At 47.6% G+C, this 69,203-nt stretch overlaps 4 protein-coding genes and 2 non-coding genes across 12 annotated transcripts in view; 3 read left to right on the forward strand and 3 right to left on the reverse strand.

Annotated features, from left to right (window-relative positions):
* Nucleotides 1-12,623: 12,623 nt before the first annotated feature.
* On the forward strand, nt 12,624-33,593 carry LOC121300636 (transducin-like enhancer protein 1). Of its 6 annotated transcripts, none has more exons than XM_041229259.1 (20): nt 12,624-12,734; nt 15,598-15,695; nt 15,985-16,048; nt 17,379-17,423; nt 22,935-22,997; nt 23,428-23,529; nt 24,200-24,380; nt 24,871-24,887; nt 26,009-26,137; nt 27,849-27,902; nt 28,452-28,595; nt 28,786-28,906; nt 29,487-29,644; nt 30,021-30,097; nt 30,212-30,461; nt 31,153-31,400; nt 31,502-31,649; nt 31,882-32,032; nt 32,393-32,469; nt 32,707-32,816. In XM_041229259.1, exons 1-20 carry the CDS (start codon nt 12,711-12,713, stop codon nt 32,812-32,814), a joined length of 2,259 nt encoding a protein of 752 aa, XP_041085193.1. In that variant the 5' UTR covers nt 12,624-12,710; the 3' UTR covers nt 32,815-32,816. The 6 variants fall into 6 exon arrangements, with proteins under 6 accessions (XP_041085193.1, XP_041085194.1, XP_041085197.1 ...); XM_041229260.1 differs by having other exon boundaries at nt 24,203-24,380; XM_041229261.1 differs by having other exon boundaries at nt 12,625-12,734; nt 23,455-23,529; nt 32,707-33,593.
* A 1,691-nt stretch (nt 33,594-35,284) lies between these two features.
* Nucleotides 35,285-53,352, reverse strand: LOC121300637 (transducin-like enhancer protein 1). Its single transcript, XM_041229265.1, has 19 exons — nt 52,248-53,352; nt 49,261-49,400; nt 47,557-47,620; nt 47,291-47,335; nt 45,348-45,410; nt 45,050-45,154; nt 44,533-44,769; nt 41,603-41,695; nt 40,932-40,976; nt 39,944-40,102; nt 39,355-39,505; nt 38,533-38,708; nt 37,981-38,078; nt 37,426-37,675; nt 36,996-37,243; nt 36,747-36,894; nt 36,362-36,512; nt 35,722-35,798; nt 35,285-35,398 (listed from the first exon to the last, which is right to left on the reverse strand). Exons 1-19 carry the CDS (start codon nt 52,269-52,271, stop codon nt 35,291-35,293), a joined length of 2,382 nt encoding a protein of 793 aa, XP_041085199.1. The 5' UTR covers nt 52,272-53,352; the 3' UTR covers nt 35,285-35,290.
* A 6,882-nt stretch (nt 53,353-60,234) lies between these two features.
* On the reverse strand, nt 60,235-60,306 carry trnaq-cug. Its single transcript has one exon. It is a non-coding gene; the product is annotated as a tRNA-Gln (tRNA).
* Nucleotides 60,307-60,705: 399 nt separating this feature from the next.
* Nucleotides 60,706-60,777, forward strand: trnaq-uug. Its single transcript has one exon. It is a non-coding gene; the product is annotated as a tRNA-Gln (tRNA).
* Nucleotides 60,778-62,732: 1,955 nt separating this feature from the next.
* Nucleotides 62,733-65,964, forward strand: rex1bd (required for excision 1-B domain containing). Its single transcript, XM_041229808.1, has 5 exons — nt 62,733-63,019; nt 63,305-63,387; nt 63,937-64,141; nt 64,501-64,589; nt 65,216-65,964. Exons 1-5 carry the CDS (start codon nt 63,014-63,016, stop codon nt 65,286-65,288), a joined length of 456 nt encoding a protein of 151 aa, XP_041085742.1. The 5' UTR covers nt 62,733-63,013; the 3' UTR covers nt 65,289-65,964.
* Nucleotides 65,965-66,061: 97 nt separating this feature from the next.
* Nucleotides 66,062-69,203, reverse strand: part of LOC121300862 (cytokine receptor-like factor 1) — a 7,242-nt gene continuing 4,100 nt past the window's right edge. The window contains exons 5-8 of one of the 2 annotated variants that reach the window (XM_041229807.1): nt 68,658-68,815; nt 68,375-68,543; nt 67,674-67,859; nt 66,062-67,137 (exon numbers count right to left, since the gene is read on the reverse strand). In XM_041229807.1, coding sequence (XP_041085741.1) covers nt 67,121-67,137; nt 67,674-67,859; nt 68,375-68,543; nt 68,658-68,815 — 530 coding nt within the window. In that variant the 3' untranslated portion in view covers nt 66,062-67,120. The remainder of the gene's footprint in view (nt 67,138-67,673; nt 67,860-68,374; nt 68,544-68,657; nt 68,816-69,203) is intronic. The other variant, XM_041229806.1, reaches the window with a different exon arrangement.

The raw sequence follows: 69,203 nt of genomic DNA on the forward strand, positions 1-69,203 counted from the left end.
GGTTATTCTGTCCGGTCCTCAAAGGACTGCAGGAGCCCCTATATTTATAGTACTCAGCAATACCTCAGGCTCCAACCTTGGTCCTGGAAAGCTGCTGTGGCTGCTGGTGTTATTTTCAACCAATCTCCCAGTTACTTAATTGAACCAATTACTGTCTTAATTAGTCCAGATTAACGAGTGTTTCAGATCTTTAGCCACTGATGATGTAAAGACACCTAGAAAACCTGCTGGATTGGGGCTCTCCAGGACGAGGGCTGGGGACCCCTGCTCTAAGATTGTGTATACTTGGAATGGATTTAGAAATAAGAACTAACTACTCATACCTTCTCCCACCCACCCTAACCCTCACCCTCACCCTCTCTCAGTAATAACTGGAGCAGCAGTTTTCTCACACTGCTTGTCTTCTTGTCTAGCTGAGATCCAAGAGCCAAAGCTGTCTTCTTTGAGAAGGATGATTTTCAGCTGTTTGTAGGCAGGCCTGCCTGTCAGATCCAATTACTACCAGCCTGCATTGCTTCCCCCCTCTCCCTTGCTCCAGTGTTTCCTCTCTGGAAAGCCTGCACTGCTCCCCCCTCTCCTTCGCTCCAGTGTTTCTGCTCTGGAAAGGGTGTGCTTTACTACACCCACGCTCTGGGTGGTGAATCCCTGGGAGCTGCATGCATGCTGCTGTGTGGGGCTCAAGTGGGCTCAGATGGTAATGTTTAGGGGAATTTGACAGGGGGCTCTACTGTAGCAGCAACCCCACACACAGACACAGGCACAGGCATGCACACCACTGCTGACAAACAGACTTCTGAAAAACACACAAGTGTGAACTATAATTAAGCAGGGGGGGGGGGGGTTAACCGTCATGCACCACGTTACTTTGATCGAAAGCTAAGGGGAGGGGTGTGAGTGGTGCATGCTGGGAGTTGTAGTGGATCAAACTGCAATGCAATGGGAGTCTAATTATATACAGATAGAGAGAGAGCTATCCACAGCCATTCACAGTGATTCTATAGAAGCATTGTCAGCTGGCTTCACTGCGAGGTCTTCGCTGCGGTTAATATTAATAACACGGTATTGCACTGGGAGACAGCGAGAGAAGTGAGAGAGGGGGGGACAGGGACAGTGTGAGGGGGAGACAGCGAGAGAAGTGAGAGAGGGGGGACAGGGACAGTGTGAGGGGGAGACAGCGAGAGAAGTGAGAGAGGGGGGACAGGGACAGTGTGAGGGGGAGACAGCGAGAGAAGTGAGAGAGGGGGGGACAGGGACAGTGTGAGGGGGAGACAGCGAGAGAAGTGAGAGAGAGGGGGACAGGGACAGTGTGAAGGGGAGAGACAGCGAGAGAAGTGAGAGAGAGGGGGACAGGGACAGTGTGAGGGGGAGACAGCGAGAGAAGTGAGAGGGGGGGCACAGGGACAGTGTGAGGGGGAGACAGCGAGAGAAGTGAGAGAGAGGGGGACAGGGACAGTGTGAAGGGGAGAGACAGCGAGAGAAGTGAGAGAGAGGGGGACAGGGACAGTGTGAGGGGGAGACAGCGAGAGAAGTGAGAGAGAGGGGGGGGACAGTGTGAAGGGGAGACAGCGAGAGAAGTGAGAGAGAGGGGGACAGGGACAGTGTGAGGGGGAGACAGCGAGAGAAGTGAGAGAGAGGGGGACAGGGACAGTGTGAAGGGGAGACAGCGAGAGAAGTGAGAGAGAGGGGGACAGGGACAGTGTGAGGGGGAGACAGCGAGAGAAGTGAGAGAGAGGGGCACAGGGACAGTGTGAAGGGGAGAGACTGAGAGAAGTGAGAGAGAGGGGGACAGGGACAGTGTGAGGGGGAGACAGCGAGAGAAGTGAGAGAGAGGGGCACAGGGACAGTGTGAAGGGGAGACAGCGAGAGAAGTGAGAGAGAGGGGGACAGGGACAGTGTGAGGGGGAGACAGCGAGAGAAGTGAGAGAGGGGGACAGGGACAGTGTGAGGGGGAGACAGCGAGAGAAGTGAGAGGGGGGGGACAGGGACAGTGTGAAGGGGAGACAGCGAGAGAAGTGAGAGAGAGGGGGACAGGGACAGTGTGAGGGGGAGACAGCGAGAGAAGTGAGAGAGAGGGGGACAGGGACAGTGTGAAGGGGAGAGACTGAGAGAAGTGAGAGAGAGGGGGACAGGGACAGTGTGAGGGGGAGACAGCGAGAGAAGTGAGAGAGAGGGGCACAGGGACAGTGTGAAGGGGAGACAGCGAGAGAAGTGAGAGAGAGGGGGACAGGGACAGTGTGAGGGGGAGAGACAGCGAGAGAAGTGAGAGAGGGGGACAGGGACAGTGTGAGGGGGAGACAGCGAGAGAAGTGAGAGAGAGGGGGGACAGGGACAGTGTGAAGGAGAGACAGCGAGAGAAGTGAGAGAGAGGGGGACAGGGACAGTGTGAGGGGGAGACAGCGAGAGAAGTGAGAGAGAGGGGGACAGGGACAGTGTGAAGGGGAGACAGCGAGAGAAGTGAGAGAGAGGGGGACAGGGACAGTGTGAGGGGGAGACAGCGAGAGAAGTGAGAGAGAGGGGCACAGGGACAGTGTGAAGGGGAGAGACAGCGAGAGAAGTGAGAGAGAGGGGGACAGGGACAGTGTGAGGGGGAGAGACAGCGAGAGAAGTGAGAGAGAGGGGCACAGGGACAGTGTGAAGGGGAGACAGCGAGAGAAGTGAGAGAGAGGGGCACAGGGACAGTGTGAAGGGGAGACAGCGAGAGAAGTGAGAGAGAGGGGGACAGGGACAGTGTGAGGGGGAGACAGCGAGAGAAGTGAGAGAGAGGGGGACAGGGACAGTGTGAAGGGGAGAGACAGCGAGAGAAGTGAGAGAGAGGGGGACAGGGACAGTGTGAAGGGGGAGACAGCGAGAGAAGTGAGAGAGAGGGGCACAGGGACAGTGTGAAGGGGAGACAGCGAGAGAAGTGAGAGAGGGGGGCACAGGGACAGTGTGAGGGGGAGACAGCGAGAGAAGTGAGAGAGAGGGGGACAGGGACAGTGTGAAGGGGAGACAGCGAGAGAAGTGAGAGAGAGGGGGACAGGGACAGTGTGAGGGGGAGACAGCGAGAGAAGTGAGAGAGAGGGGCACAGGGACAGTGTGAAGGGGAGAGACAGCGAGAGAAGTGAGAGAGAGGGGGACAGGGACAGTGTGAGGGGGAGACAGCGAGAGAAGTGAGAGAGGGGGACAGGGACAGTGTGAGGGGGAGACAGCGAGAGAAGTGAGAGAGAGGGGCACAGGGACAGTGTGAAGGGGAGAGACAGCGAGAGAAGTGAGAGAGAGGGGGACAGGGACAGTGTGAGGGGGAGACAGCGAGAGAAGTGAGAGAGGGGGACAGGGACAGTGTGAGGGGGAGACAGCGAGAGAAGTGAGAGAGAGGGGGACAGGGACAGTGTGAGAAGTGAGAGAGAGGGGGACAGGGACAGTGTGAGGGGGAGAGACAGCGAGAGAAGTGAGAGAGGGGGACAGGGACAGTGTGAGGGGGAGACAGCGAGAGAAGTGCTGTACCCTTAATAAATTTTTCAGACAGTTTTGGTTTTCAAAACAGAAAGTTGCCCCGTTTTTGGAATCGAATTTAAAGAACAATAATAATAATAATAATAATAATAATAATAATAATAATAATAATATTTTTTTTAATAAAATTCTTCAGCATATTGACTGCAGTCCCCTAGACTGCCAACAGAGGTCTCCGAGATCGCGTCTGTTCATTTAAACCGGACCATGCTGCGGGACTGATTCGCCGACAGGATGTTGCCCTAAAAAAAGAGGGGGCTCTGTTTTGTCCCATGCTGGTGTGACCGGCGCTCCCATCACCCCGGCAAAGGCTGGTCGCGCTTTCTAAATGCCTTTACTCAAATACATTTCCACACAGCATTAACTCTTATTAAAAAGACTACAGACCCAGGCGTGTCCTATACTGCCGGACACGCTGCAGCTCTGTAGCCGGGAAACGGTCGCCCTGCAGTGTTTATATTGGACAAAACATCCCATCCGGCATGCTTCATATAAACCACTTCTGGACTGTAAGTGCTGAGGTGAGGAGAGACCATCTTTCACATAATTCATTATGAATCTGCAAAGCGCCTGGAAGAGAAACTCACAATTCGAAAATTGTGATATAATAATAATAATAATAATAATAATAATACTAATAATAATAATAATCAATAACATTTCAAACTCATATTTGACAGAGTAATGCAATATATCGATGCAGTCTGCCCCGTTATTAAAGCGCTGGTTGGTTGGTCTGTTCGTTGGTTAAATTCCTCAGTCGGGTTTCGCCCGCTAGCTAATAATAAGTGTATTATTAGCTTCTACCTCTGCGCTTGTGCAGCTAAGAGTCTGCGGATCCGAGGGACACTGATTAATGCGTCGCTTTTGTCATGCAAATTGGTCAATTAAAATCCACTTTTAAACGCGTTGCTGCGTGCATGCGAGTGTGAGTCTGGACTGAGGTGCGCTGTCTTTACCACAGAGACCTGAGAGGACTCCAAAAATCCTGGACGGTTCAGGTAAAGCCCGGGCAGGACGGGGGGAGCTAGCCGACTCTCTTGGGCCCCTGTGCAAGTCTAGGGGTTGGCAAGCATGGAGCACCGTGCTAAACGTGCACCGGTGTTTTGTACAGCGAAATTCCAATAGTGCATGCAGAATCTCTTAAATAAACCTGGCTTTTTCTTTTTTGGTAACAACAGACAACTAAGCAGGGTGATCGATGTGGAAATGCGCAGCCAGGCTGCGGGATCTCTGTGCGTTGATACAGCACAGAGGAGTACACTGCAGGTTTTACAAGTCCCTCTTCGAACGCCCGCAGCCAATCACAGGCTGCCAGCTGCGTGATTGGGTTGAAACTGATACGATGTCACAGCCCAACGTGGGGCAGTGGCTGTTAATTGGTAACGCTAACCGAGTGTGGCCAATCAGCAAGCGCCTAGCGATAAAGAAGGAGAGGAATGTTTTTTAAGGTGGTTTGATGTTGTTCCTGTGGAAAAGAAAGCATGGGCTAGTTTTTGCTAAATAAGTGTTCAGTGTCGTATGATTGAGCAGCACGCTCAGTGTCGTATGATTGAGCAGCACGCTCAGTGTCGTTTGATTGAGCAGCACGCTCAGTGTCGTTTGATTGAGCAGCACGCTCAGTGTCGTTTGATTGAGCAGCACGCTCAGTGTCGTTTGATTGAGCAGCACGCTCAGTGTCGTTTGATTGAGCAGCACGCTCAGTGTCGTTTGATTGAGCAGCACGCTCAGTGTCGTTTGATTGAGCAGCACGCTCAGTGTCGTTTGATTGAGCAGCACGCTCAGTGTCGTTTGATTGAGCAGCACGCTCAGTGTCGTTTGATTGAGCAGCACGCTCAGTGTCGTTTGATTGAGCAGCACGCTCAGTGTCGTTTGATTGAGCAGCACGCTCAGTGTCGTTTGATTGAGCAGCACGCTCAGTGTCGTTTGATTGAGCAGCACGCTCAGTGTCGTTTGATTGAGCAGCACGCTCAGTGTCGTTTGATTGAGCAGCACGCTCAGTGTCGTTTGATTGAGCAGCACGCTCAGTGTCGTTTGATTGAGCAGCACGCTCAGTGTCGTTTGATTGAGCAGCACGCTCAGTGTCGTTTGATTGAGCAGCACGCTCAGTCTCGTTTGATTGAGCAGCACGCTCAGTGTCGTTTGATTGAGCAGCACGCTCAGCGTCGTTTGATTGAGCAGCACGCTCAGTGTCGTTTGATTGAGCAGCACGCTCAGTGTCGTTTGATTGAGCAGCACGCTCAGTGTCGTTTGATTGAGCAGCACGCTCAGTGTCGTTTGATTGAGCAGCACGCTCAGTGTCGTTTGATTGAGCAGCACGCTCAGTGTCGTTTGATTGAGCAGCACGCTCAGTGTCGTTTGATTGAGCAGCACGCTCAGTGTCGTTTGATTGAGCAGCACGCTCAGTGTCGTTTGATTGAGCAGCACGCTCAGCGTCGTTTGATTGAGCAGCACGCTCAGCGTCGTTTGATTGAGCAGCACGCTCAGTGTTTGATTGAGCAGCACGCTCAGTGTCGTTTGATTGAGCAGCACGCTCAGTGTCGTTTGATTGAGCAGCACGCTCAGTGTCGTTTGATTGAGCAGCACGCTCAGTGTCGTTTGATTGAGCAGCACGCTCAGTGTCGTTTGATTGAGCAGCACGCTCAGTGTCGTTTGATTGAGCAGCACGCTCAGTGTCGTTTGATTGAGCAGCACGCTCAGTGTCGTTTGATTGAGCAGCACGCTCAGTGTCGTTTGATTGAGCAGCACGCTCAGTGTCGTTTGATTGAGCAGCACGCTCAGTGTCGTTTGATTGAGCAGCACGCTCAGTGTCGTTTGATTGAGCAGCACGCTCAGTGTCGTTTGATTGAGCAGCACGCTCAGTGTCGTTTGATTGAGCAGCACGCTCAGTGTCGTTTGATTGAGCAGCACGCTCAGTGTCGTTTGATTGAGCAGCACGCTCAGTGTCGTTTGATTGAGCAGCACGCTCAGTGTCGTTTGATTGAGCAGCACGCTCAGTGTCGTTTGATTGAGCAGCACGCTCAGTGTCGTTTGATTGAGCAGCACGCTCAGTGTCGTTTGATTGAGCAGCACGCTCAGTGTCGTCGTCAGTGTGATTGAGCAGCACGCTCAGTGTCGTTTGATTGAGCAGCACGCTCAGTGTCGTTTGATTGAGCAGCACGCTCAGTGTCGTTTGATTGAGCAGCACGCTCAGTGTCGTTTGATTGAGCAGCACGCTCAGTGTCGTTTGATTGAGCAGCACGCTCAGTGTCGTTTGATTGAGCAGCACGCTCAGTGTCGTTTGATTGAGCAGCACGCTCAGCTCGTTTGATTGAGCAGCACGCTCAGCGTCGTTTGATTGAGCAGCACGCTCAGTCTCGTCAGCGTGATTGAGCAGCACGCTCAGCGTCGTTTGATTGAGCAGCACGCTCAGCGTCGTTTGATTGAGCAGCACGCTCAGCGTCGTTTGATTGAGCAGCACGCTCAGTGTCGTTTGATTGAGCAGCACGCTCAGTGTCGTTTGATTGAGCAGCACGCTCAGTGTCGTTTGATTGAGCAGCACGCTCAGTGTCGTTTGATTGAGCAGCACGCTCAGTGTCGTTTGATTGAGCAGCACGCTCAGTGTCGTTTGATTGAGCAGCACGCTCAGTGTCGTTTGATTGAGCAGCACGCTCAGTGTCGTTTGATTGAGCAGCACGCTCAGTGTCGTTTGATTGAGCAGCACGCTCAGTGTCGTTTGATTGAGCAGCACGCTCAGTGTCGTTTGATTGAGCAGCACGCTCAGTGTCGTTTGATTGAGCAGCACGCTCAGTGTCGTTTGATTGAGCAGCACGCTCAGTGTCGTTTGATTGAGCAGCACGCTCAGTGTCGTTTGATTGAGCAGCACGCTCAGTGTCGTTTGATTGAGCAGCACGCTCAGTGTCGTTTGATTGAGCAGCACGCTCAGTGTCGTTTGATTGAGCAGCACGCTCAGTGTCGTTTGATTGAGCAGCACGCTCAGTGTCGTTTGATTGAGCAGCACGCTCAGTGTCGTTTGATTGAGCAGCACGCTCAGTGTCGTTTGATTGAGCAGCACGCTCAGTGTCGTTTGATTGAGCAGCACGCTCAGTGTCGTTTGATTGAGCAGCACGCTCAGTGTCGTTTGATTGAGCAGCACGCTCAGTGTCGTTTGATTGAGCAGCACGCTCAGTGTCGTTTGATTGAGCAGCACGCTCAGTGTCGTTTGATTGAGCAGCACGCTCAGTGTCGTTTGATTGAGCAGCACGCTCAGTGTCGTTTGATTGAGCAGCACGCTCAGTGTCGTTTGATTGAGCAGCACGCTCAGTGTCGTTTGATTGAGCAGCACGCTCAGTGTCGTTTGATTGAGCAGCACGCTCAGTGTCGTTTGATTGAGCAGCACGCTCAGTGTCGTTTGATTGAGCAGCACGCTCAGTGTCGTTTGATTGAGCAGCACGCTCAGTGTCGTTTGATTGAGCAGCACGCTCAGTGTCGTTTGATTGAGCAGCACGCTCAGTGTCGTTTGATTGAGCAGCACGCTCAGTGTCGTTTGATTGAGCAGCACGCTCAGTGTCGTTTGATTGAGCAGCACGCTCAGTGTCGTTTGATTGAGCAGCACGCTCAGTGTCGTTTGATTGAGCAGCACGCTCAGTGTCGTTTGATTGAGCAGCACGCTCAGTGTCGTTTGATTGAGCAGCACGCTCAGTGTCGTTTGATTGAGCAGCACGCTCAGTGTCGTTTGATTGAGCAGCACGCTCAGTGTCGTTTGATTGAGCAGCACGCTCAGTGTCGTTTGATTGAGCAGCACGCTCAGTGTCGTTTGATTGAGCAGCACGCTCAGTGTCGTTTGATTGAGCAGCACGCTCAGTGTCGTTTGATTGAGCAGCACGCTCAGTGTCGTTTGATTGAGCAGCACGCTCAGTGTCGTTTGATTGAGCAGCACGCTCAGTGTCGTTTGATTGAGCAGCACGCTCAGTGTCGTTTGATTGAGCAGCACGCTCAGTGTCGTTTGATTGAGCAGCACGCTCAGTGTCGTTTGATTGAGCAGCACGCTCAGTGTCGTTTGATTGAGCAGCACGCTCAGTGTCGTTTGATTGAGCAGCACGCTCAGTGTCGTTTGATTGAGCAGCACGCTCAGTGTCGTTTGATTGAGCAGCACGCTCAGTGTCGTTTGATCAGTGAGCAGCACGCTCAGTCTCGTTTGATTGAGCAGCACGCTCAGTGTCGTTTGATTGAGCAGCACGCTCAGTGTCGTTTGATTGAGCAGCACGCTCAGTGTCGTTTGATTGAGCAGCACGCTCAGTGTCGTTTGATTGAGCAGCACGCTCAGTGTCGTTTGATTGAGCAGCACGCTCAGTGTCGTTTGATTGAGCAGCACGCTCAGTGTCGTTTGATTGAGCAGCACGCTCAGTGTCGTTTGATTGAGCAGCACGCTCAGTGTCGTTTGATTGAGCAGCACGCTCAGTGTCGTTTGATTGAGCAGCACGCTCAGTGTCGTTTGATTGAGCAGCACGCTCAGTGTCGTTTGATTGAGCAGCACGCTCAGTGTCGTTTGATTGAGCAGCACGCTCAGTGTCGTTTGATTGAGCAGCACGCTCAGTGTCGTTTGATTGAGCAGCACGCTCAGTGTCGTTTGATTGAGCAGCACGCTCAGTGTCGTTTGATTGAGCAGCACGCTCAGTGTCGTTTGATTGAGCAGCACGCTCAGTGTCGTTTGATTGAGCAGCACGCTCAGTGTCGTTTGATTGAGCAGCACGCTCAGTGTCGTTTGATTGAGCAGCACGCTCAGTGTCGTTTGATTGAGCAGCACGCTCAGTGTCGTTTGATTGAGCAGCACGCTCAGTGTCGTTTGATTGAGCAGCACGCTCAGTGTCGTTTGATTGAGCAGCACGCTCAGTGTCGTTTGATTGAGCAGCACGCTCAGTGTCGTTTGATTGAGCAGCACGCTCAGTGTCGTTTGATTGAGCAGCACGCTCAGTGTCGTTTGATTGAGCAGCACGCTCAGTGTCGTTTGATTGAGCAGCACGCTCAGTGTCGTTTGATTGAGCAGCACGCTCAGTGTCGTATGATTGAGCAGTACAAACTGTTATCTTTACATTCATTCTTGTGTTAAAGAGCAAAACCAAACCTCACAACTAGCAGTGCTTAACACAGCCTTCTATGACCAGCCACCCATTCTACTGTCATTATAATGATGAGATTTCTATTTGCTAGGAGAGGAACGATTTTATCACCAGCAAGGAGGATACCCTTAGAAAAGATTACCCTGGTTTGCCATGTTTATTAATATGCTTCACCAGACCTCTCTATGCTTTGCAATGCTTCCCTATGCTTCACCAGACCTCTCTGTGCTTTACAATGTTTCACTGTATTTTATTACGTTTTGCAATGCTTTTATTAGGGATATTTATATGGTTAGTTTACTCTGGTTTTATATTTTAATATGCAGATGTTTGTTCCAATAATGTTTTGTTTGACTGTGCATGGCGCCACCTGGTGGTACTGTAAACACACAATTGGAAAAAAAAAAGATCCTGGCTGTTGTGTCAGCGTTTGCGCTAACATTGCGTTCCCAAACTTTGTCTCGCCTAGGGCGTGCGACAGCAGTTTATTGAGAACAGTGACTGACAGCAGGGGGAGACACAGCAACTGGAAAGGAGTTTCAAAGGCTGCTGGAAACTCATCTGTGAATTGCACGACTTCCGCCATTCCTGGGAATCTGGAAATCCATGGAAATGCAATGATTTGAGACAGGCATGCCAGTAGCCCTGCATACAGGGTAGGATATGCTGCATTGCTGCGCACTCTTTTAATTGCATTGCTGTACGTGGTGCAGTTCATTGATCAGCGTGCCGCAGGATATATTTCACTGATGAAGGCGTTAGCTGGAATACGTGTCTGCTCGAATTAGTAAATAAATACTTAGTAGATAAAATTTAACTAAAGCAAGCAAGCATAGCTGGACTTGTTCTCACACAACGCGCTCCCTATGATCTCTACACTTGCAGGAACAAGCCCTCTCGGCTCAGAGCCATCCCGTTAACTGGGCCGATCGTGTCTGGGAGGCAGCACAGCTCACCTGCCCTGTTTATCTGTCTCCCTCTCCTCTTTAAAAAAAGAAAGAAAACAGTCTACTTGCCAAGCTCATTTGCAAGCTCTCTCTTCCAGTCCTGGTTGATTCAAAGGGGGAAAGGACTGCAGACAACATACAAGCTAATGAGAGCGGAACTGTTTTGTGAAGCCCTGTTTTCTGCTTCTTTGTACCTGACAAGCGTGTCTTTATTGTTATTTGGCCCCTGCTTACTGCACTGCTCTGTACATTGCATATTGCCTACAGATTGTTCCAGCGCTGTACCTCAACCCTTGATGAAAAATGAGCTACATTTTTGTATACCAACCGGACTGTCATCAAGGTCCTGATACAGTGTAGCAGTACTGGCAGAGCGCAGTGAGCAGGATCCTGCTTGTTGCCTTGATGGGGAGAGAGAGAGAGAGCGAGAGCGAGTGAGCAGTAGTCAAGTGCACTGTCTCCAGTTCCCCTGCCATCACTGTTGCAGAATCCCAGATGATGTCAGCTGTCACCGCTCACACACACACACACACATGGCTCTATGATCCCCCTCCTTCAGCAGCCCAGCACTGGAGAACACCAGTAAAATTTCAATGACACTCAGAGCTGAGCTCAGCTCCCACGCTGCCCCCATAGTGGCACTGTTGGCAGGGGCTACTTTGAGAACCCCTTTGATGTTGTTGGGGATAAAAGCCTCCCACTGCAGCCAGCTTCCAGGGCTATTGGCAGCCAGAGTCTTCGCAGCAGCAGCTTGAATGGACCGGTGGCATCCACCTGGAGTTGAGCCCTGTAGTAATACCCCTCTCAGTGAAATGCAGTCAGTGAAGGGCTGGTAAGGAGCACCTGTGGCGTGCTGTTTGTCATGTGCTTTTACTGCTCTGTGCATGTTTGTTTTAACGCTGTCTCTGTTTTGGTGTTGCCAGGAGAGATTCCAAGCAGTTCCGGGTATATCGATTGCTGTAGCAACCCCACCGGTGCCACGAGAGCTGCCTGGTTGGTCTGTGATCTTGAACTCTGTTACCCTGTTGTGAGAGGCTTCACGCACAGCGCAGTCATTGCATGACACCACACTGTGTATGTATAATGTGGTATTTGAGAGATCGTTTATGCAATGGATTTCACCTCCTTTCGTGCAGTTCAATGCCTAATTATTGCATGCAGCTGGTAGCAGGCTACTCCTGCATGTCTAATCCATCAATGAGCAGTTTACTGTACAGACCCTCCCCATGCACAGCTAGCCCTGGCACTGTGCTGTTAGTGCTTATCGATTCATGGCATGCATGTTGAAATTGTGCCACTGGCAAGGATTGCGATTGAATTGGGCTCTCTACAGTGACACAAACAAACCTGGCACAATTCGTGCTGTAGAAACCCCACATAACAGACCAGACCAGCAACGCACCAGCAGCTCCGCCACAATTCAAACTGAACCCTGTTTGGCTTTGTAGTGTTTTTGTTGGCGCAGGTTTTTTTTTTTTTTTTTGCTCTATTTAAACACAGTAGCATAGTTTGTTTTATAATCCCAGGGAGCCTGAAACCCAAACAGCTCCGCAGGCACCCCCAACCCCAAATCGCCAGCCGCCTTTCCTGAAAATGGAAAGTCTGTCGGTATAAAAGCCAGCATTCCAGGTCTCTGCTGTGCGGGGAGAGTGGAGACGGGATCAGCTGCCCTATCACTGCGGAGCCACCTTAAGGGATGTTCCATAGACAGCAGGGTTTGTGTTCATGCCAACAGGCACAGTATATTACAGTCTAGGACAGCTGCTCAGAAGCCTGCTGGATCTCCCTGTGACCTGCTGTTCATTGCCTGCTTTGCTTTCGACAAAAACATTCCTCCTTTTCTGTAAGATAAAGCAAAACGCACACAGAACGGATCCGGAACCGAGCCTGGAGCGCACCAGAACTTGAGGGACTCTCACCATGGCGGTTTTAGGGATATAGGGCAGACCCTTAAGACAGGACTACTTGCGTCCCAAAAAGAAAAAGTGCTTCTCCTGCCTGCCTGCCTGCCTGCCTGTCGGCTCCACTAGACGGATTGCATTTCTCTTTTTATCCTCGGTGGTGTTTGGGAGGGAGGGAGGGAGGGAGAGTGGGCAGGAGGAGTGTTGGGCTGCCCTGCTCTGCTCTGAAGACAGAGATCATTAAGACGTCGCTCGCTGCTCCCTTTCAAAGGATGTATCCTCAGGGGCGGCACCCGGTGAGTACCGTGCAGTTTATCTAGATTAGAGAGCAACGCAGCCAGGAAGCACGGCCTCCCACTGGGGAGCAGCGCTTAGAACAGAGCACAGAGCAGGGGGTAGACTGCTGCTTCCCACGAGGGTACACTGCAGCCTGACAGAGGGGGCGGCAGGGCTCTTCATGGGGTTGTAAGCAAAGGTAGAGGTGACATGACACACGTGTAACAAGCAAGACATACTCCAGCTTTTAGCAGTCTGGTTAAAGCATGTTTCATTCTTTATTGAAATTTAGTTAGCTGATCACTTTAAACTTATTGTATGTTTGTCTGTCTTTATTGCCTTAGTTATATATATCTATAATATATTATATAATAATTATATATATATAATATATATATATATATTTATATATATATATATATATATATATATATATATATATATATATATATATAGTACAAGGAATTCAAGCACAGTGCCCAGTTCTCTATCCAAGCAGAATCAGGATCCAACAGGGTACTCATCAATCATTAGAAATACTCAACGAAGAAGAAAAGTCATTGATAAAATGAAGATTCTCTATTTTAATTATTCAGTACAGCGGAAGCTGAAACATTCTACTCTGAACTACTGCAGAGAGTTTTCAGTTGATCAGGGGCAGTTTATATTAGCCTGCTGGTCTGCCTTCATTTACTTTGTGTTGGTGGAAAATAATTGCAGGGGAATTCAACATTTTTTGTTCTCCACTGAATCCAGCACTGAATCAATGATTCTCCACATCTGTTTCACACTGCATGGGTTTGTATTTTCCTTTATGAACCTTTCTTGTCAGCTAGGACTGAGTTGAATCTTTGATGCAGGAGCAAAATTCTGTGTATTGCAGTAAGCTGTACAAACAAATATACAAATCATGTTTTTTATATTGTGTGTGTGTGTGTGTGTGTGTATATAATATAATGCAGTTTAAAAATGCAGACCTTGTGCGATGAAAGAAAGTTTAAACCACCTGCTCATGGCTGAGCTCTGAGGGTCCTTGCCTTGCTGCTTGGTAGGAATCCCAAGATGACAATCCGAATCTAATCTGCAGAGTGTCTTCCTCTTGCTGTTGAGGTGAGGTTTGTCTGCGAGCATTCCCGGGACAGGATGCCTCAGACTGGAGGAAAGCAGGGATTTCCAGAGCACTATGCACGCGGAGTACAGCAGGCAGAGCAGTCACTGGTTTGCAGCTATTCTATACTCGAGGGCTCACTTGTGCATCTGTGTGTTTTTTTTGTATGGAAATGGAAATGAGACTCCCATTGCATAGCAGTTTGATCTGTTCCTGGTCTTACAGTGAGTTTAACAAGACACACCTGAGCATGTTACCTGTACACACCGGGGTTATTCAAGCTCATGGTAAAACCTGGAATGGGTGACACTGCTGTGGAATAGGAGTCTTATTGAAAGGGTCTCTAGGGTAGGATTTATGCTGGCTAAAAATGAAATATTTAACATACAAGCTGGTTCGCTTTTAACGGAGCTGCATCTGCAGAAATGAACTTGTCTATTGCTGCTGACTTCTGTCACGGGCAGCATCTACAGCACTGTAGTGGAATGATTTGCATGTCCCGAAGTAAAAGGGAATACAGCTGTATAGCATTGTATGAGGGAGTCCTTCAGAGCTTGCTAACAGATCTGGTAATGAGATACAAGAAGACGGGAAGATGTGCAATCCTTGTCTCTAAGTGTACTCTCCCTGATTCTGCCTCGCGAAGTGCTGAGGCTCGGGGCTCTGTTGATGTTGCATCCAGCCTCTGTGTTTCTGATCTCAGCACCACTGCTGGTCGTGATCTGATATGATAGAGCTGATGCAGGAGGGTGCTGGCTGTGACCTCGGTGTCGTATGAAAGGGTGGGAGTGGGGGGGGGGGGGGGGGGCTCCAAGAGGAGCCTTCAAGGACATGTGTGTGTGTGTCTGGAGAGTGTCTGTTTATCCACAGTGATCAGCTTGGGGGCCGGATAATCCTGTGCTATCCCTGTCTTAATGTAACGAGAGGAAATCGAGTGGGGGCTGGGGGGGGGGAGTTATTTGCACACAGCTAACTGTCTGTTCTTAAAGATTCTTAAAGTGGAGGGGAAGCCTAGCGTGGTTGAATGCTGTTGCAGTCGAGTAGAAAAGAGAGGAGCTGGCAGGTTATTGAAGCTGGAGCTCAAAGGGGAAGGGGGATTAATCTGCCTGGATGCCCCAGCTGTGTTACCCAGGGGCCGGGGGCTGTGCTTCTGAACTCCCTGGGATTGTTTTAACTGGAGCTCAAACAAATCCTCTTTGCCGGTCTGCACAGAGGCTCTCGTGTGTGCGTGTGCGTGTGCATGTGTATGTGTGCACATCGAGGCAGGCAGGTCAGCAGTGAGCTACTCTGCTTCAGTCAGGTTAGAAACAAACAGCTTTTGCATGCAGCCCCATGCAAAAAAAACCTGGACTGGTCACAGCGAACGAGGAACCAGAGCGGAGAAGAGCTGGCCCAGCAGTTAGAGCTGCGGACTGGGCTCTTGGAGGCTGTGGGTTCAAGTCCCAGATCAGCAATTGAATTCAATTAATGCAGTGTGACTTACAATGCTCCTCGGGGAACTGGATTTATGTATGTATGTTGGTCTGCAAAAGAGAATTCTCCCAAACGTAATCGAACCTCAGGACAACCAAATGAACCGAATCCTGAGAGCGAGAACCAGAGCCGCACCTTTCTGTCAGAGCACTCCAATAAGAGGGAACTGTTCTGCTATGCCAGTCTGACTGACACTCCCTGTGGAAGTTTGTGACCCCTCAATCCTGTTCTCCTGTGATACTGTAGTGCATTCTCCACTCCAGTGCAGTGACGCCCCCTGCTGTCTGTGTTGTGTTGTGCAGGTTCCCTTGCAGCCAGGCCAGCCCTTCAAGTTCACTGTGCTGGAGACTCTAGACAGGATCAAGGAGGAGTTCCAGTTCCTGCAAGCACAGTACCACAGGTGAGCCACACCCCTGGGGGTGGGGCAGGCATAGGGACACACCCACATCCCCACCCACTCACAGCAGCTGCTTAATCTCAAACCTTTGTCAATACAAGTGTGCCCTGCTTTTCCCATGGTTATACCACACCTTCACCATAGTCTTCCATGGTTAGCTTTTATATTTTATACAGAAACTGTTAATAAGCTTTACCATACCTCTCAGTGCTACCTAGGCTTTATTAAACTGTGCTATGCTTTCACTATGGGAATTTTTGTAAGGGTCAGCGTTTTTTGTTTTCCTTCCCAGTCTAAAGCTTGAGTGTGAGAAACTGGCCAGTGAGAAGACAGAGATGCAGAGGCATTATATCATGGTATGTATCTGTGTGTGTGTGTGTGTGTGTGTGTGTGTGTGTGTGTGTGTGTGTGTGTGTGTGTATTACATGCTGTCAAACCCTGACTCATACGTGTAGTTGTTTTATGAGCTCTGTGTTCTGTAAGAGAGCCCCAGAGTTATTATAGGGATGATCCATTTAAAGTACGTCAAGAGACAAAGTGATAGCGACTTCCTGCTGAGAGATGCTGCATCTCTCTGCGGCTCACAGGCCCATCCCTGATTCAGAGCAACAAGCAGCCCAAGTTAAACAAATGACCCACGAATGCCCTCGCTGTATTTAGTCGTCGGGGTGTGGAGGCATGTTGCATATATTGAGAAGTGCTGTGACAGGCCTTCCTGGCGGGTTTTATTAATCACACACACACACACGCTGCAGGAGAGGACAGTTGCAGAGATTTTAAACGAGGATTGATAAGAGGATCTGAAATAGCGTTTTAAAGCGACGCTGAACCTCAATTCAGTTGGATATGGTCACAGTGAAATATGGTTTGAACCGATGCAGATGAACCGAACTCTGTGGCTGGGAATTGAAGTGACGTCTCCTGGCAGTCTTGTGCGATCCCGAAGCGCTGCTGAAGTGCTGGTTCTGCCGCGCTCGCTCCAAGAGCTGTGTTGACCTCATTGCACACACACACACACACACACACACACAAGCCAGCTGAAAAAATACACACAGTTGTTGAATGGTTATTTTTAATAGCGATCCTGAAAATCTGTCACAGTCTGCCTGGCTATCTGTAACTATATCCCTATCTATACTGTCTATTACTCTGGAATGATCTGCCTAGCTCTGTAAGGGAAGCACCAAGAGTCAGTGCTTTAAAAACAAGATTACAAACACTCTTATAGTGGAGCATTTTTTTACTAAAATGATGTTCCTTCTATTCTCTGTCTTGTTTTCCTGCTGTATGTGTGTCTCTGTTTTTATTGCATTCTCTTATTAATGTTTGTGAGTGTTTTATTCACGTGAAGCGCTTTGCAACAATTTTTATTGTGAAAGGCGCTATATTAAAAGTAAAGATTATTATATCTATTGTGTTTCTGTCTGTCCATCTACTTGTCTCTCTCGGTCTCTCTGTGTAACCTGGTCTTTCTACTGTCTCTGTCTGTCTATCCGTGTAACTCGGTCTTCCTACTGTCTCTCTCGGTCTATCTGTGTAACCTGGTCTTCCTACTGTCTCTGTCTGTCTATCTGCCTATCTGTTTTGTTAAATTAAGCTTATGTGTTTTTTTCAGAAGTCAGAAACACTCCAAGAGCTTCTCCTCCATTGAATTCTGTGTTTTTTTCTGCTTACTTTATTTTTCAGTACTATGAGATGTCTTACGGGTTGAACATCGAAATGCACAAGCAGGTGAGTGCATTGCAAACAGCATACAGTATCAGGGCTTTTCTTGTAAGGCTGTCAATCTGTACAGAATTTCTTAAAAAAAACTTCATTTTTAAATACATTATTAAGATTGGCCACCTTCAAGTGAAAAAAAAAGACCAGGGCACCGCCCTGCAGGAACATAAAACCTCACCTCAGTTTGGCAGACCGTTGGTTTTTTTTGTGCAGCCTTGTCCCTCAGTTTACCTGAAAGCCCTGATTTTTTCCCAGCAGAGGATGTAGTGTGTAATAAGATTTATTCGGTCCCCCATTGTAAGCTCAGCTTGATTGCAGAGCCCTTATCTTTTAAAAAGTGCCGGATTAAACAGGGGTTTGTGTGGGTCAGTAGCGGGGAGGGAGGGAGCGATACTGGATCCAGATGCACAGCTGGAGCGACTGCAGCACAGGCTGGTTGCACTGGAGACCTATACAGTCACATGGGATTGCATGCAGAGCAAGTGTTGGCTTCTGGGCTGCCACTTTAAATCTGGGATTATAAATAAACCCAGATTCCCAGAAGGAGAGGAGACGTTTCTGTCTCCCGGGTCTTGCTTTTGCAGATGGATGTGTGTTTCTTTTTTCTCAGTGTGTGTGTGAGTGCGCGTGTGCGTCTGTGTTTATGAGTGTGTCTCTGCGTGTTTGTGTGTGTGTGAGTGTGTGTTTTAGTTTATGCCCCCCCCGCCCCCTGTTTCTTCCGAGGGGAGGTCCATCCATCAGTGCCTGGCGCAGGTTGCGGGTGTGTGGGCGTCATGCCAGGGAAGGGAAGGGAAGGACTGGCAGGCTGCCCGGAGCACTCTGCAATGAAAACGTTCTTTTTTTTTACTGCATGCCGCTACGCCTGCGTACACAGTCGCTGGGTGATTAGTGTGTCACCTGTTCCAGATTATATTTGCCTTTCAATGTTTGCTTAAGAAAGTGATATTCCATTAGCGTGGCCTCCACGCCCGCATTAGTGTGCTATTCAGGAGAGCTGCTGTCTGTACTTGGCAAAGGGCAAACACAAAGGCAGCCCTTCAGTCGAACACTTTATACAATCTACGAGTCAATAAATCATCTATTGAGCTGTTGTGATACGCGGTTATTAATTAAAATACTAGAAGCAATAACAGAACTAGTAACAATAGTCCTAATACTGGTAGTGGTAATACTGTCACTGCTGCTACTGCTAATAATCATAGAGCTTGAAATAGACCTTTTCTAGAGTTTAATACCAGCTTGATTAGCCACAATGTGCAGGTAACAAGCTCAAGTGTGTACAAAAAAAATAAAATAAATAATAATAAAAATAACAACATGCACACGCACACACACCTTGCTTTCACACAATGCCGGTGGTGTTCGTGCAGTGCAGTGTGTATAGTGCCGGTGGTGTTCGTGCAGTGCAGTGTGTATAGTGCCGGTGGTGTTCGTGCAGTGCAGTGTGTATAGTGCTGGTGGTGTTCGTGCAGTGCAGTGTGTATAGTGCTGGTGGTGTTCGTGCAGTGTGTATAGTGCTGGTGGTGTTCGTGCAGTGTGTATAGTGCTGGTGGTGTTCGTGCAGTGCAGTGTGTATAGTGCCGGTGGTGTTCGTGCAGTGCAGTGTGTATAGTGCCGGTGGTGTTCGTGCAGTGCAGTGTGTATAGTGCCGGTGGTGTTCGTGCAGTGCAGTGTGTATAGTGCCGGTGGTGTTCGTGCAGTGCAGTGTGTATAGTGCCGGTGGTGTTCGTGCAGTGCAGTGTGTATAGTGCCGGTGGTGTTCGTGCAGTGCAGTGTGTATAGTGCCGGTGGTGTTCGTGCAGTGCAGTGTGTATAGTGCCGGTGGTGTTCGTGCAGTGCAGTGTGTATAGTGCTTTGGTGTTCGTGCAGTGGTGGTGTTCGTGCAGTGCAGTGTGTATAGTGCTGGTGGTGTTCGTGCAGTGCAGTGTGTATAGTGCCGGTGGTGTTCGTGCAGTGCAGTGTGTATAGTGCCGGTGGTGTTCGTGCAGTGCAGTGTGTATAGTGCCGGTGGTGTTCGTGCAGTGCAGTGTGTATAGTGCCGGTGGTGTTCGTGCAGTGCAGTGTGTATAGTGCCGGTGGTGTTCGTGCAGTGCAGTGTGTATAGTGCCGGTGGTGTTCGTGCAGTGCAGTGTGTATAGTGCTGGTGGTGTTCGTGCAGTGTGTATAGTGCTGGTGGTGTTCGTGCAGTGCAGCGTGTATAGTGCCGGTGGTGTTCGTGCAGTGCAGTGTGTATAGTGCCGGTGGTGTTCGTGCAGTGCAGTGTGTATAGTGCCGGTGGTGTTCGTGCAGTGCAGTGTGTATAGTGCCGGTGGTGTTCGTGCAGTGCAGTGTGTATAGTGCCGGTGGTGTTCGTGCAGTGCAGTGTGTATAGTGCCGGTGGTGTTCGTGCAGTGCAGAGTGTATAGTGCCGGTGGTGTTCGTGCAGTGCAGTGTGTATAGTGCCGGTGGTGTTCGTGCAGTGCAGCGTGTATAGTGCCGGTGGTGTTCGTGCAGTGCAGTGTGTATAGTGCCGGTGGTGTTCGTGCAGTGCAGTGTGTATAGTGCCGGTGGTGTTCGTGCAGTGCAGTGTGTATAGTGCCGGTGGTGTTCGTGCAGTGCAGCGTGTATAGTGCCGGTGGTGTTCGTGCAGTGCAGCGTGTATAGTGCCGGTGGTGTTCGTGCAGTGCAGCGTGTATAGTGCCGGTGGTGTTCGTGCAGTGCAGCGTGTATAGTGCCGGTGGTGTTCGTGCAGTGCAGCGTGTATAGTGCCGGTGGTGTTCGTGCAGTGCAGCGTGTATAGTGCCGGTGGTGTTCGTGCAGTGCAGAGTGTATAGTGCCGGTGGTGTTCGTGCAGTGCAGAGTGTATAGTGCCGGTGGTGTTCGTGCAGTGCAGCGTGTATAGTGCCGGTGGTGTTCGTGCAGTGCAGCGTGTATAGTGCCGGTGGTGTTCGTGCAGTGCAGTGTGTATAGTGCCGGTGGTGTTCGTGCAGTGCAGTGTGTATAGTGCCGGTGGTGTTCGTGCAGTGCAGTGTGTATAGTGCCGGTGGTGTTCGTGCAGTGCAGTGTGTATAGTGCCGGTGGTGTTCGTGCAGTGCAGTGTGTATAGTGCCGGTGGTGTTCGTGCAGTGCAGTGTGTATAGTGCCGGTGGTGTTCGTGCAGTGCAGTGTGTATAGTGCCGGTGGTGTTCGTGCAGTGCAGTGTGTATAGTGCCGGTGGTGTTCGTGCAGTGCAGTGTGTATAGTGCCGGTGGTGTTCGTGCAGTGCAGTGTGTATAGTGCCGGTGGTGTTCGTGCAGTGCAGCGTGTATAGTGCCGGTGGTGTTCGTGCAGTGCAGCGTGTATAGTGCCGGTGGTGTTCGTGCAGTGCAGTGTGTATAGTGCCGGTGGTGTTCGTGCAGTGCTGGTGGTGTTCGTGCAGTGCAGTGTATAGTGCCGGTGGTGTTCGTGCAGTGCAGAGTGTATAGTGCCGGTGGTGTTCGTGCAGTGCAGAGTGTATAGTGCCGGTGGTGTTCGTGCAGTGCAGAGTGTATAGTGCCGGTGGTGTTCGTGCAGTGCAGTGTGTATAGTGCTGGTGGTGTTCGTGCAGTGCAGAGTGTATAGTGCCGGTGGTGTTCGTGCAGTGCAGCGTGTATAGTGCCGGTGGTGTTCGTGCAGTGCAGAGTGTATAGTGCCGGTGGTGTTCGTGCAGTGCAGAGTGTATAGTGCCGGTGGTGTTCGTGCAGTGCAGCGTGTATAGTGCCGGTGGTGTTCGTGCAGTGCAGCGTGTATAGTGCCGGTGGTGTTCGTGCAGTGCAGCGTGTATAGTGCCGGTGGTGTTCGTGCAGTGCAGTGTGTATAGTGCAGTGCAGCGTGTATAGTGCCGGTGGTGTTCGTGCAGTGCAGCGTGTATAGTGCCGGTGGTGTTCGTGCAGTGCAGCGTGTATAGTGCCGGTGGTGTTCGTGCAGTGCAGCGTGTATAGTGCCGGTGGTGTTCGTGCAGTGCAGCGTGTATAGTGCCGGTGGTGTTCGTGCAGTGCAGTGTGTATAGTGCCGGTGGTGTTCGTGCAGTGCAGTGTGTATAGTGCCGGTGGTGTTCGTGCAGTGCAGTGTGTATAGTGCCGGTGGTGTTCGTGCAGTGCAGTGTGTATAGTGCCGGTGGTGTTCGTGCAGTGCAGTGTGTATAGTGCCGGTGGTGTTCGTGCAGTGCAGTGTGTATAGTGCCGGTGGTGTTCGTGCAGTGCAGTGTGTATAGTGCCGGTGGTGTTCGTGCAGTGCAGTGTGTATAGTGCCGGTGGTGTTCGTGCAGTGCAGTGTGTATAGTGCCGGTGGTGTTCGTGCAGTGCAGTGTGTATAGTGCCGGTGGTGTTCGTGCAGTGCAGCGTGTATAGTGCCGGTGGTGTTCGTGCAGTGCAGTGTGTATAGTGCCGGTGGTGTTCGTGCAGTGCAGAGTGTATAGTGCCGGTGGTGTTCGTGCAGTGCAGAGTGTATAGTGCCGGTGGTGTTCGTGCAGTGCAGAGTGTATAGTGCCGGTGGTGTTCGTGCAGTGCAGAGTGTATAGTGCCGGTGGTGTTCGTGCAGTGCAGCGTGTATAGTGCCGGTGGTGTTCGTGCAGTGCAGCGTGTATAGTGCCGGTGGTGTTCGTGCAGTGCAGTGTGTATAGTGCCGGTGGTGTTCGTGCAGTGCAGAGTGTATAGTGCCGGTGGTGTTCGTGCAGTGCAGCGTGTATAGTGCCGGTGGTGTTCGTGCAGTGCAGTGTGTATAGTGCCGGTGGTGTTCGTGCAGTGCAGCGTGTATAGTGCCGGTGGTGTTCGTGCAGTGCAGTGTGTATAGTGCCGGTGGTGTTCGTGCAGTGCAGTGTGTATAGTGCCGGTGGTGTTCGTGCAGTGCAGCGTGTATAGTGCCGGTGGTGTTCGTGCAGTGCAGCGTGTATAGTGCCGGTGGTGTTCGTGCAGTGCAGTGTGTATAGTGCCGGTGGTGTTCGTGCAGTGCAGCGTGTATAGTGCCGGTGGTGTTCGTGCAGTGCAGTGTGTATAGTGCCGGTGGTGTTCGTGCAGTGCAGTGTGTATAGTGCCGGTGGTGTTCGTGCAGTGCAGTGTGTATAGTGCCGGTGGTGTTCGTGCAGTGCAGTGTGTATAGTGCCGGTGGTGTTCGTGCAGTGCAGTGTGTATAGTGCCGGTGGTGTTCGTGCAGTGCAGTGTGTATAGTGCCGGTGGTGTTCGTGCAGTGCAGTGTGTATAGTGCCGGTGGTGTTCGTGCAGTGCAGTGTGTATAGTGCCGGTGGTGTTCGTGCAGTGCAGTGTGTATAGTGCCGGTGGTGTTCGTGCAGTGCAGTGTGTATAGTGCCGGTGGTGTTCGTGCAGTGCAGTGTGTATAGTGCCGGTGGTGTTCGTGCAGTGCAGTGTGTATAGTGCCGGTGGTGTTCGTGCAGTGCAGTGTGTATAGTGCCGGTGGTGTTCGTGCAGTGCAGCGTGTATAGTGCCGGTGGTGTTCGTGCAGTGTGTAAAGTGCTGGTGGTGTTCATGCAGTGCAGTGTTGTAATGGTGCTCTCTTCCTCTCCTGCAGGCTGAGATTGTGAAGCGGCTGAGTGTGATCTGTGCTCAGATCATCCCTTTCCTGTCCCAAGAGGTAAGCTGGGCACCGCGCTGCACGCTGGGGGTGCACCGATTCCTCGCCATGAGTTCTATACATGATATCTCATAACAGGGGCATGCATTTTTTCGTATCGCAAAAACAGAGCAAGAGTGCAGCATAGTTCACTGCAGTGTAGCAGCTCACCAGACGGTGCTTGAATGAACGATACAAACACTCTTGTGTGTTTTATAGCTGGCATGAATACGTACTCTCCCTGTCTCGTCCTTTCATAAAACAGTCATTAGAAAACAGCCATTAAATGCTTTTATTTAACCCCTTCATGCATGAACTATTGAAAAAAAGTTTTATGGACACATAATAGATATGTTTTTCCTTGACATTTTTTTTTTACTTTATGGGGGGGTGGGGGGGTGGGGGGTGGCATCCTCATGCATTTGCATCTCTTCTTGTGTCCCCTATAAAGCTGCCCGTGTGCCTGTCTGTTTCTCAGCACCAGCAGCAGGTGGCCCAGGCAGTGGAGAGAGCCAAGCAGGTGACCATGGGCGAGCTCAACGCCATCATCGGGGTGAGATAGCTTTCCCAGCCCCACCCCTCCGCTCAGACTACCCAATCAGACCGCTCCCAGCCCCGCCCCTCCGTGCCGAGTACCCAATCAGACCCTGCAGGACCACGGTTTAAAAAAACAAAAAAATTCTTTCCCAGGCTTTCTTTTCACTTAGATTCAGGAGAAAACATTATTTCATGCCTCAAAAACCACAGGTACACTTCCTGCGTTACATTCAAATACGCCCCCCCCTCTCCCCCAAACTCCTGCTGCCTAATAGGAAACTGCGGGGGGTCAGTGTGTGTGTGTGTGTGTGTGTGTGTGTGTGTGTGTGTGTGTGTGTGTGCGTGTGTGGGGGGGGGGGGGGGGGGGGGGGTTACACAGGAAGTGAAAAACATCGGGGGGTCCCCCAGCCAGCTTCACCGGAGTCGGAGTGAAAATGAAGTAGTGAAAATGAAGAAAATCTCGTCAGCAAAAAAAAAATGAAGGAATTCTGAGAATTTGTTCTACCGAGAAGAGGTATGAAAATGTTTTTGAAAACCTTGGTCTTTATCCCTGTTTCAGTTTCTCACTTTCCGTTTGCAATGCCCGTCCTAAACGAAGGTGTAGATTATGCATGATCACTAGCAGGGCTTTGTTACATCCTGTTCCGAGTGATCCCCCCCCCCCATCACCTGTCGTTGTCATACAGCAGCAGCAGCTCCAGCACCTGGCCCATCATGCCCCTGGGATCCCATTGACCCCTCACCCCTCCGGTCTGGCCGCACTGGGGGGCGGCTCGGGGCTGCTGGCGCTGTCGGGGGTGCTGGGCATGCAAGCTCACCTCACTGCCAAGGAGGAGCGTGGACAGCTGGAGAGCGACCACCACAGGGGTGAGTGGAGACACAGAGAGAGACAGAGAATAAGAGACGCACACAGAGACAGAGACAGAAAATAAGAGACACACAGAGATAGAGACAGAGACAGAGACAGAGACAGAGACAGAGACAGAGACACGCACAGAGACAGAGACACACTTTGATCAGTTTGGTGAGACTTATTTGGGTAAATTTACAGAAAAGTATATGTAAAGCTAGTAACTTATTAGAGACGGCATCCTGTGTTTTGGATCCCTTTTAAGTAACTTAATTTTGCAGCAAAGTATATAAGACCCACATCTACTGTATGTAAACAAAGTGCAGCAATAACGTGGTGTGAATTTTGTGCAGTTCTGTTAAATGCAACAGCTAGTGAACCACTCTTTCTCGTAACCGTTTCCTGTTTTTGTGCACACTGAGGCCTGGTTGATAACCCCTCACCTCTGTCTCCTCTGTTCTGTCTTTATAATCCGGCCCGGTGCGGTCCGCTCCTCTCCTGCTGCAGAACGGGCTCCTAGCCGGGTGAGTCACCATTACTCTCAACTTTCCACTTCCAAGAGAAGCACAGCAAAGTGTAATAAAGCCCAGCAAAAGTATGGTGAAGCCTGGGTAAGGGCTGTAAAGAACAACGCGGTACAGTAAAGCATGTTAATAAACATGGCAAAGCCAGGTGTGGCTGGTCTCTCCCGCTCTGTCTTCTGTTTCGATGGAGTCCAGAGGCCCAGCTGCCATGTGGTTTGTGTTCTGAAGTCATGCCAAGAAGCCCTTTGTGAAGTAGCATGGAGGTCAAATACCAGGCCTGTTAGTCACTCAGAGAAAGGGGTGTGCTGAGGATCAACTCTGAGCCAAGAAGAGGGGCGCAGGCGGGGGGGGAGACACAAAATATCACCTTCGCAAGGGAATGAAATCAACCAAACAACTAAGATTTCGATAGTTCGTAGTCTGTTTAAATGCCTCCTTAAGTGTCTTGTTTTTGTAAAGTCAACACGATTTATCCTTTCAAAAACAAGTTAATTAAAGAACGGCAGAACGCTTTGAAAGGAAGGCCCCTTAAATGCTCGAGAGAGAGAGAGAGAGAGAGAGAGAGAGAGAGAGAGAGAGAGAGAGAGAGAGAGAGGCAGGCATGCCTGCACACCCCCCTCATTAGTAACCCATCCTGAAGGAGTGCAGTCAAGCGTGTCATGTGGCTTCATGTTTCTCACTGAGACCCAGGTGTGATGCCGGAGTTCAGAAGGCATCCTGCGGGCTGAGTGGTAGCTGAAACCCGAGGCGTGGGCTCGTACTGTTTTTCCAGTCCAATGCGTAGCTAACGATGGCGTGAGAGACACGGCAAGCCCCGGTCACACCGAGCGTCAGACCATCAGTGCAGACACATCCCAGACTGCTTGCATTACAGATTATAGACATGTGGAACTGCAGCAGCGAAGGACTGATGGTAAAGACTGGGTACTGTGCGTTTCACAGGGTACTGCACGCTACACAGGACATTGTGCATTACGCAGTTGTAATGGGCAGTGCTGTGTGGTGCACTGCCGTGACGGATTGTGTCCCCTGACAGTGTGATGAGGTTACAAGCCCGGTATCTTGCACTGTGGTTAAGACGCTCTCTTGCATTTCCTCACCCATGCTTTTTTTCTTCGCAGAGCAAGTCTGTGTCGTCGACGGACAGCCAGCGCACGGAGAAGCAGGGTCCCTCGGGCGAAGATTACGGGGGCGAGGGGAGCAGGGAGGGGAAGAGAAGGCGCTGCGAGGACAAGGACCCCCAGCACTACGTATGTACCCATCGAAGCTGCCCTGCCTCCAAACTAGCTAGAGCTAGCTGCTCCAGACAGTCCAGGCGTATTGAGACAGGAGTGTGTTCAGGGTTATACATCCTGTACTGAAACAATGCCCAACACAGGACAGTCCTGTTTATACAGTGTCAGCAATCGGCACCCATTACAGGGGCTCCCAGTTGCCCCACTCCAAATTCCACTTGGTGCTCACCACGCACACACTGCCATTGAGACACACGTCTCAGTGTGCTTTCATTGTCTGGAGTAGTGTCCTTTTGCTGGAGACTTTCCAGTAACCCTTCTAGAAGTTTCCCCATAGTAAAAGCATTGCAAAGTGTAATAAAGCACAGTGAAAGGGGTAAAGCATGGGTGTGCATTGTAAAGAATAGCGATGGTCAAGCATATTACAAAAAAAAAACATGAACCGTGCTAAATGCATCATATACAAAACTGCAAAAATACAGTAGCAAACGATTGCAACAGGACTCGCTCCAAGCTGCTCAGCTCAAGCATGTTTAGGTTCACGTTCCTTGAGTCTTGCACTTGATGAAAGCTGCTGGAAAACACACCCATCCTGCACTTAAATAGTTTCCTAAGGTCGCTGTCATTCCTGCGACTGCAGAGCAAATCCAGAGTCCCCCGGCGGAGCTGGTTTGAAATTTCTTCCCGGATGTTTGTGAAATTCCTGGCAAGCTGTGATGAAATGAAATAGGAAACTGTCAAACCAGGAGAAACAAGAGGCATGTCTGAGCGGGCAGGACTCTGTATCGAATTCATAGACCCAGAGAGAGTACAGGGAGGAGGAGAGGGGTGCAGTGAGTCAAAACATCACAGGCTGCCCTGAGGAGACCACAGAGAGAGTACAGGGAGGAGGAGAGGGGTGCAGTGAGTCAAAACATCACGGGCTGCCCTGAGGAGACCACAGAGAGAGTACAGGGAGGAGGAGAGGGGTGCAGTGAGTCAAAACATCACAGGCTGCCCTGAGGGAACCACAGAGAGAGTACAGGGAGGAGGAGAGGGGTGCAGTGAGTCAAAACATCACAGGCTGCCCTGAGGAGACCACAGAGAGAGTACAGGGGGGGGGGGGAGGGAGAGGGGTGCTGTGAGTCAAAACATTGCACGTTCATACACAGGCTGCAGTGTCATCTGTCTGAAAGCTGAAGTTCCTCATAGTGAAAGCCTAGCAAAGTGTAATAAGGCATAGTGAAAGCATGGTAAAGCATATTAAGAAACATGCTGTGGGTAACCATGGGGAAAGCGAGGGGAAAATGTTACTGTGGCAAGCTTTGACAGCAATGCGCGAGCACACTCCTCGCTGACTCGATCCACAGTACAATACCTGGGCTCTTAAACAGGGGAGGCTTGTTTACCTCCAGAGAAAACGCATGTTAAAATTAGCTTAAAGAACAGATGTCGCAGCACAGGGCCAGTATCAGATCTGTGCGCTGCAAATCATGTTACTGCCATGGCAACCAGTCAGTTTCCTGTTCCAGTGAATCCTGAGTCCCAGGCAGTCCAACACTGCAAGAGAACAGACAGGGGCAGAGCCTCAAACAGGAATATTAGTTTCTTTTAGTGTTTTAACCAGAGATGAACAACGCAGACGTCTGATTCAGGGGTGGGGTGGGGGGGGCTGGTTGTCAGAGAAAGGAAGCAAGACCAATTGGAATTTTTAATCTTTAAAAATGTTTTCCTCTGAAATTTACAGGACAGCGACGCAGATAAAAGTGATGACAATTTGGTGGTGGACGTTTCCAATGAGGTTAGTTTCCTTTTTTTCTATTTTGAATTGGCAAATAATAAAAGGCAAATAATCAGTAATCCAGCCTCTACAGGCCAAACAGATTGACCTGTTGACATCGTTTTAGTTCCTCTAAATCAATGTGAATTCAATAGGATCACATCCAAAGTCACCATGATCGATAGTGTTCATCGTCTTCCGAATTTGAATAAAAAATAATACTAAATATAAAAACAGTTCAGTTCGTCTGATTATATTTGAGTTGCAGACACCAGATTTTAAATGGGGGGGAAAAAAAGAAAAAAGTGTACGATCACATGGCAGTAAAATGATATTTCCTGCTGAATTTCCAGGTCACGGTGCTATTTAATTCACAGTAAATCCTGAGCAGGCCGGAGCAGCACAGTGCAACTGTAACGAGTCGTTAAAATGAGTCTGTAATAACAGAGCAGTCATTCCTCGTTCATAACCTCGCTCACAACACATCAATAGAGCTTTATAAACCCTGAAACTAAAGGGAGGCTGTGCCTTGTCTTACCCTCGCATCATCCCCCCTCCCTCTGTATTTAGGAGCCCTCGTCCCCCAGTGGGAGCCAGCCCCACTCCCCCCGCGGAAACGGCCTGGATCAAGCCCCCCATTTGAGGAAAGAGACCCCCACCAGCCCCCCTGGCTCCCCCCACAGCACCCCAGGAAAAAACAGGGAGCTTGCACAGGTGAGGAGGGAGAGGGGGGGCCATACAGCGAGCAAAGAATTGTTTATTAATATGGACTGAAGGAGAAGCATTGGCAATTCTCAGTCAGCCAGCCAATCAAGCAATAAAGTAGTAAATAAATCAGTCAGTAGTGGACCCTCCCTCCCCCATGTGCATTCTCACCTCTGGTTCTGTCTCCCCCCTCTGGCAGGTCGAGAAGCCCACAAGCCCCTCTCCTCTCCGAGACGCCCTGACACCCCCCGGCCCAGGACCCAGCTCTGCCTCCTGCCTGCGCTTGGTGACCGGCAAGCCGTCATCCGCGGACCCCCTTGGTATGACACCCCCCCCAACTGCCTCATTGATCAATCAGACCAAGAACCATAGAAGAGCTTTCCTCAATCATTTCTAATCAGATTGCGCTCCAGTGTAGAATGGTATTGTCCCCTGCCATAGGAGTAAAAGAGGTATGTATTCACCAGCCTGCATCCAGACAGAAAGAACCAGAATCACAGCCTAACAGCATCCCATTCTTATAAAGCATTGAACTATTCCCTAGCTAAGGTATTGGAAAATGAATTGTGGCAGCTAGATAACACAGGGATGGAAATAAGGCTCCCAATGCTTAGCAGTTTGATACAATCCTGGTTTTACTTGGACTTTAATAAAGACACACCTGAGGTTGTTACCTACACACTGGTTAATCAAGTGTGTATTAAAACCTGGAATGGGTGACACTGCTATGCAATAGGAGCCTTATTGCCATCCTTGTCATAACAATATTATACAGCATGCCTAATACGGTGACAGGGTGAACTGGAGGCTGGTTTCACAGACTGATTGCAGCAGTACAATAGCTTGCGTGTGTTTAACAGTGTGTACCCCAGTACTAGTGTGCACTGTTGTCACCCCCAGGTCTGCGGAGCCCGCTGGTCTCGGGGTCCTACCCTGCACATTTCGGGGTGCTGTCTCATACAGGGCTCAACGGGGAGCTGTCCAGTCCCGGGAGCTACGGGGGTCTGCACGTCTCCCCCCAGACCAGCATTGTGGCCGGCTACGCTCGCTCCCCCATGGTAAAGAAACCCCCCCTTCACTGAGCCAGGAATACGAAGCCCTGAGACAGCAAGCTGGCTGTATTACTAGTGCACTGGCACTGCTTTTAATTAGCCAGCTCCAGGCACTGCTTGTCTCAGCCTCTGGTCTTTCTGAGTGATTTTCATTACTCCCTTGATACTTCGCCATTCAATAATGCACCAATCTGGTTGATTCGTTTGTTGATGGTGAATTGTAAATGTAAAGGATAATGAAAAAAAAAAGATATATATGGCAAACTCTGGTAAATGTAAAGTGCAACTTTTATAATGGACTGTTTTCCATTTGGTTTCAGCTGGCATTGCAGGTGGTGTGTGAAAATGATATCTTGTCTCATGTCTCCTCTCTCTCTGCTAGGTTGCCTATGAGTCTCGGCCAAACCTGAGAACTCCTGGCCTGCCGTCTACTGTGCCCGCCGTTACCGGAGGAAAACCGTGAGTGGATCCATCTCCCTTCCCTCCCTGAACTTCCACACAGCTCCCCTGCTTCATGACCTTGTGTTCTGTTAACACAGCAGCTGTCGTCTGTCTGTTATTTCCTGCCCGCAGTGCCTACTCGTTCCACGTGAGCGCCGACGGGCAGATGCAGCCGGTGCCCTTCCCTCCAGACGCTCTGATTGGCCCGGGCATTCCTCACCACGCCCGGCAGGTCCACACGCTGAGCCACGGAGACGTGGTGTGCGCCGTGACCATCAGCAACTCCACGCGCCACGTCTACACCGGGGGCAAGGGCTGCGTCAAGGTGTGGGACGTGAGCCAGCCAGGCACCAAGAGCCCCATGGCACAGCTCGACTGCCTGGTAAGGAGGGCATCAGGAATAGCGTGAGAGAGAGAGAGAGAGATATTGTGTGCATGTTTGTTCCTATCGTGCTATTCCGTCTCAACTGGGTTTGTTTAGTGAGAGACAGCCACAGTGTTGACGTGATTAGCCCGAGGCTGATTTTGTTCTGGGCACAGTTCCACGGGCACACAGACCCAGTCTCTCTCTCTCTCTCCAAACTTTTCTGCAGGGGAGTCACATCTGCTCCCTAATCCCCCTCGACTCCTCCTCCTCTATGATTATTTACTTCAGTTTTTCCTCTCGCCAGCAAACTTTTGCAAGTCTCATTTGGACATACCTTTGTCAAACCCCCCCTCCCCCTCCCCTCTCGGCCTGTGATCCAAAGTCCATGACTGCCTTTCGCTGCTCAGCTCCCATGGGATCAGCACGGCATCTGGGCTTCAACCCATGGATCAGCACGGCATCTGGGCTTCAAGTACCCAGCCCCAGCCCCAGCCCCAGCCCTCCTCTCCTCCTCCCCCTCAGCCAGTTTCCGTTCCACGTCTTGATTGATACAGATTCTGACAGCCCCTTGCCTGGTTCAGGTACCATGTTGCAGGATGTATGTTCTCCACCCTTGTGGTGCATTCAAATTTTTTTAAAATGAAAAAATCCCCATTCTTCTTTCTCTCCCCCTAGACCCGTGACAAGTAACAAAATCTCTCCGCAGAACCGTGACAACTACATCCGCTCCTGCAAGCTCCTCCCCGATGGGCGGACCCTGATCGTGGGCGGGGAGGCCAGCACGCTGTCAATCTGGGACCTGGCCACGCCCACCCCCCGGATCAAGGCGGAGCTGACCTCGTCGGCGCCCGCCTGCTACGCCCTCGCCATCAGCCCCGACGCCAAAGTGTGCTTCTCCTGCTGCAGCGACGGCAACATCGTGGTGTGGGACCTGCAGAACCAGACCCTGGTCAGGTAGGAGCACGGCCCAGCCGGGGGTCACAGGGGCAGGGGACCTGGGAGAGGGGGGTCCTGGGAGTCTGCCTGCAGTGACCCTCCTCAATGCTCCTCCGCAGGCAGTTCCAGGGCCACACGGACGGCGCCAGCTGTATCGACATCTCGAACGATGGGACCAAGCTGTGGACAGGAGGGCTGGACAACACGGTGCGCTGCTGGGACCTGAGGGAGGGCAGGCAGCTCCAGCAGCATGACTTCACCTCACAGGTACTGGGGGAGGGAGAGGGGTGGGGAGGCTCGTTGTCCGGGACTCTCTTACAGGCTTCTAATCCAGCACGTTACAGTTTTGTAGTGTGTGATATTTTCGTCTGGTTTCACGATCCCCAGTGACCCTCGCACTGTCGGTACTGGTCTGTGAAAGCAGGCGCTGGTGTACCGTCTTGGGGCAGGGTGTGTGGCGGGGAGGCTGGCTAACCCGGAGCCCTGGCTGTCGTTGCAGATCTTCTCTCTGGGGTACTGCCCCAGCGGGGAGTGGCTGGCAGTGGGCATGGAGAGCAGCAACGTGGAAATCCTGCACGTCTCCAAACCGGACAAGTACCAGCTGCACCTGCACGAGAGCTGCGTGCTGTCTCTCAAATTCGCATACTGCGGTGAGGAAGGAACCGAGTCTCCTTTGCATTCCTGTCCTAATACATTCTTTCCTGCGCTGTCGACATTACAACCCATCCTTTAACAAGAGGCATTCTGTTCTGTTCTGTAGTGGATGGGGTATACATGCATGTTTGGTGCTCTCTGTCACTTCTGGTTAGTGGATCGAAACAGCTTTGAAACAGAACCCATCTCTACTATGCAGAAACGGCCATCACACTAGCAACTGCCTGCGCTTTCAAATCGTGTGTGAGATACCAAGGTGGTGCGACTGTGGAGGAGGGCTCTGTTTCTGCAGATGAGTAGTCTCTCTCCTGCATACATCCAGTATACCTGTATCAGTGTCCGTGTCTTATTTTCAGGTAAATGGTTTGTAAGCACTGGGAAGGATAACCTGCTGAATACCTGGAGAACGCCCTATGGAGCCAGTATATTCCAGGTAGGAAAAAAAAAGTGTAAGCAATTCTGCTGGTTGCATAAAACACCTTGAGTATTAGTGTTAACTAGAACTCTTAGAGACCTTGTTCCCTTACCTTGGGTACTGCTTTACATGTGCTCAGGTGCTTTCTGCAACAGCCACATTTAAAAGGGGAAAACTAAGGGGAGAAATTGAGGTAACCCATTACACAACTGGCCCTCCCTCACACTGTCCCTCCTTCCTCTGTCCCCTCCACAGTCGAAGGAGTCCTCGTCCGTGCTGAGCTGCGACATCTCTCCGGATGACAAGTTCATCGTCACCGGCTCAGGAGACAAGAAGGCCACCGTGTATGAGGTGGTATACTGAGAGACCTGCAGCAGCACACACACACTCACCACACTGCTACCACACACACAAGCAGCCTTCCCAACACTGGCATTAACAGTCATTCAAAACCTCGTCTTGTGTTGCCTCTCTCCCCCCGTATAGCTCCCAGCAGCAGATTGTCATCAAATCCATTTCAATTGGGACTCTGCCTGCCTGCCTGTCACCCCCAGTTAGGATTGTGGGCTGGCAGAACACGATCTCGCCAAAACTGCTAGTGGAAGTTACCTAACGAGAGTACAAAGGCAAAGGATGCAAGATTTGTTTTTTAAAACTGCAGAAGACAAAAAAAAAAAGTATGCAGCAGAACATGAGGGCTGTGAATAGAATTACACTGGCAAGGGAAACACAGGTGGGTGGTGCAGGCGTTTATAAACAGCAAATTATACAAGAACGGGATCCACCTGCAGCGTACAGTCCAACGTGTAACCCCTACACACTACCCTGCAGATGCATACTGTTCTTGTATAATCGCTATTTATAAACACAGGGATGGATTCACGGGAACGAGATGAGAGCCAGCGGACAGGCTCCTCAGAACGACATAGCCCACCCTCAGAAACTGCCATTATAAAATGTCTCCTGAAAACCAGACATCCCATCTGTGTGCTCCTGCCCTCCTTTAGATTAGGAATATCCAGCCCTTATAGCAGCTTTGAATCTCTTCCCGCTGTTTCAGCGTCAATGCCTTCCTTCCCTGTCTGGAACTCCAATAAAAAAAAAAAAATTGTAAGACGCCAAGGAAATTTAATTTTCAAAATGCACTTACTGTTTGTGTTAAACACATTTAAAACGAAATGTAAAAGGTGAAAAAAAATAAAATAACGTATATGTGTGGATCTTTTGAAGAGCCTGGTGGCGTTTTTAATGAATCTTGTGAGCACTGTGAACGACTGCAGGAGTAACAATCTTTTTGCTTTAGAGCACCTCATCAAAATACATGACTATGAAAACGGAAATATGGTTCAAAACTGAAATCAGACTATTACAATTTTTGTCCCCATGGCACCCCTCCAGGATGGAAACGAGACTCCCGCTGCACAGCAGTTTGATCTATTTATGTTTTTACCCTGAGTTTAGTAAGACACACCTGAGCTCGCTACCTCCACACACGGTGGCTGATCAAGCACAAGGAAACAGGAGCAGCCATACAAAATACTTTATTGGTCTCATTTCATCAGCTACAGCTAGACCCTCCCATATTGGATAGGTCGTTATCCCTCCTCCCACAAACAAGTACATCACTACAGCGCTGTTCCCAAAAATGGGTAGAACCCTACCGTAGCAATCCGACTGCCGTATTACAAAAAAAAGCAAAACAAGCGAACGAACGAAAGACAAAACGGTAGTGACGGGATTTCAATTTCTACTCAAATAATACAGAAAAAATTAATTTATACAACCCCCCTCTCACAGGATTCAGAAGCAGACCTGCTGTTGGAACGCCACACCTACTTCATTAGTATTATAATCTTCCTTTAAAAAGAATGAACGCTTTTTCAGAGTTGCAAGTACGCATTGTATTTTGGCTGTTTGCAATTCAGAAACACACACAGTGTTCCCAAGGCAGTACATATATCTGAATAATAACGCAACAGAAGCTGTGTGCCGAATCTCACAGATGATCCCTCTCCCCGCTGGTACAGTCGTGTCTTGTTCCTTTGCTGCAGCTGAAGAGTCTCCCCCTTTCAGGGTGCAGTCGTGGATGAATCTGACCTCTTCTGCCGTTCTTTCAAAAATTGTCCCGAATCCCACGTGATAGTCCGAAACTCTTCCAGACTTCCCATGGGACCACTGCGGATATTAAACTGGGATTCGAACGTAGTCCTGCAGAGGTAACAGGAATCTAGACAGTGATCAAGTGAACCCCTTAACCCCTCTGATTACAAACCAGTCTCTAGTCAATCTGCCCTCTTTTTGGCAGCGGGTTTCGTGCAGGTTAACGAAATTCAGAAGGGCTCCAGAGTGGTTTGAAACAGACTAGTGTAGCTAGGGGTCTTTTTAGGAGTCAAATAGGTTCAAAAACAGTGAAAGAATGGCAGGAAGGGAATCAAACTGCAGCACTATAACTTCATAAACCCCTGGCAGGTTTACAGTGGAGGTCACTACTAAACATCAGTCCACAGGTCAGACACAGCAAGCACAGCTGCTCAGGGTCCAGTCAAAGCCTCATGTCCATTTGCCAAAAATCTTCTTTACTAATGTTTATTATTTTTTCTTCACTACGTATTTATTTATAAAAAAAAAAAAAAAAAAAAAAAAAAAAGAAGTCAGAAGAAAATGAATTGTCAATCAAGCTAGCGTCTGGAAGTAAGAAGCGAGAAGCCCCCTTGCAACGCTGCAGTGTAACATTACTCTACAGGAGTCTGACCACTAGTAAACAATACTCCCAGGGATTCTCAAAGCCCCGCCTCCTCCTGCTTGTCTCATTGGCTCGTTCCTCCGCCCCCTTTCCTCCTCAGTAGATGACCTCATAAACGGTGGCTTTCTTGTCACCAGAACCCGTGACTATGAACTGGTCGTCTGGAGAGATGTCACAGCTCAGGACAGAGGAGGATTCCTTCGACTGCAAATAAACAAACCATGAACACATTTCAAACAAGTCTAGTATTTCTACAATTGACTGTCAACTTGGCCTTACCAAGTTGGTAAACTTCTGATTAGTGTGTAAACAGTGTACTGAAGGGCTCTCAAGTGTAGCCCTGGGGTCAATGGCCATTGTGTAACTGTAGTTCTGTATTTGCACCCGTGATTGCTCGGGTTATTAAGAATAATCAGAGTAAACATGTTAAATGCATGGAGTTGTTTATGTAATTTTCTAGCATAACTAATTACTGCAGCATAACTAACCAATTGTACTTATTAAAATAATAATTATTATTATATTACCTGGAATATACTGGCTCCGTAGGGCGTTCTCCAGGCATTCAGCAGGTTATCCTTCCCAGTGCTTACAAACCATTTACCTGCAGGCACAAAAACAAGCAGAGAGCTGAAGGACTGGCTCTGCCAAATAGGACACACACACCTGTCACAAAAACCTGGACGTCATCTGCATGTGTGCCAGGTTTCCAAGACACTGCTCGGCTGAAGAGCCAGACAGCTGCTCCTGTCTCCAATAGTGTGTGTGAGAGAGAAAATGCAGGGATGGAAATGAGACTCCCATTACATAGCAGTTTGATCCATTCCTTGTTTTACTATTTAATAAAGACACACAGCTGAGCTTGCTACCTCTACACTGTGTAATGAAGCTCGCAGTAAAGCCTGGAGTGGGTGAAGCTGCAATCCATCCCTGAAAAGCTAGCAGCTGAAGCAGCGTCTATGTAGCAAATGAGGTCCGTTTACAGCATTTGACAGATACACTCGAGAGAGACTTGCACCATTAGGCTGGTACATGTAGGTCGCATTGTGGAAAGGCTTACAGGGTGTACAGCAATGTCAAACGTTAGGAATCTAGAAAGCAGACCAGCTGTTACAGAAGACCCCTTTCGGAAGGGGTCGGTCTAGCGTGACAGAAGGCTGTACTCACCGCAGTATGCAAACTTGAGAGACAGCACGCAGCTCTCGTGCAGGTGCAGCTGGTACTTGTCCGGTTTGGAGACGTGCAGGATTTCCACGTTGCTGCTCTCCATGCCCACTGCCAGCCACTCCCCGCTGGGGCAGTACCCCAGAGAGAAGATCTGCAACGACAGCCAGGGCTCCGGGTTAGCCAGCCTCCCCGCCACACACCCTGCCCCAAGACAGGGGACACCAGCGCCTGCTTTCACAGACCAGTACCAACGGTGCGAGGGTCACTGGGGACCGTGAAACAAGACAAAACTATCACACGCTACAAAACTGTAACCTGCTGGATTAGAAGCCTGTAAGAGGGTCCTGGACAACGAGCCTCCCCACCCCTCTCCCTCCCCCAGTACCTGTGAGGTGAAGTCATGCTGCTGGAGCTGCCTGCCCTCCCTCAGGTCCCAGCAGCGCACCGTGTTGTCCAGCCCTCCTGTCCACAGCTTAGTCCCGTCGTTCGAGATGTCGATACAGCTGGCGCCATCCGTGTGGCCCTGGAACTGCCTGCGGAGGAGCATTGAGGAGGGTCACTGCAGGCAGACTCCCAGGACCCCCCTCTCCCAGGTCCCCTGCCCCTGTGACCCCCGGCTGGGCCGTGCTCCTACCTGACCAGGGTCTGGTTCTGCAGGTCCCACACCACGATGTTGCCATCGCTGCAGCAGGAGAAGCACACTTTGGCGTCAGGGCTGATGGCGAGGGCGTAGCAGGCGGGCGCCGACGAGGTCAGCTCCGCCTTGATCCGGGGGGTGGGCGTGGCCAGGTCCCAGATTGACAGCGTGCTGGCCTCCCCGCCCACGATCAGGGTCCGCCCATCGGGGAGGAGCTTGCAGGAGCGGATGTAGTTGTCACGGTTCTGTGGAGAGGGAGGGGTCTATAATGCAGTGATCGTAAGCGCTGGACACATTCAACAATCTTACCTTATACACCTTCGATTAACAGCTAAGCAAACAGACAGTCAGATCTTGCATGACCTGTGACTGGTTTATTCCATTCCCCTGATGGAATTACAGACTCTGTTCCTGACACCTTCCTTACCAGGCAGTCGAGCTGCGCCACAGGGCTCTTGGTGCCCGGCTGGCTCACGTCCCACACCTTGACGCAGCCCTTGCCCCCGGTGTAGACGTGGCGCGTGGAGTTGCTGATGGTCACGGCGCACACCACGTCTCCGTGGCTCAGCGTGTGGACCTGCCGGGCGTGGCGAGGGATGCCCGGGCCAATCAGAGCGTCTGGAGGGAAGGGCACCGGCTGCATCTGCCCGTCGGCGCTCACGTGGAACGAGTAGGCACTGCGGGCAGGAAATAACAGACAGAGATCTGAGCTCAGACAACACTACAGATAAAAAGGTGTGCATTGTCTCTGCGAGCTACACTGTAATCTAGACTTGTGTGAAGGAATTGTCCAAGTGGTCTGCTCTCACTTTCCTCAAAAAAAAAAATAAAAATACCCAATTCAAACCTACTTGACAACTCCTCTGAACTGCCCAGACAGTATTTAGCACTTCCATTTTTAAATAATCAAGGGGCTAGAGCGAGTCTCAAGCCCTGCAAAGAGACAGACAGAAGCACGGGGCGGCAGGGGGTTGGCACTCACGGTTTCCCTGACGCAGCGGCGGTGGCGGCTGCCTGCATGCTGGCTGGTAGTCCTGGCACTCGGAGGTGTGGGTGGGAGTGGGGAGACTCGTACCCCACCTGCAGCAGACGCAAGAGCGAGTTGGAAATGGAATTGTAAAAAAGGGAATGGCCAGAGAGAATTGATTTTAAAAAGGAATTGAAATTGAAAAATAAATGAATTGACCCCAACTCTGTCTGCAATACTAGATCACAACACTAATAGAATATTCAAAACATAAAACAATAACTGGATCACAAAACCATCAGTACCCCCAAAACCACCCATTAATCTGACCAGGGTCCCGTTCCGTAGGGGTTCGGATCAGCAACAGTCTAGAGGGTGTCCCATAAATCAGGCATCTTAGGCAAGAACACATGCAGAATACGAAGTGTACCACACATCAGATCTGAATTCATTCCTTCACTGCATCAAGACATTTCACACATGAAAGATGACAATGATGGCTATGAACCTTTAAAAACAGCTTAGCAAACATTACACGTTCCTGCGCCACGAGTGCGCGGTACTCACCACAGGCGGGCGCCCGTAGTTCGCTGCGGCTCCGTTCATCTGTGGGGAGACGAGGTGCAGCCCTGCGTACGCCCCCGCCGCTGCTGCTGCCATCTCCCCATTCACCCCGGAGTGAGCCAGCCCGAACGCACCAGGGTACGAGCCCTGCACCGACAGGGGGTTCCGCAGAGCCAGAGCTGAGCAGAGAGAGAGAGAGGGGAGAGCGCACATCCATCACAGGGCATGAGCAGAGCCTTCAGGAGTGTGTACGAGACAGGACAATGACGCAACAGAACCCAACCGGGGAGGTACACTGCTACTACACAGGAGGGGATGGGAATGAGACTCCCATCGCATAGCGGTCTGATCCAGCCCTGGTTTTATTAGGAGTTTAATAAGACACACCTTGAGGTTTGTTCCCTTTTACACTGGGGCTAATCAACTTTGTGGGTTTAAAACGTCAAGTTTTAACACTGAGGATATTCAGTGAAGGGTGGCTTCGAAACAAACAGCACTGTCCTGCTGCAGCATTCTACAGTGTCAGTGCCTGCCTGCATCCGGCAGTCTGAATCGGAGCTGTGCACCGAAAAGCTAGAAAGCAACTCCCTTCTGAGGCAATGCTGACATCTGCTGGTGAAAAACAAGAAGTACACATGCCAGCATTGTGACTTGTTTAACCCATAACCTCGCGAAATTCCATTCAGGGGAAAATAAGCCATCACAGATTACATGCCCCATGTTCCAGTATATGGAAGCTACTGTATACAATGCGATGCAAAAATACAACATACAAACGCATCCCAGGCCTCAAATCAGAAAAGCGTTAACGCCCAGCTCTCTTACCAAGGGGGTCGACCCCGGGCTTCCCAGGCATGGGTCTGAATTGTGGGGCGCTGCCGCTGGCGCTGGCACCGGAACTGGGGCCGGGCGTAGACGACTCGCTCGGGGGCATCGGGGTGCTGGACTTTAGTCCGGGTGTGCTCGACTTCTCATTCTAGATTGCACAGGAAGAAACAACCAATCACAGCCTTCGTTTTACCAGGTAGAACCAGCTCAGAACAGATGTGCATTTTACAGAGAGGCACTAGGGGCTTGTACTGGAGAGTTAGCAGCCAGCGTTGAGGGGAAAGGTACCTCTGAACTCCCCCAACACCAACTACCTTCCCAAACCATAACAAAAAGTAGAACTTAATGCTACTCAGAGTGACTCCTGAGCATTTACTAATGTTACATATTTCTACAAGTTAGAGTCTGTCTTATTTATAACACTCACCGACACCTGCTGTTCATAGTCATGAAAACCCAGCCAGCGTTTAACGAGCAGCAATTATAATGAAGGTTTATAATTACAAAATCTCCTTGCTTCCCTCCCCAATCTCTCCCCTCCCTCCTCCCCCAATGAGAGCCGCGTGGCCAGGGCTCCTGAGCGTACCGCAGGGGGCTCCTTGCCCCGGGACGGGGAGGGTGCACTGCCGGATGAGCCCATGGAAGTGGGGCTGACCTGTGCCAGCTCCTTCCGCTGAAGGTGCAGCTTGTCCAGCCCGTTCTCTCGGGACGAGTAGGAGTGGACGCTGCGTGGGGAGGCCGGGTCCTGGGGACAGAGCAGCAGACCAGTCAATCCACAGCTATCCAGCAATATACACTGCTGGGAATAAGACTCCTATTGCATAGCAGTTCCACCCATTCCAAGTTTTACTATGAGCTTCATTAGCCAGTGTGTGTGTAACAAGATCAACTGTCTTACTTAACACATAGTAAAACCAGGAATGGATCAAACTGCTATGCAATGGGAGTTTTACTTCCATCCCTGTGTACTGATCACTTTAAGAGCTAATTTATGAAACTACTAGAAATTAAGATCTGCTCTCCAGGATGTAAGCATTGAGATGAAACATCCAAGCGGGGTCCCAGGGGAGATCAGTCACATCTTGAATTAAATGCTAAAACACAAGCCAGAAGAACTCCAGCACATTCACTGTACAAAAATATAACGGATTATAAAACCTCAAGCATAGTCTCAGCCAATCACGTTCCCTGTGGAGCAGTCGTTATCCCACAGGCAGGAAAAGCCAACAGGGCTTTGGAACCGCTTTGGAGAAACCGCGCCAGCCATTCCCATTATTCCCCTTCAGAGAGGGACAATTGACTGTCAACGCGAGCAATTATCTACAAAGGCAACGACTGCCCTGCCGGACGTTCAGGCTTACAGCATTAGGGGAGCTCCGTTTTACTCCTAAAAGCTTCCTGTAAAAGCACAGCATGCAAAAGGGCTAGTGGTCACACACATATTAAAGTGCCAGATCAAACCCGTAGTCACATTGCTTGTGTGAAAGCCAAGTAAAAACTATATATATTTTATATCAGCGCTGGAGGATTTCACTGCTGTGAAACTGATCCCAGCTCTTAACAGCTGCACAAACCTCATCCACCACCAAGTTGTCATCACTTTTATCAGCATCACTGCCCTAGAGAAGAAAAAACAAACAAACAAAAAGAAAAATGTGAGCTGTGTGTACAGCTGCAATGCACCGCAGAGGCAAGCCTGGTTACACAATTAGCAACAGGATTAACCTCTTTGCAGCTCATCGGCTATAAGGAAACCTTCTTAAATATGATAAAAGGATCAATTAAAACTGATATACTAAACATAGAAAAAAGTAATGTAGGTACACAAAAACGTGAATAACTGATAACAAAATCAATTATATCAGGGCGTTTCAGACTACAAGTCTTCCTTCAGCTGGACGAATCAACGCCACAGTTTACTCAAGCATCTCTGCAGATCAAGTTCAACAAACAATGATGCCGACTGCTACTTTACTTCAGGCATCTTTCCTGGCTACCACGATGCCCGGGGTCCCAACCCAATTGAGCAAGCTTGGGATGAACTTGAACAATCGTCACGACGACCCTCCCACTGAGAGAGTGAAATATGAATGGAGACACCTTCCAGCGCCTCGTGGAGTCTGCGCCTCGTTGCATCGAGACAAAGTGGTGGTCCGGTGCAATGCTAGCTACAGGTTCTGATGAAGTTGCCAGACAGGGCTGATATTTGTAATGCTTTAGAATAGTTTAAAAAGCAAAAGCGTACATAGTCTGTCATGAAGTCCTTCTCCTCTGCTTTCCTCTTCTTGCCGTTGCTCAGGTAGTCTGCTTGAGCCCGGCCTTTGTCTCCGTTCGAGCTCTGAAGAGGAAGAGGAAACGCGAGTTAAACAGCAGCGGCATCAAACGCCTTCAATTAAAACCTTTAGTTTTCCCATGAAGTGTTCCTTGAGTTCAAGGCTGTTGCAGAAAGCAACTTAACACATGTAAGTCAATACCCTAGTGAAGGGGGAAACGTACCTTTAAGCGTTCTGCTGAAACGGAATACTTACGATGCTCCAGGTCTATTCGAATCTCAGTTATTTTTTCAGATTTTCTATAATCTTTGAATACACTACAGCAGCTTAGAAGGGAATATGTTTTCACATATCCTATTAAGACTTGGCTTTTAAAATTAAAAGTAATTAAAAGACACACATCTGTAAAGCGATCTGGGCCAGCCTTGGTCATGAAAGGTGCTGTGTAAATCAACACGCGGTTGCTGTTGAATTTTGAAATTCTGTTGCCCTGGGTTCAGTCAATCCATTTCCTCTATACCCATCTTCCCCAGTCTCTAAAAAATGAGTTTACATCCTACATTTTTAAATAATAATAATAATAATAATAATAATAATAATAATAATAATAATAATAAACCAGCCCCAGTAACTGCAATGCGTTCAGTGTGGCCTCTTCAAACCCCTGCTGTTTGCACTGTAGCGACCTGCCTGACTCACAGCTACCTGATATACACAGACAGGGCACTGACACCATCGCTCAGCCTGCCTCTGCACTATAAATACTCTGCAGTGATCTCTGGAGGATGTGGCGAGACCCTGGGGTGTAAATAACGTCTTTCAGAGCCTCACATCTCTGGCCCGACTCTGCATGTGGGAACCACAAGCCCGGGCAGCGAGCCAGCACAGCTTCGGAGCCCAGCAGCTGCCAGCAGCACTGCGAAGCCGCTCCACTTATTCAGGAATGCTTGCCCCCCCCCCCCCCCCCCCCTCCCCCCCCCCCCCCCCCTCCCCCTCCTGGCTCCCAACTACATCATCACAAAGCAGGAGCACAGTACAGAAATTCTAAAACTATATAGAGAGATTTGTTTTTTCTGTATTTTTTTTTTAATTTAGCACGGATTGAGTGTTTCACGCTTAATAAATAATAATTAAAACATTTCTCTTTTGCCTTTACTACAGAAAAATTAAAATAAACTACACTAGGGTTAGGGCTAGGATTGGAGCTAGGGCTAGGATTGGAGCTAGGGCTAGGATTGCAGCTAGGGCTAGGATTGCAGCTAGGATTGGAGCTAGGGCTAGGATTGGAGCTAGGGTCGGAGCTAGGGCTAGGATTGGAGCTAGGATTGCAGCTAGGGCTAGGATTGCAGCTAGGATTGGAGCTAGGGCTAGGATTGGGCTAGGATTGCAGCTAGGGCTAGGATTGCAGCTAGGATTGGAGCTAGGGCTAGGATTGCAGCTAGGGCTAGGATTGCAGCTAGGGCTAGGATTGCAGCTAGGGCTAGGATTGCAGCTAGGATTGGAGCTAGGGCTAGGATTGGAGCTAGGGCTAGGATTGGAGCTAGGGCTAGGATTGCAGCTAGGGCTAGGATTGCAGCTAGGATTGCAGCTAGGGCTAGGATTGCAGCTAGGGCTAGGATTGCAGCTAGGGCTAGGATTGCTAGGATTGGAGCTAGGGCTAGCTAGGGCTAGGATTGGAGCTAGGGCTAGGATTGCAGCTAGGGCTAGGATTGCAGCTAGGATTAGAGCTAGGGCTAGGATTGGAGCTAGGGCTAGGATTGCAGCTAGGGCTAGGATTGCAGCTAGGGCTAGGATTGCAGCTAGGGCTAGGATTGCAGCTAGGGCTAGGATTGCTAGGGCTAGGATTGCAGCTAGGGCTAGGATTGCAGCTAGGATTGGAGCTAGGGCTAGGATTGGAGCTAGGGCTAGGATTGGAGCTAGGGCTAGGATTGCAGCTAGGATTGGAGCTGGGGCTAGGATTGGAGCTAGGGCTAGGATTGGAGCTAGGGCTAGGATTGCAGCTAGGATTGGAGCTAGGGCTAGGATTGCAGCTAGGGCTAGGATTGCAGCTAGGGCTAGGATTGCAGCTAGGATTAGGAGCTAGGGCTAGGATTGGAGCTAGGGCTAGGATTGGAGCTAGGGCTAGGATTGCAGCTAGGATTGGAGCTAGGGCTAGGATTGCAGCTAGGGCTAGGATTGCAGCTAGGGCTAGGATTGCAGCTAGGATTGGAGCTAGGGCTAGGATTGCAGCTAGGGCTAGGATTGCAGCTAGGGCTAGGATTGCAGCTAGGATTAGAGCTAGGGCTAGGGTCGGAGCTAGGGCTAGCATTGCAGCTAGGGCTAGGGTTGCAGCTAGGGCTAGGATTGGAGCTAGGATTGGAGCTAGGGCTAGGATTGCAGCTAGGGTCGGAGCTAGGGCTAGGATTGGAGCTAGGGCTAGGATTGCAGCTAGGGCAAGTTGTTTTCTTACTTTAGCACTGGTGAGGTTGAAAGTTAGTAATGTCAAACAATCATAGCTCTCCTCAATACTCCACGATCATGGGAAAAAAAAAAAAAAAAAAAAAATCTATCAATCAGGATCCATAACTAATCAAACAGACCAATGGAACGACGGTCTCTACTCACCGGCCCTGGCTCCCGATCCGTTTCCATGGCGAGAAATGCAGCACCCCGAAAGAAGCCAAAACAAACCAAAACAGACAAAACTGTCACACAGAGCTCAGTCCCACCTCTGCAACGAGGAGAAGCAAGAACGACACGCACCGAATGCTGCGTCAACCTTGGCATGTCCTCGCTGGAGAAGCATTCTGGGGTACCACTGTACTTGAGATGGCTTGATCATTAAAACATTTTGATGTTTACTGAGTAAATGGAATGAAAGGGTTCAAGGCAGGCGGCACAGCAGTGAATAGCTGTACAGCACAGCCTCTCTCTCACTCGCTGTACCTCTATGATGCTCAGCTGCAGCTGCCACTGCCTCCAGGTGGCTCCGCTCCTCCTTAGCTGCGAGCTGTGCCTGGGCCCCCAGGGCCCCCGAGAGGGCCAGCAGACTGGAGCCCCCCCCTAGGGCTGCCAAACCCGGGTGCTGCAGGCCAGAGGGGTGAGAGGTCAAGGGGAGCCCCTGTGCATGGTGGGATAGGTGCTGAGCCTGGAGCTGGTGCTGCACGGAGAGAGGGGAGAGGTGGGGGGGGGGCCATACCGCTTCAGAACAACAGCATCTCTACAATAATTTTTTGTTTATACACTGAATGCATGCATCAAACCTGTGTACAGCCTGCTAGGACGATAGCGCAAAGAATAACGTTCTCATATTTGTTTTGTATCCGGCTGAATTATTTTATTTTTTTTAAAGCAACACAGAACAATGATAATAAAAATGATAAACTGAACAGTAATCATGAGAATAAAATCATAAGAATGAGAAAGATGGAAATACACACTGTGGGCGGCAGAGGGGGGAGTCCACGTACCCCTATCGCGGCATTCAACTCCCCCATAGTCACCTGCTTGGCACGCTCCATGGCCTGAACCACCTGCTGCTGGTGCTGGCAGAAGAAACCAAAAACAAAAGTCAGGGAGGGCGATTTAGGGGATGAAAAGGAGCGGTATCCCACAGCAACAAAAACAAACATTTTCACTGCATAATATTCATTCAAAATGTTATTAGAATATATATATTTTTTTAAATTCTGAATTACTGGAAAACAAAACAAAATAGAAAAAAAAAAAAACCCTTACCTCCTGAGACAGGAAGGGAATGATCTGTGCACAGATCACATTCAGCCTCTTGGAGATTTCAGTCTGCAATAGAAAAACAGGGACAGCGTTTCGTACGCCATCCGTAACTTTCGAAGGTAAAACTAGAAGAAACTAAAATCAAGTAGACAAACGTTTTGACGAAAGAAAGACAGAAAGAAAGAAAGCAAGCTCTTTCCTCTAGCAGTACTGAGATGCCAGCACTTCCTGTCAGTCGCACAAACATTTACGTAAACCTCTTCAAACCAAACAGGGCGTGAACAGTCATGCAATTACACTAATAACCACGCTGTGTAACTACAGTGTAATCACACTGACACTAGTGTAACTGCCTGCAGCAGGCTGGATACAAATACAAAAGCAAAATATATATATATACACACACACACACACACAGATATTGGGTTAAAGTAACACTAACAGGTAATACATTGCCTGTGTTGTATTTCAGGGCTTTCTGCAGCACTGCACCTTCACTACAGTCACCAACTTATCATCCAAGTATTTCAGCTGCCTGTATAATACCGGTCTAACCTAATAAGTACAGTGCAGCAATCCATAACATTCATACAGCATATAATTATATAAATCTAATAAATACACATATAAAAAAACACACACAAAATAAGAGGCGGAGCGCACCTCCCTCGGTAACTCGCTACACAATAGCCCACTTTTGTTTGGCAACGCACTGCAAGGAGTGTCGACAGTAAGTTTTAAGAGTCCTACACTTTCCTTTATAACGACCCGTCACAGATTAATTTTTTTTTTTTTTTTTGGATGTGCTAGTCAGACTGCAAAATAGAGAGGGATCGCTGTGCTGTCCTTTACTCTGTGTGTGTGTGTGTGTGTGTGTGTGTGTGTGTGTGTGTGTGTGTGTGTGTGTGTGTGTGTGTGTGTGTGTGTGTGTGTGTGTGTGTGTGGTGGGGGTAGGACAGAAGGTATAAAATACTCTGGCTAGCTCCTAATCACACACCACTGCCCCAAGCTCACAATTCTCCATCACACACGACATCCACTCACGCCCCCGCCTTCAGCACCAGGGTCTGCAAATTGCTTGTAAATGACTTATTAATGAAGGGAAGTGAGGCAGCCCCCACACAACCAGGCTCCAGAGACAGAGCCCAGAGCCTTTCAGAGGATTAATAGAAAAAGATCCATCACCACAGTCTCCAGAGAGGGGAAATGATTTCTTGTTAGTGAATGCATGACCTCTTCAAGAGGGAGGGAGGGAGAGAGAGAGATGTGAAAAATTGAAAAAGGTTGGGGGTAGAGGGATGTGCATAAAGACTCCCGTGCCGTAGCAGTCTGATCCAGTTCTGGTTTTACTATGAGTTTAAGAACACACATCTGAGCTGGTTAACTATACGCTGCGGCTAATCAAGCTCACAGTAAACCTGGAATGGGTGAAACTGCTATGCAATAGGAGTCTTATTTTCCATCCCTGGGGTAGAAGGGACCTTATATATTCTCAACATTAAAAGGCATAACCAAGGCTTCCAACCTGTATTTTATAGTGCGAGTTACCTCAGCAGTCTTGTCCTGTTCCCCTGCCCCCCCCCACCCCCTCACTCTTGCAGGGTACATGGTGGTGGTGGTGTGAACGCTAGCGGATTAGCACTTGTGTAGCTGAAACGCTCACTTTATTCCGATGCGTTTGCTGTAATTAACTGATCAATTAGGACGAGCGGGGGTGCTGAATTCCGGAGGGACCAGGCTTGTGAAAATTAACTTTCAAGGGTACCTGACAGACTCCCCCAAACTGGTGCAGACATCATATAAACCAGTGCTGGGAACAATGTATTAGACCATGCTCGCATTCACCTGTACACTGGAATTTATAAATGACTGATTGACAGGGAGAAAGATCAATGTTAGTATGAATTCCTTCATAACTAGAAATGTTAAAAAGCGTGGCACCTTACCTGTTTGTGCATTTCGATATTAAGGCCGTAGGACATTTCATAGTACTGAAAACAAAAGAAAAAAGAATTCCAATACAGAGCCGTTACAAACACATTCCCAACAGAAACACTCTGCACATGCCATTACCATTACAAAAGCACGAGTGACATCTCCTTTAAAACACTGGCCCGCTAGCCGAGCGCCAGGGCCAGAAGGCCCTCGGTTGCTAGGCAACTCAAAAAAAAATTTCGGGGAAAAAAGCCTCGCGCCATACCCCCTCACTCACCATCACGTAGTGCCTCTGGATTTCTGTCTTTTCTGTTGCCAGCTTTTCACATTCCAGTTTCAGACTGTGTGTGTGTGAGAGAGAGAGAGAGAGAGAGAGAGAGAGAGAGCGAGAGAGAGCGAGAGAGAGAGAAAAAGATAAATTGGTAAAGAAAAAAAAAAGAGACAAAAGTACTGACTCTTACTGCATAGCAGTTTTACTTATTCCAGGTTTTAATACATGCTTGACTAGCCACAATGTGTACCGCTAACAAGCTCAGGTGTGTCTTATTAAAACTTCATAGTGAAACCAGGAATAGATCAAATGGCTGTGCAATGGGAGTCTTATTTCCAGCCCTGTAAAACACACAACGCAGTTCCCAAGCTACACTTCTCACGAGGTGATGAGCTTCTGTGTGCCTCTGGGTCTTCCAGTTCCCCACCAAGCCCGAGAAACAAAGCCACATTCTCAGTGATGCCTCGCTCGCTTCACTTGCGAAACGATCACAAAACGGCAGAACTGTATCTGTGGGCTCCTTGCTGCGGTCAGCCACCATGCGCTGCATAGCGTTACAAAGGAAACCACAACCCCCCCGTGCCCACGGCCGAACGGCACAGCTTGCGAGAGGGAGGCTTAAACGGACTCTGCCATTGCAGAAACGCCACAGAAACACAAACCACAGCTACGGAGGTGGCTCAAACCACTCTGCAATAGGGGGGTGCAGATACTAGCATATGCCTTTTCAGTAGTATTTAAAACATTGTCAGGTATTAAATAAATCATTAATCTGTTCATTTAAGAACAAGAAAAGCCATCCTTCCCTCACCTTCACAACCGAGTACCAATCAACAGCAGTTACTTCCTGTGAACACCCAGGTAACAGCTTACTGCCCGAGACCGACCCTTGGCGATTCATCCCTGGTTATGTGTTACTCTGTGTAACAGTTCAGGAGGGCTCCTGCAAACTAGACTTGCGTGACTTCATTTACTTGTGCAGCACACATGACTGTACATAGCATGCAGTCTCCGAATGCATCTCCTAGTTTGTGTTTCTATCTTATCAATCAGAAACAAAACCAGCGAGGCTCCCGTGCATCCAAGTGATTAGCTGGAATTTTTTTTTTTTTTTTTTTTTTTTTTTCTCTCAAAACCACTTTTTACTACAAACGAAAGAATCGCATTCAAAATCTGTCCCCACTAATAAAAGAAGCTCTCCCCTTACTAGTCCCCATACAGCTCATATTGATTTTCATTTTCAATCTCTCAAGTGTTAGAGAAGATTGCTCTGCTGCCTGCTTGCTGACTGTGTAGTCTGATACACAACAGAGGCACAGAATACACCCAGGAGAGATTTCAACAGAGCCATGAACAAGCCATCTTCTACTGGGACTCCAAAACCTCTGAATTCAATAGCAATGCAACAATAATAAAACAATCATAAATTACTGACTTACAACATGGAGGGACGCAAATTAATCACATGCACCAAAGTGCCAAGTCACCAGTGTCTATAGAAGGAGGCATTAGCAGGGCTATAGGAACTTACTGTAGAGCTCTGCTAAGGACAGATGCTCATACGCAACTAGCAGCTGTTCCAATTCCAAGTCGTTTGCTGTACAAGTTATAACCCTCAGTGAGACGCTGGTACTACTGCTAATCAGCGGCTCTGCGAAGGGCAGTAGCTCATTCATCATGCAGGAAACTACACTCAGCCCTGCTGGGTACCTGTGGTACTGCGTCTGCAGGAACTGGAACTCTTCTTTGATGCGGTCCAGAGTCTCGGGGTACGTCAGTTTCAGAGACTGGGGGGTCCCGGGGCCACCCGCAGCAGAGGCAGAGGAGCCGGGGGGAGGAGCCAGCGGGGCCTGGGGGGGGCAAGCAAAACACCACATCACTACAGCAACACAGGGAAGAAAATAAGATATGCAACAGGAGCCTTTGCTCTTCAGTGAAGCCTAACCCTAGCAAGCCTTCTACACGAACCAGCTCAAAAAAACTGTTCCAGCACGTCCTGTAGCGTTTGATTACAAATTGAGGTTCCGGATGTGACATTAAAAGCGAATTAAGAAAAGAAAAACATTTAAAAAATGGTTTGGTTAAGATTTTATTCACCATTTAAAAACATTTGAACTGACCCCCCCCAATTCAAAATGCCTGTCTGTCCATTTACTGTCTAGAAAGGCAAGCAGACTTTTCAGCTGGAAAACTCTGCGATTCGATGTCGGGTTCAGTGGCGGATTTGTTTACTGTGGTGGTTTTTGTGATAAATCTGCAGTTATTTTTTTTCGCTGGAATGCAAGAAGACCAAATCACACCGTTTACACCATTGATAAGAGTCAGAGCCAGCGTGTGGGCGCTGTCCTTGTTCTGCTAGTGTTAGAGAATTGGAAACGTCTCTCAGAAGTGACGGCTAGATGCTCACGAATGCCCTGCTAATGGGAGTCAAGCCATCCCTTGCAGCTGGTTTATAATGGAGACCGAGCTCCTTAATGAGTCCAAGCCTTGTTGTAAAAACAAACATCTATGTCCCATTAAACTCCAGACGCCCTCTTCAGAGGCATTCCTGCCACGTGCTTGGGCTAGTGTTCATCTCGTTCAATGCAGAACCAGTAGTGAACATGCCTTGCTCTCAAAGGTGCAACAGCCTACCCTTCTTAACTTCAGTACCCTTTTCCTTGTTTTTGCAGGTTATATCGGTCTCTTTCCAGCTCCAACTGCAGGGCTTGAAACACGAATCCCTCGATCAGGGGTGGAAATAAGGCTCCTGTTTCAGGTTTTAACACAAGCTTGATTAGCCAGTGTATAGGCAACAAGCTCAGGTCAGCCATTAAACTCAAACTACAACCTTCAATGGAGCAAACCTCTATGTAATGGGAGTCTTATTACATCCCTGCAGAAATCTGACACCCACTACCCCCATGTGCTAGAACTGCAGTTTCCACAAGTCACCCTCTTTCTCTTCTCTACAGTACACTACACAAACCCATATTTTCAAACTGCATGCACTGACTACAATACACATTTCACAGGCACCTGGGAGTCTCAAGAGAACAGCATGCATGCATGTATGGATGGATCCACAGTCTTAAAGGAGCAATGCTTTTAAGATTTGCGTACCGCAGCAGGGATACCACACACTGCAGCACGGAATAGCGGTTCTGTCTGTGCCAATTAATTTACTGCTAAAGCTTCCCAGCAACTTGGAAATCAAACAACAAGTTTGCAGCACGAGTGGAGTCGTATTTGGGATGTACAAGTTCCATGACGCCCGGAGCTTTTAGATTGTATCCGTGACACCTGCAAGTCACCATGCAACTTTCAAACTCAAACATCGCTCTACCTAACTATTTTTCTAACATGCTACCTAAAGAAGGCAGAAGCTGACATGCTGCAGCCGTGTTAACAGGGCGAGTTTTCAGTTTATCATTGGTTTTCCTCTTTGTTAATTATTTCTAGTGATTGAGGAGTACCCTGTCGGATCCTGATTCTCCCTGGATAGAGAGTGGTTTGCTGTTTGTGGATTCTCTGTAGTGTTACCAGTATATTCATGATGGTTTTACATAGACACTTTTAAAAATCTGCATGGGGCATGCCAAGTTTTAAGTTGAAAAGGGCAAATAGAGCAATTTTATATAAAAAGTAGCTTTTAAGTCTTTTCACTAAAAAAACAACAACCGAGCACTGTCCTTACAAACCACACTCCATATATACATGTATGTGGTTTCAGTTATGGGGTAGAAAAAGCATTAAAAAGTTACTTACCTTCAGCACTTAGGATAAATATATACACATGTACAGACAAATAAATATAATAAAAAATTGTAGAGCAAGGGAATTCAAGACAACCTATATACTAAAACAAGTGAGCCACACACCGGGTTCTACAGGGGAATCCCAATTACAACAGCTATAACACAGCTTGCTTGTGGCAGTGCTATAATAAACCCAACAAATGGAAAGTATGAAATTATACAGCACTTTCCTTCCTTAATCTGGGCGATTTCAGTGTATAAGTAAAAAAAAAAAAAAAAGGGTCAATTACAGATTTAAAATCTATCCGGGACACCCAGCTTCTGTTTGTAAATTGCATGCTTCAAAATAATCAATAGGTCCCCTTGCCTTGAAACTTGCAACCGAAGTATATCACTCACAGCACCTCGACTGGATTCCCTTATGGATTTGAAATATACAAAGCGGGCATCAGCATATTAATATAAGGAGTATTCTATTGCATTATTAGCATCATCAGCGTGGGCTACTCGAATGAATAAACTGAAGCAAGCACTTTTGAAGCCGCGGTGTTTTTGCAAGAGTTGCTCTGCCTTCAGTCACCAACATTTTGACCATCATAAAACAAACAGTGCTATGCAAGCATCTGTGTATCGTCATCATCGTCATTACAATATTCAAAATCAGATTAGTCGCGGTTTTTTGTTTGAAACCACCTGAACTTGATCACAAACACCCGGTTGCTGTTTGTAATAATGAAGTTATTAAGCAAGCCGATGAAATACCCAAGTTAGTGAGCAACGTTGGCGGATAAGCATCCCCCCTCCCAAGCATGCGTGCAGGATATTCTGCAGCGATGCATTGAGAATAGGTAACAATGGGGGGGGGAGACGACGTGTTTGGAAACATAACAAAAAACTTTCCAATGAGAGAGAAAAAAGTGTTACAAACGAATAAACAACGCAAAAAACGCGGATACTTACTGGGGGTCGGTTCTGAGGAAACATTATATAAAAGGAGAACACACGCTGAAGATTAAAAAAACATCACAGCCCGACAGAGGCCTCTCGTCATCCAAGCAAGAGCGGCGGAGAAATCCGAGGAGGAGGCTGAACTCCACTCCCGGCTTCCTTTGTTCTTTCCGATCGCCACCAAAAAAAAAAAAAAAAACAAAACAAACACACACCCCTACTATTTTTAAGGGTCGGTTGCCCAGATTAGTCCGCGAATTTTGCAGAAGACGTATTAATTATAAGAACACTGCAAATAATATTACTCATGTGGTACTTTTAAAAAAGAATAATAATAATCCAGGGATATTTTTATCGTTTGCGGAAATATGCAAGCAGACTCAACGTTGTTACTTATTCAAGATTCAGCACATACTCGTCCCTTTGTTTCCGTTCGTGGCCCGACTCGCCTTGCTTCGTTTCTTCTCTTGGAAGAAACACAATCAAATGTAATCGCGGTTGCTTTCTGTTGCGTTTTTTTTTTTTTTTTTTTTTTTTTTTGCAAGAGAACCAAAAACTAGTGCCGTGCAAACCTGGAGCAGGCACAAGCAAGATTGTAATTATAAAGCGTCAGATTCAATGTATTTCAGTGCTGCTTCAGAGCACGGCTGCCTTCTGCTTGCAGTTGTTTCCACGGTATTCTTTTTAGCAATCTCCTTCCATTTGGTTATAATGAGGCAAAACACACACCCAAGACACCCATCGAAAATTTTATAGTAGCGCTTTAAATTGTAATTTTTTTTTTTTTTTTTTATCTCGCAAGTATAAAAAAGGAAACAGTGAAATTTATTTAAAAAATATATATTTAAATCCACGCTGTTAATATGTCATTCTTCTCTACCACCCCACAAATTAATAATACAAAATGTACAATATATCTTGTTTTTTCCCTGTTATACTACAACCAACCCCCGGGGTCCTGTGTTTCTCATCATCATTATTATTATTATTGTTATTATTATTATTCTGTAATTGTTGCGGTTCCCCCAGGTTTAGTTTGATATATCTGTAAATCCGACCAGGGAGCGTATGCAGTGAAATTGATCATGAATGAATGAAAACTCCACGTGGGTTTGGTCTGTTTCCATCGACACAGCGGCGCCGGCCAATCCGCTGCAGAGCCTCAGTCGGCCCCACGTGGGGGCACAGCACCGGGAAGCTGATTGGTTGGACTGGAGACACAGCCGTTCCACACGTCAATCAAGTGGACACTGACTGCAACACAAGGAGATTGAACAATACTGCAGGCTGCGAATACGATGAGCTGTTCTGTTAATTAAAACTGTAACGGGGGGGTTGGCTAGTGAAGGTTACATCAGGCCCGATGGCTGTAACTCATAAGGACAGAGCTTGTAACCTTAGCAACAATGCCATTCACTTTGCTTTGTGACCTAAAAATTATAATAGGCTTCCTGCAAGGAAAGAACTACAATGATTTGAGGGGGGAGGGGGGTAAGTCTACCAGTAAGGAATATATCTGACAGGATACCAGTCATCAGTGCACTGTTTCATTTAACAATAATTATAATAATAAAGAGCAACTAACAATCTTATGACGTGTGCAAATTATATATATATATATATATATAGATATTATATATATATATATATATATATATATATATTATATATATATATATATTTATATGTCAAGTAGGTTATTTGAAATAAATGTATTTATTTACATATTTTTGTTCCCAAATTGAATGTAATCTTGCTGTCTATAGATAATGCAGCAACGTCGCTTTGACAGCTTGAAACCACCCTATAATCGTCGGTTAGTCAAATTAAATATGCCTAAAAATGAACTTATATACAACCCCCCCACCCCCTTTAAAAGAGCAGCTCACCTTGCCTATATATAATGTGCACTTGTATGTTCTGCAGTGTGTTCAGCACCTCTCCCACAGACAAAAGTTTGTAGCCCGTCCTCCCTTCTCTCTCTCTCTGCGGGACGCCTATTAAAACGTTAGGAGAAGCAGAACAGGGACAGCAGTCTCCTAGCGTAAAGAAACTCACAAGCAAAGAATAGAAACGGGGGGGACACGACAAAATAATTGTTTCCGCACACACACAGCCACTATCAAATTCTCAGAGCAGGACAGTTTTCATGAACCTACTGAGATGATCATGGATTTTTGAGGGGGGCAAGGTGGGGTAGGCTCCTCCACCCATCCGTGTCCCACTCAGGGTTCAGCTCTGGGAGTGCAGGGTGGTTAAAGGTGTCTAAAGCCAGTCTGCGGGAAACACTCTGAGCAGCTCTACATGGAAAGGGTTCTCAGAAAGAAGCTGGGCGCTAATCATTAAAATAAATCACAGGGCTCTGGTTCTCTTTTCAGACCCGAAGAGCAGAGCTGCCCACAAGAGACACTCGTTCACAGCGCAGGCAACTAAGGTGTGAATTCAATCTTGAAACACGCCACTGCTTTACGACCTGTGTTATTATGGACCTGTTTTTTATGGTGCTATTCAATTAAACTTCCGTGCATAGAGGGCTCGCCCAGAACATGCACAGGCAAAAAAGCAATTTACTATAAACATCGAGGAACATTAGATGGGATTCAAGCACATATATTCCACTTCTGTACCGATGATGAAGAGGAATTGATAATCAGACAGTGCATGGTGATTCCGAAGTCTTCCGGATTCAGGAAATACTGAGGCTCAAAACCAAAAATTGATATTTATGTAGCTGAGACGTGGTTGGTTTTGTTCTGGACAATGTTCCTAAATGTTTTATTTTTTTTTTTGTTTTGTAATTTGATAAACTTGCTTGTATTGGTCATGTTCATTTGAACTTGTTTTTTTGTTTGTTTGTCTGTACTACAGCCAACTTGTTGACCAGATCTCCCTTGAAAAAAATATTTTAATCTCAACGGGACTTTCCTGCTTAACTAGAAAAAGTTAAGTAGCATAGCACATGACGTGCTTTGTGCACCAATCACACTGGACAGAAATAGGGTTACTGCAAGGCTAGTATTGCAGCACTCCAGATTTCCAGTCTGCTGACAGATTTTTGAGCTACCTGCCTGTCATCAGTAGGCTCTTGCTGGGCACTCAGCACTTTAGAGTACCCTTGTCTGGTTCCCTTGAGTCTGTGACACTAAAGGAGTGGATCTGATCTCCCTAAACCCTGAGCGGGATAAGAGCATTTTGCACCCACCTATTATCAATTAACCGCAGGAAGGTGGTGGATGCAATCCAGGGTGATTCCACTGTGCTGTAAAATGCTCTGAAAAAAAGCTGGGGTTTAAGCCCAGCCAGTTATCGGTTGACCTGACAAACGTTTCATGCTCTTGCCTTCACCGGTGAGTTGGTAGCAAAAGTCAGGATCCAGTCGCTTGCATTGCCTGCAGCAGTACAGGGGGCTTCTGCAATGCTCTGCCTCGAAAGGCACAGGGTACGGCAGCCATTAATAAAAGCAAGCTGAGCGGAGCGACTGGCTGCCTCCCTGTCACTCTGGGTGACTGCATTGATGATTGAATGTTTGGTGTGATGCTGATTCTGAAACTCAGTGCCTTCCCTGGAAAAGCTAGAAAAAAACAAGAAGCTTATATGGTTGCATGAGCCCGGTAATATGTTTATAGATCATATTGGGGTCAGATTATAAATAAATAAAATAATGAATGATTAACTACATACCTACACAAGAAGCGATCAAACCTGGCTGTCTTTTTTGATCGAGTGCTCTGTGCTCTGGTGCCTTGACTGTGTGGCACAAATGGGAGAATATAAAAAAAAACGAGGACACGGCATCTTCTATTAGTATTCGTGTGACACGACCCCTTTAGAAGCGCTAATAATTAGAGGCTCAGATATCGGGAAAGCAATCTTCTGACAGTGAAAATCATTGCCTGGCTTTCGCTAGCGGCGTTGTGAAGACAGTTACAATTCACTGTGGGCTCGGGGAGAGGGGCCAGAAAGGAAGGGGGGGGGGGCTGTAATTGCTGCTTTTTCTATGAATTTTAATGCATGCAGCCACTTTTATGCCCTTGTGAAGTCTTGGGATTACATTTCTAAAATAATCATAACAATAATAATGCATCTTTAACAGACTGCGAGGTCAGAGATGCACTTTGCATTTCTTTCTTTTTTTTTTTTTTACCAGCGCTTCTCCTGCTTAATTAGCAGAGTGACTGAATGTCTGTTTTATTACAGTACTGAGCAGGTCGCACCTGACAAAACTCCAACTGCTCAGGACCACAGTGTACATGTAATAAAATGATAATAATATCAGAGCGAGCACTATCAGATACTGCAGTCACACTTTTTTGCAATTACTCAGATATTGCGCTCTTCAGTTGCAGTTGCCCACCATAGATATATGCAACTAGGCTATCCGTCAATGTAAAAAAAAAAAAATGTTAAAAAAGCTTGAGGGCCAAGACTGTCAGCACAATAACACAATAAGAATGTGCGTGTGCGTGTGTGCGTGTGCGTGTGCGTGTGTGTGTGCGTGTGTGTGTGCTGAAAGTTAATAATGCTGCTGGTTAGGTGTCCTGTCAGATTACAGGAGCACGATGTTACCTTTACACTGTCTAAATCTTGGCCAGCGAGTCCATTTCCCTGTGTTTTACTGAGCCCCTTGCGCTCCGGGGAAATCAATCTGCCGGGAGCTTAGTGTGGGAGGCAAGGATAATTGTTTAACATCCCAGAAGAGCGATGACAACCGCCCTCGCCCCCTCACTCCTTTCTTTTCTTCTAGTTCAAAACTACCTTGCACAACTTCAAAACGCTGAATCAGGATCCTCAGGTAACGTCAAGTAGACAGAAGTTCTGGCTCGGGGCCTTCTTCAGTGTAGCTGTAATGGAAATGGAACAAATGTAATGGAAATGGAACCAATTTAAATGACTCTCGAAGCTTCTTGTACTGGAGGTCCTGGTGATCTCAGTATAGTAGTGTACAGCTATCTAAAACACACACACACACAGCATTCTGATACCCCACAGTAAAAACACTGTGATAAAGCACAGTGAAACATGCCAAAGCACAGAGCAAAGTATAGTAAACATAAAGTGAGACAGTGACGGATACATACATTATATATACATTACACACACATTATATATATACATTAGATATACATTATATACACTGCCAGCATAAAGCACTCCAAGCAAGCCTGTCAAACTCTAGTCTTTGTCTTCTAAGTGTTGTAAGTGAAAGGCAGGGTCTGCTGATGCAACAAAAGATGTCAGCAGCATCAGAAGCACACCGGAATTCTGTAAATAAATCAGGGGTACAAACAAGACTCGTACTGCAGAAACTACCTTCAGAGGATGTAAACAAACCGGACAGTCAACAGGGCACGGCTTCCAGGGAAGGAGACAGCACACACAGGAGCGTGTGAACTGAAGGAGGGATTTAATAAGTAAGCTGGTCATTTGGAATCATGGTTTTTTTTTTAGTACAAAAATGAAACATCATGGTGAGACCTAGTCTTGGAAGGTCTGTGCAAGCAAATAACAGCATTTCCCAGATGAGCCTGTGTTCTTTGTCTGCCTTGCCCGGCAATGATAGTTGGTTTCCTGAGTAGCTACAGAATAGATTTGTCTCCAGCAACCCCTCACAACAAAAAGGTCCTTTCTCCTATTGAGCCTTTAAGCAGCCATTGCTGCTTGATAAAAAAAAAAATTACATTGCCCCTCGAGTGCCCTCCCCGTCCAAGGACAACGAAGAGAGCACTCCACGCTAGCCTAATAGGCAATATCTCAAACAGAAGAGGCGCTTGGAATTGGATTGCATGGAGGAGCACATGAATAGGATCCTGCAATTACACACGACTGCGAGAGCAGCAGAGAGCCCTTATAGAGCCCCCCCCCAGCACACGCTAATGAATTCTTCAGTGGGAGGTCAGTGTCTCTCCTGCACTGTTCCTCCTCACAATGAGATGAATAAGGAGATGGCAAGGTGACACTGAAACACTGCACAGCGCGCTGGCCTCTCCATGCTGCTGCTGCCATTGCTTCTTTTCTCTGGAAACTTGCATGAGGTGCTGTCCGACGGCTCAGTGGGTAGTGAATGTGCCTTTGAAGTGGAAGGGCCTGGGTTCAAACCTTGCTCAGTTAACCCCAGTGTGTATAACAGAGTGCAGTAGTGCTGCTGTGATTCCCAGCTGAAGTTTAGGCTGTCTTATGTGTAAAGCTACATAATGTATAAGAAAAGGTTGGAGAAAATGACAAAGCTACAGACCTGTGTTTGCCTTTGATCAATACAATATTTCAAACAAATACAATTATAACTCAAATATATATTTACAGTGCTCCTCCTTCATAAGCCAATATGACTGTGACCCACTAGCAATTTCATTCCAACACAAATATCAGTCTTGTATCCATGGCCCTACCTACAGTGATATGAAGTAGGAGCCCTATATTCTTATTGTTATATTATTGCATTGAACCTTGGCCAGGACTGTCTTGCACACCCTGATTTCAATGCTATATCCCGTAGATAATTCTAGATTGGAAGTTGTATGAATACGAGGTCATTAACGGATAGCCATATTGAATTCCTAACCATCTAGCGAGAAGCTGTTTCCTGATTGGAGCAGCTGCCAACATTACAGATTGAGGGAGAAAAGAAAAACTCTGGAGAAAAAGTACGTTTTAATATAAAGTAATACCCCCATCCCTCCCACTGCGTGTCAACAGCAATCGAAGAAACCGTTTCCAATTTCATTCCATTGAGGGTTATTTTTGAAATCAGTATTTTTTTTTTGTATATATAATTACATTCAGCAACCCAAAGGACCTGTCAGAAATGATTCATGGCCGTTTCTTTTTTTATCAGATTTCTGTGCATAAACATACATGGATATAATAATTCATCTTGCTGCGTTATAGGGGTTCATGCATTGATTGGTGCAGGCCTGTGCTGTATGGCTAATATTGCCAACAGAAGGTCTCCAGCAATACCGGGTACAATAGATTTGAGGTTGGTTCCAACAACTCACAACGATTCATGGATTTTGTGATGCAAGAGGGTTTTTTTTGTACAGATTTAAATTGAAATCGCCTTTTATAGGCAGGTGACACATTTTCCGTTGGGATATTGCAAATGAAGGCACTACTGTACTAACATGTTGGAAGATTAAAGGCAAATATGATAAAAACTGTTCAAGCTCAAGATTCGTTTTTAGTTTTTTTTATATCCCTGTATTTATAGTAGACGTGTACATTCACCCTTAATTGTACATTGCAAATTACTGAAATTGGAGCAATTTAATCTGTTCTAGTATTAGGGATGGTCTTTTTACGATAATACTTGACTGACACCTAGTGGTCAAACACAGAACCTGTCGTCAAAGCAAACGAGAACCAGTCTGTTACCGGTATCTCCCTGCCCGTACTTTACCTTTTGCCGGGCTGTCGCAGTCCCAGTCCGGCACGGATTTCAAACCTCCTCTGCAGACACGAGTCTGAACAGCAGCCTCAAATTCGCTGGGTCAGCCTGAAGACTCGATAAAGGACTTCTTGTCTGGAAAGGTGCTGCATAAACGTTTTGTTGTGAGTCAAATAACCAGTTAACATAAACCACTTAATGCATGTGTGTGTTGTCAACCTTTCTATATCTTTCCAATTTTAGTATTTACACACAGCAAACAAGCGATATATAGCAAGACTTTAGTGTTTTATGAAATATAAAATCAATTATAACTCTTTTTTTTTATCAAGTTATCAGGAATCTCAAAACCCGTGTCATTGTTTTACTAAATGAACGACTAGCTGTATTTATAGGGTTAATTGCGGAGGTTTATACATTACAGCAGCTAGAGGCATTGCGATGCATTCTGGGGGGGTTTGCAACAATTTCGCTGAATGGAGTTTACTCTGAATACAATGATAACTGCAAATACCTTTTTTTTTTTTTTTTAATTTGCCAAAAAAAAAAAAATTGGATACTGAGGTGCAATGCACTGTGAATTTAAATTACTTTTAAATAAAAGAAGATAAGCCCAGGTCCTACCGAGATTTGAACTCGGATCGCTGGATTCAGAGTCCAGAGTGCTAACCATTACACCATAGAACCGCCTATGGGCTCTAATACAGCACGGCGTGGTCTGTAATTCAGATCTATAATTCAGCATTTCCACCTGGGCTCTGTCGCTCCACGAAGTCATTCTGCCACTGAGACCTGTGAAGTTTTGACGTGACAATCCGATGTAAAGAACTCTGACCACGCTACACGTATTTAGTACAATAAATAAATCGTTTTATATGTATTATCTCTAAGTACTGTTAGTAATAGCGACATCTACTGTTCATACCATGGCAATAAAACACCAAGCCGCTATTTCAGTAGCTTACATACTAATAAAGGGCATTTCACCTCAGTACCTGTAGTAGAATATAGGTGAGGAGCTGAGACCACTACGGGTTTTTTGGGTTCTTTTTGTTTCCAGCAATTTCTTATGGTGCTTGCATGGCAGGTTCTATGGTGTAATGGTTAGCACTCTGGACTTTGAATCCAGCGATCCGAGTTCAAATCTCGGTAGAACCTCACTGTTTTTTTTTTTTCTGGCCCACACGCTGTTAATCATAATAATAATAATAATGTTAATAATTAACGACAATTACATATTATTATATATTACAAACGTTGTATACTATATATATATATATAGATATATATATTATATAATTAATAATTTCGCTCAAAAAATTAATTAATGATCTGACGCAGCACTGTGACTGTTAATACTAGATCTCTGCAAAGGAGAAATGTAAAATCTGGCAGAAGAGCGATAAATGCAGCGTTTTCATGACGTGTGTATGTAACTGGATCCGAATTGAAGATATTATGTATGACGCCTTTCAATGTAAAATAGCAGAGCGTTTTTGTAGAAACAGAGGCGTCGCTGCAGCCACCGACTGTCGAGTTAAGCCCTTTTAAACCTGACTGTTACCATAGACATGTGCGGATTTTCCGACAAGCGCAATCACTGGTGTATTATGCAGTGATGAGAAAAATAAATGAGGACTCCAGTCTGTCTTTAAGCGTTTTCTTTTCCAACCACAGACGGTGCCCGTCAGTCGTTATATGCACAAGCTTCTTCAAGTCAATATTTCTGCCTGTCCACTATACTCTCTTCAGTTGCTTGTAAATATCCTCTCCCCGCGTTTAGCCAGGAAGAAGAGGCAGTATTGAAAGCATTTCCTCCAGAATTTACCATTGTAAAAACGCACAGGAAATTAACTGCCAACCCAAACAATTATATTCTCTGTGTTTTAGGAGCTTGCGGACTCGTCTGGTGGCGCTGGGCTGAAATATTCAGCATTATCAAGCCCAGGGCGCTGCTGAATAATCAGGTCTTGGGATATCGTTTCCACGTCTTGCAGCTGTTGAGTCTGATTATTTGGGGGAGCGTTTTAAAAATCAACTCATTCTTAAAATCTACAGTGAATCTAGGAAATGCTGCCCATCAGTTCTCTGTCTGTAAAAGTTTTTATTATTTTGTATACCTTTTGCCAGTTGCCACGCAATTTTAAACGTGGCTTCAGTAACATTATATCTGAACACGAAAGCGTTTTCTTATGAAAATCTGCAACACGTTTACACGCCTCGTCTCTTCTCTCTTCCAAGCGGACACTGCTTTCACAATGGCTTTTCAAGTTAGCTTTATTTAACTTGCTAAAAACAAATTCTAATTTGCAATACGGATTTATTACTTTGTGTTTTTTTTTTTGTTGTTGTTTTTTTGTTTGTTTGTTTGTTTTTGGTTCCCATTTATTTTCTCCTGTATTTCAACTTTCACCGTCAACCTCGCTAATTCTCTCTCGAAAACGTCCTTTATTTAAAAATAAAAAAGTGCTGTCAATACTGTCTCATTCAAACGGGTGAAACTCAACAGCTGTCAAATTTATTTAAAAAAATAAAACGTCATTTTTAGATTTGAAAGATTAAACCAAAAGACAAAACACATGTAATAAAAGTGTGCTATCAGCATAAAAGAAGGCACACAACTGACTGTATATATTTTTCAAGTACAGTAGTAGTACTTGTTCTTTAGTTTGAAGATATAAATAGTTTTATAATAATAATAATATTAGAATAAATAAAGACTTTAGCCTTTTGCTAGTCACAATTCGCCTCTCCTTGATTCAGTCGCGATTCAAATATATATATATATATGCATATATATATATAGATAATATATATATATATATATATATAAGACGACTGCTGTACAGTGATACTACCAAAACGTTTATTTATAACCTAAATCAAACATTTTAAATAGGATAAAAGCTTATCACTGCATTTTGACTCTGCAGATATTGTAATATAGTATGCAAATAGGACAGTCAATGAGATACCTCTACTACTAATGACATTAACAATAACCTGGACAATATTATATTTAAAGAAACCCTAACACGCGGACTTCTATTTCTTATGATTATGAAGGACGGTACGCAGGCGCAGTGTCGCTCTCCACGCCGGAAGTTCTTGGCTGTGCAGGGAGGACACGTGTTTTTCAGGGGAGGTTTGTTTGGTAAAAGGAAAGCTCTATGTTTAGTAGAGCAACAGTGAGTCGAATAACTAACTAAATAAATAAATAGATAGCTAGATAGATAGATAGATAACCGTGTGTGTGTTCGGTACTGGGTAAGCTAACTAATTAAACACGATTTGCTAAATCAAATCATCGTACCGAGTACAGACAGTTCTGTCGAAATAGTACCGAGGATTTCTGACACATTTTGGAAAGCTGCAGAAGGACGATAACACAGCAATGCCGGTGAGTTACACACAATGTCAAAATGACGTATACAGTCATAATGAGCGTGTATATGGACAGTGATAAAAAAAAAAAACGTTGTGCAATTTTTATTTTCCAGGAATGGATCAGTGGGAGTCTCATTTCCATCCCAGCGACCCCTTTACAGCACTGAGATTCCCATGTTATTACCCTAACGCTAGCCCCTACCCTAACCATGCAAGCCTCTAACCCTTATTCACAGCAGGTATTGCATGAGGCGCTGGACTCCTCCGATGCATGTCACCTGCTATCTCTTTGTTTCAGGCCGGGACAGGCTGCAGATCCCTGGTGCAGCGGCTCTATGCTCTCCAGGCTGAGCGGGTGGAGGCCTACAGGCTTTTTGAAGAGTGAGTTTTCAAAGCCAGCAGCAGGGCTGTAAGAAGCCTGCACACTTTCACGAGGGTCGCTTCCGACACGAATCTGTTTGCAGACGAGCTTCAAGACTGCAGCTTGTCGATATTTGTTATTAGATGTTTGTCTTTTTTTCTGTTTGCTCACATCAGTATCCTGCCGTTACATTTATAAGAAGTGGACAAACTTTTGTTTGATGTACCTAAAGTTTTCACAGACCCCGATTACCGCTAATCTTGGTAATGTTACCTTAGACAAGGCAGTCCAAGATTACTGCTGATCAGGGTGTGTGACACTAGCACTCAGTTTCTCAGAGTGTTATCTTAATGCAGGGATGGGAATAAGACTCCTGTTGCATAGCATTGTCACCAGTTCCAGGTTTTACTACGAGCTTGATTAGCCACAGTGCAGAGGTAACAAGCCCAGGTGTTGTCTTATTAAACTCGTAGTGAAGCCAGGAGGGGCTGAAACCACTGTGCAGTGGGAGTCTGAGCCCCTGTAATAAGTGCCCCTGCTGATTTATTTCCTTGCTTCTCTCGCGTCAGGGGGCACGAGGCGTACCTCCGGACGGCACCGCACTATGATTTTCAGCGCTACCGGCAGCTGGTGCACGAGATCACGCTGGCGTTCAGCGGCATCTCCAAGGAGCTGATTGAGATAAAGGAGCGCCTGCACAAGGAGTGTGAGCGGCCAGACCTGTCGGAGCACATCGAGAAGCTGCAGGAGAAGGAGAGGCACAAGCTGGAGCTGGTAAGAGGGCTTTGTGTGGTACAGCACCCTGTCTGTCCTCCTGTCGGTCTGTGTAAGTTTGTATATCGATCTGCCTGGCCATCAGCCTATCTATCTACCTGAGTGTCAATCAGCCTGTCTCTGTCTATCTATCTATTTGTCTGTCAGTCTCACAGTCTTATCAATGTATCATCTATCACACTATCAGTCTGTCACCCTGTGTCTGTCTGTCTGTCAGCCAGCATCAGTCTGTTTGCCTATCTGTCAGTGCGTCATTTTCCGTCTGATGCAAAGACGTTTTGGGTGGCCGTGTCGCGTTGACCTCACTCGGGAGTCACCTGCAGTGTTCTGATCTGGATGGTTCTGTTTGCCCCTTCCAGACTGCCAAGCTGCAGCTTGCGAAGCAGAATGTCGTGGATCATCCGGAAGACGAGAGCGGGCCAGAGCTGGTGCAGGAACTCAGGCAGAAGTAAGAGAAACGGCTGCAGCTCCTCGTTGACCTAGTAGCTAACAATTGTGTCTAAAAGAGAATGAAAACAGTGTCATGAAACACCGACCCTTTCACAGTGAGCTTTCGTTTGATGTGAATTATTGCACTAAGAAGAAAAACAGCCACTGCATGTTAGACTCAGACTTGTATGAATGCTCGTGGTATGAACAGGAAAGCTAGATCCGTTCTGTGTACAGGCAGCCTACAATGCATGCTCACAGGAAAGCCTGTGGCGAATCAAACTGCTATGAAATCATTCCCTGCAGCTGACTTGTCTTTCCAGGGATAGAAATAAGACTCGGATTGCATAGGTTTCACAGACCTGATTAGCACTAATCTTGGGCTAGCTAGCTGGGTAAGGCAGTCCAAGATTAGTGTTAATCAGGGTGTGTGAAACTAGCCCCCAGTTTCTTATAGTCTTGCCTTAAAACAGGATGGAAATAAGACTCGTATTACAGAGTCACCCCTTCCAGGTTTTACCCTGAGCTTGATCAGCCACAGTGTATAGGTAACAAGCTCAGGTGTGGCTTATTAAACTCATTTAATAAGAGTCTTATTCCCTTTCCCTGTCTTTCTGTTTCTCCCCACCTCCCTGCTTGCCCCAGGATAATTAAAACAGTGGAAGCATTAAGTGAAATCCTTCAGGACTTCAAGTACGATTCTGAGGAGCTGGAGTGATGTTCCCTGGCAGTGTTCGTGAGCGAGGCGAGAGAGGAGCGTCACGGACGGACGTTCACGGAGACTGATGCACTCCACTTTTTTCCTGTGTGCACTTGACCTGTCTGTGGCACTAAATGCCTTTATTAAAGCAGAGCTCTGGTGTTCTTGGTGAGAATTATGTATAGTTTGGTGAAGGACACCCAAGGTTTCCACAATGAAGAAGCGAGATCGACTGATTCCCCCCCCCCCAAGTTATACTGTTCAGATGCATGGGGTCCAAAAATTGCTCCAAATTGTCAGGTTAGCTAAGGTTACACAAACCAGATAAATAAACAACTAAAATTTTTAACTTGTAAATAGTCTTAAATTGTTTTTAATTGTTTTGAGAACTTAATTTAGTGTTTCAGGTTTTTTCATGTAAAATTTCTGCTAATGATGGTTTGGGGTAAATGCCTTTGAGAATCCAGCCCAAGAGCAGCCAAAGGTGTTCCCTCCATTCCTGGTCTTTGTTCCAACCCTGTTCGAAATTGTTTATCAATTCAAACTCCCTCCAGACCCTGCAGAAGTTCATGATCTCATTTTACCTGTCAAAACCTGGAATGGAATGAGCCTCCAGGACCGGGACTGGACACTTCTGATCCTGCTCGTACTGTGCTAAAATGAAACATTGGTCATCCAGAAACAAACAAACAAACAAGATCCATTCTCTCTTGACACCGGACCATGCATCTGGTTCTCGGTCGCTCCAACATCAAGTTCCATCTGCGTCTCAGAAACCACAAGACACGTGATTTATTTGTATTTTTTTTTATTTATTGGTAACTGAACAAAATGCTTCGGTTTCCAACAGCCTTAGGCTGTCCAGCACAGAATAAAAACAATTGAAAAAATATCTGACCTCTGTTGTATTTAGTTTTCTTTATAACAATGACAATGCTCCCTGTGACCTGCAAGATAACTGACTTTTCCTTGTAACCTCTCCACCACACCTAGGTAATGCACACCGCATCAACACATGCTGAAAGAACGATGGTCGTCCACGATCGATACCTGCTGATCACACAATGTTTGTGTTTATTTGCTGTGAGAATGCTGAACTATCAATTCAAAGCAGTGTCGGGAAGTGATTGAAATTATTAACCAAAAGCCTACAGATTATGACGTTCTCAATGTACAGCAATGGTGTTTCCTTATTCAAAACCCCTTGGAGAGAGTCCCGTTCACTCGTACTGTATTTAATGCTGTCTGTTTTCTTTTTAATGTGAGCAGCTTTGCTTAATCACATTTAAAATGTATCGCTTCTCATAATGCTTAACAACTCGCTGAAGACTGGTGTCGTTTACCGATGATGCTCGCATTAAAACAAAGGGCTGCAAAGCAGGAAAAATGACTTTAGAATAAGCAACATTGCACGGGTTACAAAGGGCACCAGTAAGAATGGGGCAACAGAGGAGATCGCTTCCGCAAATCGACCATTAAAGGTGAAACGACTTCCGTGGTAAATATTTCATTTTTGGCCGGCACTTGCAGGGAAGCTTCCCAAGATTCTTGTCCTGGATTCTGGAATGAGCAGGAAACTAGATTCTGGAGTTCAATGTGCTATCTGTCTACACACTGCAATGGAAAATGACTTGGGGGGGGACACGACTCCAGTAGAGCAAAAAATACAGAAATGCTTTGCAAAGAGGTATTGAACACCGTTACAGTGCATGTGATTAACCAAAGTCTTCCCAGCATTCAATCTGTTTCTGTACCATGACATCACAGCTGGCAAAGGTTGGCTTTTTCTCCAAGTACCGTAATAAGTCCAGTATATTTTTCTGAGATGGTTTGTACAGATTGGCTAGGATTTATCTCCTTGTAGTATCTGAAAGAAGAACAGTATAGTTCAAGTTAGGTGTGTCAACACTCAGTCAATGGGGGGGCTCTTTGAATCCAGGTCAGGGGGTTGTTCTTGCAAACCTGCCACAGGCAGCTGTATTAATGAAGCTGGGTGCAAGTTATGGCAGATCTGTCATCTGCTGTGAAGATGCCTTTGTTTGTAATCTGTCTCTGATCTCCCAGCTGTGGGGCTCCCATTGTATCAGTTTCCCAGTTAATTCCCCAAGTCGTGAGCACTAGGCTGTAGCAGAGAGGTGAGCCAAGCAGTCTGACGGAATGAGTGGGCCTCTGATGCCTGACAGACCAATCAGAGCCAGCCACTGACACCTGACAGACCAATCAGAGCCAGCCACATGTAAGCAGTGCTGGTCGAGGATTTGGAGTCCTTTTTAGCATGAACCCTGTTAATCACTGGCCTCCTCTGTTGTTTGTTTCTACTAGGGAATGGCTCCCAAAGAGATTCCCGCCCCACCGTTCCCGCTTCAGAGCAGTATGGGAAAAAAAAGTCAAAGGGCTCCTTACCTACCTGGTTGCGAGTTTTGTGTGATTTCTGCAGCCACACCCTCCACTGGTCGTACAGCTTGATGCTGAGGCCCGTGCAGCCGTAGGCGTGTTTCCTCACCCAGCCGAAGAACTGCTTGAGCTCCCGGCGCAGGGTGGAGTTCTGCTCGCCAGCCTTAGGGTCGCACACGCCGGCTCCCAGCCGATCTGAGAGCACACGGGAGAGAGGAAGCCGGGGGGGGGTCACACAGAGGAATGGCTTAGGCTGACTGAATCTTCAGTAATAAATCAGGATTTGTGAATGTGTAATTCAATAGCTCAGCTGAGAGGAGCAGATGTCCTGCTGCTTTAAACACCTCCAGTTCAATTTTTCCAGCTCAGTTTTCCAACTTATTGATTTTAAGTATTTTCTTTGAAGCTGTGCATGATCTTGACGTCACCAAAATACCTTTCTAAATACCCAGAGCGCCACAGGCAAACATCATAAACCAGCTTTGAAATCCTGGAAATATGAGAATCACACACCCTGCTAAATCCAGGATCCTACACGCAACACATTCGAGTTAATCCCCTAGATTTAAAAAGAATACCCTTTAAGTGCTACACTGAGACTTCAAAACCTAATACTGAAGATGTCTCATGGCCCTTAATGATGGCTTTATAGCAGGGAGTTCTCATGAGGAGGTGTCCCTGGTTCTGATTCCCTCCCCTGGGTGGCTCACCGCTCCTCGGCGTGGATGCGGCAGTGGGGTTGCTCCAGTCGCTCCAGATGCCAGCTTTCTTTGAGCCGTAGATCCCCACAGGGTTGCAGCGCACCTGGACGAAGTACACCGTGCCGGACTTGAGCCCGGCCAGCCGGCACGAGGTCTGATTCCCGACGTCATCCACCACCTGCAGGGAGAGTGAGAGAAAGGGAGAGGGAGAGAGGGTCGGGAATGAAATAAAGTTCAGCTAGGCGGGGGAATCTCTAACCCCGCAAAGAGCAGGGCGGATCAGCGGCCTCACCTTCCACTCGGAGCTGTCCTCCACGCGATAGCGGATCTGGTACTTGGCCTGGAAGAGGAAGTCCTTGAGGGCGGGGGGGGTGCTCCAGCGCACGCTCAGCTGGTCCTCCAGCTCCCCCACCCGGCTCACCTGCACGTCCGAGGGGGGGTCTGTGGTCACTGCAGAGGGGGGGAGACACTCAAGTTATTATTTGAACAGGAGCCATCAGAGTGTTGCAAGGGAGTGGATATTCCACTACAGTAAAAGCATTGCAAAGCATAGCACAGCGAAAGCATGGCACAGCATGGGGAAGTATGGTAAAGAATACTAATAATCAAACCTGTAAACGCACCGTATTACCATGGGGAAAGCATGGCAAAAATGCAAATATAAGTGCAAAAATACAGTGGCACATGTTTACGGAATCAAACGTTTTGACACTTTTGCTGCAATTTTTCTCTGCTAGACTCGGAAGAGAACAGTTTTATGAGCCAGCGTTTAAAGTTCTGGACGAACACAGTGCAGCAGCACTCATGGTACCTTCTCTCTTTGTAATGCAATCTCAAC

The sequence above is a fragment of the Polyodon spathula genome, chromosome 26 (genome assembly GCF_017654505.1).
Source record: "Polyodon spathula isolate WHYD16114869_AA chromosome 26, ASM1765450v1, whole genome shotgun sequence".
Taxonomy (NCBI): Eukaryota; Metazoa; Chordata; class Actinopteri; order Acipenseriformes; family Polyodontidae; genus Polyodon; species Polyodon spathula.

Bases quoted from the DNA above. Each gene is read 5' to 3' on its own strand.
- LOC121300636 (XM_041229259.1), top strand. From the start codon at position 12,711: ATGTATCCTCAGGGGCGGCACCCG. The intron at 17,424-22,934 runs GTGAGTGCATTG...CCTCTCCTGCAG, and splicing joins ACATCGAAATGCACAAGCAG to GCTGAGATTGTGAAGCGGCT. The intron at 31,401-31,501 runs GTAGGAGCACGG...GCTCCTCCGCAG, and splicing joins CAGAACCAGACCCTGGTCAG to GCAGTTCCAGGGCCACACGG.
- LOC121300637 (XM_041229265.1), bottom strand. From the start codon at position 52,271: ATGTTTCCTCAGAACCGACCCCCA. The intron at 40,977-41,602 runs GTACGCTTTTGC...TTTCTTCTCTAG, and splicing joins AGGACTTCATGACAGACTAT to GGCAGTGATGCTGATAAAAG. The intron at 35,799-36,361 runs GTGAGTACAGCC...TTGTGCCTGCAG, and splicing joins TCTCAAGTTTGCATACTGCG to GTAAATGGTTTGTAAGCACT.
- rex1bd (XM_041229808.1), top strand. The intron at 63,388-63,936 runs GTGAGTTTTCAA...CTCTCGCGTCAG, and splicing joins GCCTACAGGCTTTTTGAAGA to GGGGCACGAGGCGTACCTCC. The intron at 64,590-65,215 runs GTAAGAGAAACG...TGCTTGCCCCAG, and splicing joins GTGCAGGAACTCAGGCAGAA to GATAATTAAAACAGTGGAAG.